General features: G+C 38.5%; 1 pseudogene; it reads left to right on the top strand.

The window, feature by feature from the left end:
• The first annotated feature begins 39,203 nt into the window (after window positions 1–39,203).
• LOC142163267 (uncharacterized) lies at window positions 39,204–64,607 on the top strand (annotated as a pseudogene).
• Window positions 64,608–72,089: the final 7,482 nt, after the last annotated feature.

Here is a 72,089-nt window from a genome sequence, read left to right as displayed (position 1 = left end):
TTTTGATCCTTCCAACTCCTCATTGGTGTTTCAGAAGCTTTCTTTATTTTTTGAAATTGAGCGTGAAGGTTTTTATTCTCACAGGCCAGACTCTTCTTCTCGCCTTCTGCTTCCTGTGCCTGCAAATCTTTCTCCAGACTGAGGTTCCTCAGATTTTTCTTTAGGGCATGGATAGTTGCTTTGTACCCTTTTTCCTTTTCTCCCCAAATCATCCGCTCTTGGATTTTATCATTAAAGGTTTGTACATGGGGTCTTTTTGTTGGCCTTCTTAGCTCGGGTTCTGGTATATCATCCATGCGAGACCATTTCTCAAACCACCTTGCATATCCTGGATTTATCTCGCCCCTTGTAGTGTCTGGGACTTGAGTATCACTTTTCAAGTATCGACATCCATTCCACATCTGCTGAATTAGAGCCTCGGGAATAGTGGCTTCAGGGTGTAATTCGATTACTTGCATACTCAAATCTTCATCATCAGGAACTACTTGGTATCTCCCTAGTTGTCTTAGAACTCTTAGTGGCGCATATGGCTGGATGCTTCTCAATCCCAATAGTAGAAAATAACTATTTGAGGTTGACATGTGTATCACTTCCCTCATCGGGAGCCATCCCAAAGTCCACTCAATTTGATTTGCCGTTAAAGCCCTTAGATGAGATACCCAGGCTTTTATCCCTTCTGGGGACTTATAATCTTTTATTCTTTCCTCATAACTCTCGATGAAATTATCATTGCTTGGCCCATACTGTATGATCTTGGGCTGATGTTGGAGATGTTCAATCACCCACATTTGCAACAAAATTTTGCATCCTTCGAAGACTTTTGCCCCTGATTTACATAAAGTCAACGCCCGATAAATGTCTGAGAGAATGATCGGGACAAGGGTGTGATTTTCCTTGGTGGTGAGGACCTGTACAACTTTCGCTGTGCGAATATCAATTGTTCGCTCTTTGTTTGGGAAGACCATGATTCCTAGAAAAGCCACCATGAAGGCGAAGCGACGGTGAATCTGCCAGGTGTCTTTGTTTTGCTTGTTAGTAAGGCCTTTCTCATGAATTTCAAATCCATCTGGCTTTCCGAACCTTGAATACAAGAAGTTGAAAGAACAACATCCGTTGATGACATTGCTTTTCCTGATTTGATTACTGATGTTCAGAAGACCGAAGAATCGATGTACCGAGGGAGCCTTTGTGAATATCAGGTTTTGATTTCTTAGACTTCCGTCAAAACCAGCATATCCAGCTATCTCTTCTAATGTAGGAGTAAGCTCGAAATCAGAGAAACGAAAGACATTGTGAACAGGGTCACAAAAAGTTACTAACGCCGCAATCAGATCATCACATGGTTTAACTTTCATAATATCTGTGATATTTCCCAAATGCTTAATGACCCATTTTTGACCATCTTCGCCTAACTCATACCACCACATTTGAAGCTGAAATAGAAACTCATCTGTATTCGTGGACGGGGGGTTTTGTGTGGTGCTCATTTTGTATCTGAAATTTAATTTTAACAAAATCAAGACTCATTTTGAAAATATACACTCAAATAAAAATCATTTTTATTTATTTAACACTTTTTTTTCAAGATTTAAAACTATTTTTGGGAATTTTCTAAAACAACCCATTTTATTCCTCGGCTCTCACAATGATTTCAATTAAGATGGTCAATAAGCAAATCGAGGCAAATGAATGCACAGGTAGCAAGTAGGATGCATCAGGATAGTCTTTTTATTTCGGGTTCACCTGTCCTAGACAGACCCAACCCCTGTGTTGAGTCTCCAAGGCCAAATGCACATGATGCAAATATACGTTCCTACTAGGGATCCGGTACATGGCTTAGTTATTCTAAGTGAAAAACCTGAGGCTGATTGTTCTAAACATGGCTTACCCAAACGGACAGTTTGAGCCGAAGTGGGGGCAACATACTGGGAGCACGAAAGTCTACCCGGCCTAGTTACTTGTCCCAACTTCGTCTTATTTGGTATGACTTTAACAGAAAGGTGGGCTACGCGCACGTGTGCACCATAAATTCAGAAGACTCAGAAAGAAAGGGGTTTCGTAGCAGTTGTATATACACAATTCAGATAATATTAAAGCGGTAAAAATATTATTTAGCACATTAGGCATATATCATGTAAGCATCAGATAATAAATAAAGCCAACTATAGCAGTTATTTTAAGCTCGAATTCTTAAACCCTGAACCAGTGGTTCTGGGTTCTAAATCACTAATGTCCCCAGCAGAGTCGCCAGAGTTGTCACACCTCCTTTTTCCGCCCCCGCGAGGGTGCAAAGGAGTTTTCTCCAATTAAAGGACAGTCAAAACGGGATTTGTTTATTTGTTTCAGAGTCGCCACCTGGGAATTTTAAGGCGTCCCAAGTCACCGGTTTTAATCCCTGAATCGAGGAGAATATGACTCTGTTTGTTATTCTGCGAACCAGAAATTCTGAGTAAGGAATTCTGTTAATTCGGGAGAAGGTGTTAGGCATTCCTGAATTCCGTGGTTTTAGCACGGTCGCTTAACCATTTTTATATTTGGATTAATTATCTTGATTTCTTAAATACATTTTTTATTTATTGCCCAATTTTATTACCGCTTTTGTTTAGATTGTTTACAATTATGTAAACGAATCACGCGTACGTATATTCGTATTATATTCCCTTTGTAAAAAATCGTGCCACGCATACGTGTACACAGAAAGGTTAATAATATTATTTCTTGTTTATTTTTATTATAAAAAAAATAAACTTATGTTCGAAATTGTGCTTAAAATTAAGAACGTTCGCCGCTCTTGTATGATTAAATAGTGGACTACAGATTATAAATCTAATCTACTCTTACATCGTTTGTTCTTAATCTAATAGGCGAAATTATTTTGATTAATTCTGCTTATGATTGAGTTTGGGATATATATATATATAATCAAACCAATTTGATTCTCAATCTATGTAAACTATTGCTAAACACTAACTTTCGCATTGTATAAATTCCTAGGCCATTTGTTATTAAGAAAGAGAACAAATCTACCTGTTGACTTAATAAGATGATATTACATATAACATTATTCACCATATTTCAACATTATGAACATAACGGCGGATTGTACTAATGCATCTTTCAACTATTGATTATAAACATAACCATTATTATGCCATATATAAACAAAATAAAACTAACATCATTTGATCTACAACTAAATCGGATGGTTGACAAAATAGGCTAGCGATATAGTTTTTGCCATTTCCATACTATTCTTTACTTAACTAACAATGCCACAAGACTTAATTAATAGCCAACTTTATGCCATATTTCCTATTTCTTGATAATTCAATCACAACTATACATAATGAAATTCTGAAATATATAACACTATTACAACACTTATGCGAACTTCAAATGGGAATGATTAACTATAGTCGTTATGTCAAGCATACTACCATGTTAAATAACTAAAACAAAACTGAAATTTAAACTAATAGATTTAAACGAATAAAAGACATAATCATAATCCCAAACATCATTTTGTCTTCCAATGTTCTTTTCACAACATGAGTCTTAAAAAATATGTACCTGAAAATGAGGGCAGAAGGGGTAAATTTCAGCAGTTGCAGCAGTAACAAAATCAGCAGATTTGAGCAACAAATGGGACCCGTGAAACCCAGATACACAATAGCAGTATTTTTTTTAGAAATTTCAGATTTTTAACTAAACAATAGGATCACATAAATCCGGACAGATTCAATGAAAAACAATATTTCTGATTTTTGAGACTTATGACAAGGCAGACTGAGAAAAAAAAGCTTTTAATTTCAAAACACAGAATCAGCTTCAATACTAGTTTCTGATGTAGAATTCTGTTTTACTGTTTCTGCTTTCCTTTCTTTCTATCTTCCTCTTATTTCAGATTTCTTTTTATATGGTTGTTCTGTTCTCTATCTCTCTCTTACAGGTCTGCCTTTTTTTTTCCTTCCAAAATCAGTCCCAACTCCTCTCTTATATAACTCATTCCCCTAATGCTGCCCGGACCCCTTCTTTCATTTAAAATCAGAAAATCCTACTGAAATTCTGTTTTTATTACTTTAAGTTCCATTAAGTAAAACTTTTCCTGATTTTCAGCACTCCCATTACCCTTTGTTTCCCATTATCTCATTAAGTAATAGCCATTATCACTCCACTATCAGCACACTACTATTATGACATTACCCTACTGTTTCTATCCCAGAAATACCCTTGAAAATCCCTTATTATTGTTATTACTGCCCCAGACCAAACACTGCCTAAACTTTAACAGATTTATCTGAATTAAACTATTTAGCAGCTAATAACCAATTCCTAAATCAAACAAACATTCTGTCCTTACAGACTATGCTAAATAGGGAAATGCAATAGTTAATGTACAAAAGCTAAATTCAGATTGAACACTGAACTTGCATACAAACATATTAACAAATAACAACTTAACAGAACAAAATTTGAATCGAGATTGAAGTTGGCATGAATGCAGGGGCATTGTCAGTATTGGCATTACCTGAAACTAACTGCCCAGAAATCAATATACACACAACATCCATTTGACGGACTTATTGATTTACAAACAAACATGATTTAAAAGACTAATCAACTGACTATCTATAACAATTGTCAACAAACAATAGGTAAACAGATTGTTTCAATCAGTATTATCATAAACGAGAATCCATAATATAACTAATCGACGAACCTAATCGAGTCGATTACACACATTGTAAACAAACATAACATACAGAGACAAATGCCATTATTTGATCACAGGAACGGGTATGAGACAGAATCACAAAACTAAATAAACAAATATGAAAAGCACACATGCTATTGAAACAGGCAACAATATACACATAAAATACAGAAAGAAATAAGAAAATACCTCTGAATCTTCCAATGAATACGGACCCAAGCTTAACTTTGAATTCGGACCTTTTTGAGGCTAAACAGACTTTATTCGAAGTATTCTCAATTGAGAATACTTCGATTAAAGTCTCTTAGACCTCAATCCCTCACTTGAATTGAACAGATTCCATGACTGGAAATTTTTAGAGTTTCAAATTCTTCGATCTCAAATCCGAACATTTCTAGGTATATTCGAATCAAAGCAATGGTGTTCTAGGCACGAGGGGGGTGAGGTGATAACTGGTGTGAGTTTGAGGTAGGTTGGGATAGGGTCAAGTTTCACTCGAATCTTCAAATGAAGATTCGAGCAGTTCCAGGAGGATTCGAACCATGCCACTAACAGATCCGTGATGAGGATGGACAGGGGAGACTGTGGTGTTAATTTGGAGGCCATCGGAGAAGGTTGGTTTTTCAGACCAACCTTCAATCGATGATTCGAGACTATGTGATCTGATTCGAAGGAAACTAATATTAGATCCGTAAAGAGGGGGTTGTGAGGAGTCGAGGGTGTTTAGGAGGTGACCGGCGGCGTTGTTGCCGCCGGGTTTCAGGCAATGGGGAATTAGGGCGGCTAGGGTTAGGGGTGTGTTTCGGAGATGACGATGAACAGGAGAGGAGGGGGGGTGTTTAGTTAGGGGGCCGGGGTAGGGATTTGGATTTATATAGGATTGGGGTGGATGGATCAGGGCCGTCGGATTAGCCGAGATCAAAGGCCTTGATTAATTGGTATGAGAGGAACGATGTCGTTTGAATTAAACTGGGGTATGGGTTGGCCCGGGTACTGGATCGGGTAGGGATCACGGGTTAGGTCAAAATCCTGGGAGCCCTTGGATCAGAAATAATGAACGGCCCCGATCTATTTCAACCATACGACGCCGTATGGTTTGCATTTGTAATTAAATGACCGGGCATCATCAAATGACGTAGTATTTGCCCTATACTACGTCGTTTGATGGTCTTTGGGTTGACTAACCTGGGCTGGGTAAAATGCATTGTTTTGGGCTTGAATTTTCGTCAAAATAATGGCCCAGTCCGTTTTTCTTTACATTTTAATCAACTCTTTTCCTTTTCTAATTTTGTTCCTTAATTATTAATTTCCTAATTTTAATTATAAAAACAAAATTACCCTTACAAAAAATATTAATTACCTTTTAACAATTATTAACACATAGACAAAACATTAATCACACAATGACATAATTAAATGACCAAAATAAGGTAAATGCATATTTTTTGTGATTTTCTTTTAAAATTCTTTTAAATGCATAATTAAATCCTAGATATGCATGCAACATGTATTTTTTGTTTTATTTATTATTATTTAACTATAACAAAGTAAACATTTACGGACAAAAACACAAATAATTAATAAACGCCACATAAATTCTAAAAACTGCATACTAAGAGAATTTTTGTTTTATTTTTTGATTTATTTTAGAGTAGTTTTCGTGAGACAAAAATTACATGCTCACAATAGTAAGTAAGTTTTGAGTTGATACAGTGAATTAGCACATTCAGTAGAGCTGGTAAGGGTACAGTTTGATTCACTTAGCCAGGTTTACTCTAGTGAGTGGATGATAGTTTGAAATACCGAACGTGTGTTAGAACCCAAAGAGTTTAAGTTAAACTCGAAGTACAGCAGCAGTGAGAAAAAAATATTAGCTAGCAGTGAGAGCACAAACTATAGAAGAATAGCCTTTAGGAATTATCGTAATGTGGTTTCTCCAGGATTGACAGTGTGAGCAGAGTTAAATTATTAAGATTGTATATGATAGCTGTGAATACATTAGCTTTCCGTTAAGTGAATAATTTAGTTTTTCCTAGTAAGAAATATTTTTCAGAAGTAAATTGGAAGATGAGTCGTCATTGACGTAGAGTGCAAAGAATTGCAGAAAATAAGGAAAGTTATTTGGATCCCAGCAAAAAGAGAAGGATCCACAAGTATAAGACATGTGGTCTAAGGGGTGACGTGAAAATTTTCAGTAAGTCCAGTTGGAGATCTGAAACTCGAATAGTTAGCATGGGATATGAAAAAGAAAATCAGTTCGGTAATGAGAGAAAATTGTATAATTACCACAGGAATTATGTCTAGCATGTGTAAGAAACACAAAGTGAGTAGAATGATCACCGAGCTTAGTTATTGATAATAAAGTGATCACAAAAAGGCTCTAAAAAAATCATGCCCAGTTATGTATCACGAGGGTAGTGCCATCGCATGAGACTCTGATTTTCGGAGTATAGACTTAGCTCACAACAATTCTATAAGTGTTTTCAGGAAGTGCTTAAGAATATAATCAAGTGTGGGAAGTAAAGCTCAAGAATAAGGTAGACACGAGAACTATGTTGAAAGAAGTTCACTGCTTAGCCAAGGTAGGAGTTCGACTTTCAGACACCAAAGATAGTGGAGTTATTGTCTGGAACATGACCTATTCCTCCTTAGTAGCCGAAGTGAAGTAGAAATGGTTTGATGATCCCTACTTGTTGTAGCTGAAATAGAGGATTCACATGCTTAAGATGATGGCTTTTGAACAAGGGGGAGATGATGGTACTTTGAGGTACCAGGATAAATTGTGTGTTCCAACCACATATGGACTTAGCGAGGGAGGAAGATGTTATAAGCCCAAAATTCAGGTATTCTATCCACCTAGGCTTCCCAAAGATGTATCATGATCTTAAGAAGATTTATTGGTGGAACGACATGAAAAAGAAAGTTGCAGACCTTGTGGCCAAGTGTTTAAATTGTCAGCAAGTGAAAGTCGAGCAACAGAAAACCAAGTTCAGAACACACACATCCATTAGTGGAGATGGTAAATATGGACCTTATAATAGGATTATCTCGCTCATTTTGAAAGTATGATTTTTATGGGCGAAGGTGTAGATTGCCAATTAGTTGGTTCGAAGTTGGCGAAGCAGAGTTGCGGGGACCAGATTTGGTGTATCTGTCTATGGAGAAAGTCAAGTTGATTCAATAGCATTTGTAGACAGCTCAGAGTTGTCAAAGGTCCTATTTGAATATGCAACATAGAGACCTAGAGTTTCAAGTTGATGATTGGGTGTTTCTAAAAGTTTCGCTTATGAAAGGTGTTATAAAATTTGGAAAGAAAGGAAAGCTTAATCCCAGATACATCAGCCCATATAGGATCCTATGAAGGATCGGGTAAGTAGCTTATGAGTTAGAATTTCTACCATAATTAGCGGTTGTAAACCAGTATTTCACGTGTCATGTTATAATATTCAAGTTTTGAAGTATTCAAATCTCATGTCACGACATTTATGTTTTCAGTATTCAGATCTCACGTTAGAACATTCAAGTCAGTTCAGTACTCAGATACTCATGTCAGTCCAGTACTCAGATATTCATGACAGCTTAATACTCAGGTATTGATGTGAGTTCAATGAGTAGATATTCACGTCAGTTCAGCACTCGATTATTCGTGCCAGTACAGTATTCATGTATATGTTTCATGTTATGCATATTATTATGCCCTATGGAGCTAGTGTTATACTCGGTTAGCTGGTAGGTATTTTGGATAAATATCGAAGTTATCTAACCTTCTCATTCAGGCCTTATATTAAAATCTCCATGTCTTTCAGTGTTTAGTAAGTTTAGCAGCCATTCAGTCTAGTACCTATTCAATTCAGTACCTCATCAGTTCAATGATCGTGTATTCATTCAGTTTAGTATGCACGTGTTATGGAAAGTTCATGTTCCCACTAGACCCATTTATGGTCCAGAGTTATCCTAAGATACAACCAGAATAATCATTCGAGGACGAATGATCCCAACGGGGAGATAATGTAACACCCCATAAATCCGGATTAGTTGTGGATGTGTTAGATGACTATTAATGTGATCTTTTAGACATGTGAAGCCCTATCAAGATGAGTATGGGTAATGTAATACTCCGTAAATATGAATCAGCTGTGTACGGACAAGGACTATTTATGTAATACCCCGCAATTTAAATCGGTTGTGGATGCATTAAACGAGTATTAGCATGATGGTAATTGAGTGGTTATGTTAATAAGTGTATAAGTTATTTTATAGGTGAATTGGGGTATAAGGAGATGCCTAAGTCTAAGCCAAGTTGGAAAATTTCAAAATGGACTAAAGCTGTGAATGAATACGCACATGACCTCACTTTGAACGATCATATCTCCGGTTCTATAAGGACTTGTGTGATGAATAACCTATCAAATTAAATCCCTTTGAGTCTAGATTACAACGCAACAAACCGTTTGTTATTTTAAGGTGTATACAGAAAGTTATGACCATTTTACTGGGCAGGTGTCACTAGCACGAAGTCGCGCGTTTTTGCTGAGTATTCTGCCTCGCGCACGAACAAGCGCGCGAACTCGCGTGTCTGGAAGGTTTTCAATAATTTAAAGGCCGGAAATAATAGAAATTGAGTCACTTCTCAAGCTTAGGGTTTCTTCTACACCCCAACTCGGCCAAGGCATCTAATTGCACACCTAAGGTGAGTTTTTAAGTGTGTTTTCATGGTGATTTCACTTCTCAATCACTAGTTACAACATGATTTTGAGTGGGTTTCATAGGATTTCTTCAAAATCTCAAGAACACCCCAAAAGTTGTCTTTCAAGATTTGGTCTACAAGAGGTAATCCTACACCCTTAGACTTACATATATGGTGTTATTATGGAATCATGTGTATAAATCAAGTATTACAACTTATGGTATGGTGATTGGAAGCCATAAATTTCCAATTTAAATACATGATCATGGTAGGGATTTAAGGGTGATTATTTGATAGGATTTGTTGGTTGGGTGTGAATGGATGGTCATATACGTGATGTTGAAAGTTATAAATTGGTTAATCATGATGGTAGGATAAATTGTTGATGAATGGTGGTAATTAGATGAACTAATTATATGGTGATGAGATGTAGAGGTTTATGCCTACAAGGTGTTTGATAATATGCCTAAATGGCTTAAGTTATGGAATTTGTTACTAATATTGGTTCCATTGGATATTGCTATAGTAGATTGAAGGTTCTTAGTGTTGTTGATCATTGTAGTATCACTAAGGGGCGACATTGAGGCATGTGAGTCTAACTCTCTATGTTTGGGAATGTTAATGATCCTCCCTACACTACGTTTCTTTTACGACGTATCAATTGCCTCAGAAATATAGTTAAGCCTAGTTCCTTGAATAGTTGTAGAGCTTCTATTCTCAAGCTTCATAACTCGTTCATGACTTTCATTCCGAACGCTGTGAGCTCAGTTCGTATTCTATTTAGACTTGGGTTTGATGTCCCTAAGTCTCAGTATGGCTTACTCAACATGTCATAAACAGTTGAAGTTTCGGTGTTCATAATCAGTTCAAGAATACATATCTCATTCTAGTCCTATTCAGTATTCCAGTATTATGTAGCTCAGTATGATTCAGTATTCCAGTATTATGTACTCAGTATGACCCAGTATTCCAGTATCATGTAACTCAGCGTGATTCAGTATTTCACTATTATGTATTGCAGTATGATTCTCAATTCCTGATTTTAAAATCCTTGAATGTTGAACACCTGTATTTGGGCCTGAAGCCGCAGTCAAAGCTTTATGCATATTTGGGCCTGAGGCCGCAGTTTATGCTTTATGCATTTTGGACCTGAGGTCGCAGTTATGTATACGTATACTTGGGCCCGAGGCCGTGCATATATATATATATATATATTGGGCCTGAGGCCGCAGTTTATTATTCAGATAAACAGGTTGTTCATCATTCAGGAGAGGGAATATTCATATCCTTACTTCCTTTGTTCAGTTCAATTATTAGTTACTATTTTAGTTGCCAGTTATCAGTTTAGTTATCAGTTATTAGTTCAGCTATCAGATATCAGTTCAGTTATCAGTTATCATTTCAGTTTCAGTTTCAATAGTTATCATTTCAGTTATCAATTATCAAATCTCAATTATCAGCTTAATTTCAGTTTCAGCATTTATAATTCTTTCTGTCAGTTGCTTTACATACCAGTACAATTCAAATGTACTGACGTCCCTTTTGCTCGGGGCCTGCATTTCACAATACAGGTAATGATTTATAGGTTGATGATTCCGAGCGCTAGGATTCTCGTACCAGCTATATGGTGATCCCAATTCTTTCGGGGCATTTTCATTACCTTACACTCTTCAGTAATTTTTTTTGCAGTCAGTATTTTCAGTACTTTTTAGAGGCTTCATAAACTAGAGTAACAGTTAGACAAAGTCACGGGCTTTTCATATTAAGCTATGTTGGCTACAAATATGTTTTAGAATTGTATTAGTATTTCCGCACTTTGATTTATATCATCCAGACTTTCAATATATCAGTATGTGTTAGTTTATCTTCCGCATTCAGTATGTTATGATACCACATATTGATTCAGCCAGCCAGTTGGTTCGCTCGGTCACATGTAGTCAGGCACCAGTGTCGTGTTACGTCCAGGACCAGGTTCGGGGCGTGACAATAATTTGTAATACATGATTCATACTCATAATTCCATAATAACACCATATATGTAAGTCTAAGGGTGTAGGATTACCTCTTGTCGACCAAATCTTGAAAGACAACTTTTGGGGTGTTCTTGAGATTTTGAAGAAATCCTATGAAACCCAATCAAAATCATGTTGTAACTAGTGATTGAGAAGTGAAATCACCATGATAACACACTTAAAAACTCACCTTAGGTGTGCAATTGGATGCCTTGGTCGAGTTGGGGGTGTAGAGGAAGCCCTAAGCTTGAGAAATGACTCAATTTCTCTTATTCCAGTCTTTAAGATATTTAAAACCTTCCAGACACGCGAGCTCGCGCGCCTGTTCGCGCGCGGGAGGCAGAATACTCAGCAAAAACGCGCGACTTCGCGCGCGACTTCTCGCTCCTGTTCGCGCTAGTGACACCTGTCCAGTAAAATGATCATAACTTTCTGTATACACCTCCAAATGATGAACGATTTGTTGCGTTGGAAATTAGACTCAAAGGGCTTTAATTTGATAGGTTGTTCATCACACAACTCATTGTATCCAGGTAGATATGCTCGCCCAAAGTGAGGTCTTGTGCATACTCATTTGCAAATTTTCAGCTATAATGAAAATTTTCAACTTGGCTTGGACTTAAGCCTCTCCTTAGACTCCAAATCACCTATAATATGCCTCGTACACTTATTATCATAAATACTCAATTACGATCACGCTAATACTCGTTAATGCATCCACAACCGATTCAAATTATGGGGTGTTACATTATCTCCCCCTTGGGATCATTCGTCCTCGAATGATAGTCCTTGCTGCAGCTACGGCTATCTATGGTCATTAAATGGGTGTTAAGGAGATATGAGAATACTGAAATATTATGAATACATGATTACTGACCTGTTGAGATACTGAACTGAACTGCATTGACTAAATATTGATCTGCCATGAATACGTGAATACTGAACTAACATGGATATCTGAATATTGATCTGGCACGAATATTTGAGAATTGAACTAACATCAATATCAAAGTACTAAGCTGACATGAATATCTAAGTATTTGACTGACATGAGTAGCTGAGTATTGAACAGACTTGAATATCTGAGTATTGAATTGACATAAGTATTTAAGTACTGAACTGACATGAGTATTTGAGTGCTGGAAACTTGAATGTTATAACGTTACACGCGAAATACTGGTTGTACCACCACTAATTCTGGTGGCAACTCCAACTCATAAGCTAATTGACCGATCCTTTGCAAGATTCTATATGGCCCAATATAGTAGGGACTATGCTTTCCCTTCTTCTCAAATCTCATAATGCCTTTTATAGGCGAAACTTTCAAAAACACCCAATCATCAACTTGAAACTCTAGGTCTCTATGCCGCACGCTCGAATAGGACATTTTGGTGGCTCTGAGTTTTCTTCAAACGCTCTTGAATCAACTTAACTTTCTCTATAGTCTGATAGACCAAATAAGGTCCTAATAACTCCACTTCTCCAACTTCGAACCATCCAATTAGTGATCTACACCTTCCCCCACACATAGCTTCGTACGGTGCCATCTTGATACTAGAATGGTAGGTTATTATTAGCAAGGCCAATAAGAGGTATGTGATCATCCCAATTACTTTTAACATCAAGGAAATATCCTCAATTGTTTGAACAATGCGCTCTGCCTAGCCATCTTTTTTGAGGATGAAAAACGTGTGCCTAATCATTTCTAAAAGAACTTCTAAAAGTTCATTTTAAACTGAGCACCACAGTCCCAAATGACGGACCACGGAGTCCCATGTAATTAGACAATTTCATGAATGTATAACTTGGTATAATCTTCTGTTGAATCTATAGTCTTTACTGGCAAGAAATGTGCTGACTTGGTAAGTCGATTTACAATCATCCAATCAAATCATGTTTTTAAAATGAGAAAGATAATCCCGTTTATAAATTTCATATTTACCATCTCCACACAAAATATGTGTATTCTGTGATAAAACACTAGGCTTTCTACTGCTCGACTTTCACTTGCTGACAATTAAAACAATTGGCCGTAAGAGTGCGACGTTCTTTTTCATGTAGTTCATCTAATCAATCTCCTTGGTCATGATGCATATTTGGGGCACCTGGATGGAAATAATACCAGGAAATATAGGCTTCTAACATGATCTTCCCTTTTTAAGTCCTTCTATGTCTGGAGCACACAATCTTGGTACCTCAAAGTACCATCATCTCCCCCTTATTCGAAAGCCATCATCTTATACTTGTGAATCTCCTCTTTCAGCTACAACAAGTAGGGACCATCAAACTATTTCTCCTTCACTTCGCCTACTAAGGGGGAACAAGTCATATTCTAGACAACAACTCTATCATCTTTTAGAGTCCGAAGTCGAACTCCTATCTTGGCTGGTGAACTTCTTTTACCAAAGTTCTCTTATCTACCGCAATCATGAGTTATACTTCCCACACTTTATCTTCTTAAGAACTTCCTGAAAACACTTATAGAATTGTTGTGAGCTAAGTCTTTAACCAGTACTCCGAAGACTAGAGTCTCGTGCAATGGCACTACCCTCGTGATACATAACTGGGCATGATGAGCTTTCTGTGATCATTTTATCATCAATAACTAAACTCGGTGATCATTCTACTCACTTTGTTTTTCTTACACTTGCTAGACATAATCCGTGTGGTAATTATACAATTTTCCCTCATTACCGAATTGATTTTCTTTTTCATATCCCATGCTACTATTCGAGTTTCAGATCTCCAACTGGACTTATTGAAAATTTTCACATCACCCCTTAGACCACATGTCTTATACTTGTGGATCCTTCTCATTTTGCTGGGATCCAAATAACTTTCCTTATTCTCTGCAATTCTTTGCACTCTACGTCAATGACGACTCATCTTCCAACTTACTTCTGAGAAATATTTCTTACTAGGAAAAATTAAATTATTCACTTAACAGAAAGCTAATGTATTCACAACTATCATATACAATCTTAATAATTTAACTCTGCTCACACTGTCAATCCTGGAGAAACCACATTACGATAATTCCTAAAGGCTATTCTTCTATAGTTTGTGCTCTCACTGCTAGCTAATATTTTTTTCCCACTGCTGCTGTACTTCGAGTTTAACTTAAACTCTTTGGGTTCTAACACACGTTCGGTATTTCAAACTGTCATCCAGTCACTAGAGTTAACCTGGCTAAGTGAATCAAATTGTACCCTTACTAGCTCTGCTGAAAGTGCTAATTCACTGTATCAACTCAAAACTTACTTACTCTTCTTTTACTAAGCACCTGCTAGCATCATATTTTCTTCTCCTGCTTTGAATAATTATAGTGAAGCATAAGGTTACTCATAAATTCCCTCATCATCTGACCATATATTTTTTTGTTGCACACTATCATTCTTTTTGAACTATGTACATGGATCACACTTATGGAAATTCATCTGTCTTAAACAAAATTAGAATATGTAACCCCAAACTTTCTATATAATATAAAATCATATCATACTATAAACATCCCGGGTAATCATTTAGTCACATAACCTAAGGGGGAATTGCCATATCTTTTATCTTACACCAATAGCTGCTTCTTATAGTAACTTACTAACGTGGTACTTCTAGTTCTGATTTGAATAAATATGAACAACTTAAAATCATTCCCTGAAATTCACTATTGGCTGCTCTTAGTTCTCATTGCATACATCATATCTTCTAGTCATTTGCATGAGTTGTACGAAATCACATATTTGGTAATAACAAATGTTTCTGACTCCTAGGTATTTTACCCTTAGGCTCTTTTCTGTCAAAAACTATAGTGACCAATGTTGGGGTCTGACATCCAAACTATCATCATCCAACTTGTGGCTCCATTTTCAAGAATTAAAAGAAATTGTTCTCTGAGGTAAAACGCATACGAATACACTACCATGCACAAACTTATCCCTCAAAGTATACCATCATCTGATAAATCACTTCTTGCACCATCCGGTGAGTCTTGGTCTTAATCCAGACCTAAAGTATGCAAAGGTTTCGCTATAATCACTATTACTTACATTTTCTTTTAGCATCCATATGCATCACCGTATACTCACAAGTCTCCAAAAATTTCGATACACTGAAAATCGGATATTTGGTAAACATATAACTGAATACTGGAGTATTGAATTGGTGATTTGGGGTCTAAGGAGAGGCTTAAGTCCAAGCCAAGTTTAAAATTTTCATTATAGCTGAAAATTTGCAAATGAGTATGCACAAGACCTTACTTTGGGTGATCATATCTACCTGGATACAATGAGTTGTGTGACGAACAACTTATCAAATTAAAGCCCTTGGAGTCTAGTTTCCAACACAACAAACCGTTCATCATTTGGAGGTGTATACAGAAAGGTATGACCATTTTACTGGGCAGGTGTCACTAGCGAGAACAGGAGCGCGAAGTCGCGCGCGAAGTTGCGTGTTTTTGCGGAGTATTCTGCCTCCCGCGCACGAGCTCGCGCGTCTTGAAGGTTTTAAATATCATAAATACCGGAAATAAGAGAAATTGGTCATTTCTCAAGCTTAGGGCTTCTTCTACACCCCCAACTCGACCAAGGCATCCAATTGCACACCTAAGGTGAGTTTTTAAGTGTGTTATCATGGTGATTTCACTTCTCAATCACTAGTTACAACATGATTTTGATTGGATTTCATAGGATTTCTTCAAAATCTCAAGAACACCCCAAAAGTTGTCTTTCAAGATTTGGTCTACAAGAGGTAATCCTACACCCTTAGCACTTACATATATGGTGTTATTATGGAATTATGAGTATGAATCAAGTATTATAACTTATGGTATGGTGATTGGAAGTCATAAATTCCCAATTTAAATGCATGACCATGGTAGGGATTTAAAGGTGATTATTTGATAGGATTTGTTGGTTGGGTGTGAATGGATGGTCATACATATGTTGTTGGAAGTTATAAATTTGTTAGGAATGATGGTGGAATGAATTGTTGGTTAATGGTGATAGTTGGATGAACCAACACTATAGTTATGAGGTGTAAATATCTATGCCTACAAGGTGTTTGATAATATGCCTAAATGGCATAAGTTATGGAATTTATTACCAATATTGGGTTCCATTGGATGTTGTTGTTGTAGATTGAAGGTTCTTAGTAGTGTGGATCATTGTAGTATCACTAAGGGGCAAATTGAGGTATGTGAGGCTAACTCTCTATGTTTGGGAATGTTAATGATTCTACCTATATTACGATTCTTTTATGACGTATCAATTGCCTCAGAAATATAGTTAAGCCTAGTTCCTTGAATCGTTGTAGAACTTCTATTCTTTAGCTTCATAACTCGTTCATGACTTTCATTCTGAATGTTGTGAGCTCAGTGTGTATTCAATATAGACTTGGGTTTGATGCCCCCGAATCTTAGTATAGATTACTCAGTATGCCATAAACAGTTGAAGTTTCAGTGTTCACAATCAGTTCAAGAATACATGTCTCAGTCTAGTCCTATTTAGTATTCCAGTATTATGTAACTCAGTGCGATGCAGTATTCCAGTATCATGTAACTCAATGTGATTCAGTATTTTACTATCATATATTGCAGTATGATTCTCAGTTCTTGATTTTAAATCCCTGAATGTTGAACACTTGTATTTGGGCCTGAGGCCGCAGTTTATGCTTTATGCATCTTTGGGCCTGAGGCCACAGTTTATGTAATTGATCCTTCAACTCCTTCAACTGGCGGTAATTAATACACATACGCATAGAACCATCGTTTTTCTTCACAAACAAGACAGGAGCACCTCAAGGTGATACACTAGGCCAAATAAAACCCTTATTAAACAATTCCTGTAACTGATCCTTCAACTCCTTCAACTCAAGATGAGCCATATGATACGGAGGAATAGAAATGGGTTGAGTGCCAGCAATAGATCAATGCCAAAATCAATATCTCTATCAGGTGGCATGCTTGGAAGATCAGCTGGAAACACATTGGGAAAATCCTGTACTATTGGAACTGAATCAACTGAAGGGGTATCAATACTGACATCTCTCACATAAGCTAAATACGCGTCACACCCCTTCTCAACCATATGCTGAGCTTTAAGAAAAGAAATAACTCTACTAGGAGTGTGATCTAAAGTACCCCTCCACTCAACACGTGGTACACCTGGCATAGCCAGTGTCACGATTTTGGTGTGACAATCAAGAATAGCATAATGGGGTGACAACCAGTCCATGCCCAAGATAATGTCAAAATCTACCATATTGAGCAACAATAGATCAGCTCTGGTCTCAAAACCACTAAGAGCAACCAAACATGACCGATAAACGCGGTCCATAATAAGAGAATCTCCCACAAGAGTAGAAACATATACAAGGGAACTCAAAGAATACCGAGATACACCCAAATGCGGAGCAAAATAAGAAGACACATAAGAGTAAGTAGAGCCTGGATCGAATAGAACTAATGCATCTCTGTGGCAAACCAATATAATACCTATGATGACAGAATCAGAGGCAATAGCCTCGGTACGGGTAGGAAGGGCATAATATCTGGCCTGGCCTTCCCCTCTAGCTGGCTAATCAGGTGGGGCTCCACCTCTAGCTGGCTGAGCAGGTGGGTTAGCAACTGGGGCTATAATCATAGCTTGTGAACTCTGTAGGGCACGCTGTGGCTGAGAAGTCCGTGGAGGTGCACTCCTCCCAAGTCTAGGGCAATCCCTCACCACGTGGCATGTGTCACCACACTCAAAACAAGCTTTGGGAGGATGTAGCAGCTGTGACTGGCTCGGACCAGTTATACTAGACTGACCTCGGAAAGCACCCCGCGTAAGAGTCGCGCTAGAAACCGGAGGTGCATAATAAGGCTCCTAAGGCCTAGGAGGAGTTGGATCACTACTGGCTGCTAGAAGAGCTGAATGAATAGGACGACTCATATAACCCCTACCATAACAACCTGCAGTTGGGGTACGGGCACCAAAATAATGGCCCGACTCTCAAGACCTCTTGGCCTCCCTCTCCTCTCTCTCCCTAGCATGCATAACCTCAATACTCCTAGCGATGCTCACCACCTGCTGATAAGAAATATCCATCTCCAAATCACGAGCCATGCTAGACCTGATGCTAGGAATAAGGCCCTCAATAAACCGGTAAACACTCTCGCAAACAGTAGAAACCAAGGCTGGGGCATGTCTAGCCAAGCTAGTATAACGGACAGCATACTCTAAGACAGTCATAGCACCTTGGCGCAAATGCTCAAACTCTGCGCGCCATGCATCCATGAGGCTCTGAGGAACATACTCTCTCAAGAACAGATCTGAAAACTGAGTCCAAGTCAGTGAAGCAGCCTCACCTGGACTATCTAACTCATAGGTGCGCCACCACTCATAGGCGGCTCCTCGAAGCTGGAAAGTAGTGAAGGAAACTCCGCTCGATCCTGATATACCCATGGTGCGGAGAATGCAGTAACTCTCATCTAGAAATTCCAGAGCACCCTCCGATGCTAGACCGCTGAATACAGGAGGCTTGTACTTCTTGAACATCTCAAGCCTCAGCTGCTCCTTCTCGGAGGCCGTTGCCCTGTCCTCGAGCTGAACTGGCACTGCAGGCGGTCTAGGAATAATCTCAAGGACTCAACATGCACTCACTGCTTAAAAGTGCGGGCATCGGGAGTCTGTGCTCCTCCCCCGGCCTGATATGTGGCTGCAGCAAGAGGAAGTAACCCTGCCTGAGCCAAGGTGGTGTACATGCTCATGAACTGCGCCAAAGTCTCCTGAAGGACTGGAGTAGTAGTAGCAATAGGCATATCAGGTGCCTGGACTCCGGTTGGAACTGCATGTGGTACCACGATGGCAGCTCGCGCAGGGGCTCTAGCTGCACCACGTGCGAGTCCTCGGCCTCTACCCTAGCCCCGGCCTCTGACAGCTGCAGTAGGGGGTGCGGGTGCCTGATCATCTCGGGTAGCACGTGTACTCACCATCTGTGAGAGAATAGAAGGCAGAAGTTTAGAATTGTGATGTCAAAATATTGCACGACAAGGAATCAAATGAATTGGAAATTTTCCTAACAGTTACATAGCCTCTCATAGATAAGTACAAACGTCTCCGTACCGATCAACGAGACTCTAATAAACTGGCTTGTGATCCATGACTCCTATGAACCTAGAGCTATGATAAAAACTTGTCACTACCCCGGTTCACCTTCTGTTAACTATCGTGATGGCACCTAGTCTCTACGACTAGGTAAGCCTAAATTGCGGAAGAAAAACCAAAATTTGCGGAAGTAAAACAATTTAAAACAGGAATAAAGTAATAATAGTGTTTAAATGTGTCACTCGGCATACACCATGTTTAACTCTCAATACCAATACGTAAATCCAAGACCCGGAAACCCACGAATCACCAACTAAGATCAATACTACATAGCTCTAACTCCGGAATGTCTAATAAGAATAGAAAAATACATAAGGGCTAAATACTAAAAGCAGGAATAGAAAGGGACTTCTAGGTGTGCAGACACGGCAGATGTACCTCGAAGTCTCTAGAGCAGTCGCCTGCTCAAGGATGATAGGCCTAAGTAGTAGTTCCTGGATCTGCACATGAAAAACATGCACAGAAGGGGCATGAGTACACCACAGCGGTACTCAGTAAGTGACAAGCCTAACCTCGGTTGGGTAGTGACGAGGAAGGTTAGGGTCCTACTGAGGTTAAACAAATAGTAAGATGACAGGATAAGATAAACAGTACAATTGAGAACCTACAGTAAGAATCTACACAGGATAATAAGGAGTACAATAATAAAAACAGAAATAAAGGCAAACACCAGGAAGTACTACTTATAACAAGGATGATAGCCGGGGATCTCTTGTTATCCCGAGGATCTCTTGATATCCTCAATATATGTTAAGGATTTCTTGGTATCCCGAGGATCTCTTAGTATCCTCAATATATGCTAGGGATCTCTTGGTATCCTCAATTATATGCTAAGGATCTCTTGGTATCATCAATTATATGCTAGGGAACTCTTGGAATCCCAAGGATCTCTTGGTATCCTCAATATACGTGCCAGGGATCTCTTGGTATCCCCCACCTCAGTTCAGATCATAAATACGTACAACGAATCTCGCGGGATGTCGTCCCGTAGTCCCAAAGTAAAAACACACAGCAATAACACAAGAATACCCAATTAAGCTAAATTTCACACCAAGTAAACAGCTAATTCTAGCCTAACATGCTTCACGTAATGCAATTAAGGCAGTTTAAGCAAAGAGGCAATTAAGTCAACTAAACATGCTTTTCTAAACTAGCAACAGGCTAAATTCACAAGTAGAATAAAATGACCAAAATGCCCCTTGGGCCCACGTCTCAGAATCGGGTAAAATTTATATTTCCAGAAACCTCGCACTCTCATGAGTCCAGTCATATCAAAAGTACCAAAATCAGACCTCAATTTGTCCCTCAAATCATCACTCAAAGGTCTCCAATTAAATAAGCCCTAACCCCTCAATTACCACTGATTTCCTTAAATTTTCATGCTTAAATTTATAAAAGTCACTCCAATAACGAGTTTAAGGAACCAATGCCTTACCCCAATGAACTCCTCTGAGAATCCCTTTTGAAAAGTGCTCCCCAAGCTTCTTCCCGTTTTGAAAAAAGATGAAAAATGGATAAATTTCGCGAAGGCAAGAATCTGCGATACCGCTTCTGCGGTGGGGGAACTTCTTTTGCGGTTTCTCACTTAAAAGTTAAATCTCGCACCTGCAACCTCAGATTCCACATCTGCGATCCCGCAGGTGCGGTTCCTTGTGCCGCTTTTGCGTTGTTTGGCCCCCTTTCTCCTTTTCGCTTCTATGGTTAATCTGCCACTTTTGGGCTCTGCACCTGCGATCCCACACTCACAGGTGCGGTTATGACAGAAGAATAGCTGAGGTTGCAACTCCAATTCTAAAAATCTTTCCATCAACCATCTGAATTCATCCCAAGGCCTCTGGGACCTCAACCAAAGGCACCAACAAGTCATAAACCACTATCCAAACTTGTACCAATCCTTAAAACACCTAAAACAACATCGAAATCTCAATTAATCATGGATTTAAGCCTAAGAACTCTAAAATTCTCAAAATACGCTTTCGATCAAAAAGTTTATCAAACCTCGTCCGAATGACCTAAAATTTTGCACACACATCACATTCAACACTACGGAGCTACTCCAACTTCCGAAATTCCATTCTGACCCTCAGATCAAAATCTCACTATCGGACCGGAAACTTCAAAAATTCAACTTTCAGCATTTGAAGCCTAAATTAGCTACGGACCTCCAAAACACAATTCAAACATGCCCCTAAGCCCGAAATCACATAACGGAGGTAATAGAACCATCGGATCTCCATTCCAAGGCTATCTTTACATTATTCCAACTACAACCAACTTTACAACACTTAAGCTCTCATTTAGGGACTAAGTGTCCCAAAACTCTCCGAAACTCAAAATCGAACATCCCGGCAAATCAAAATAGCAGAATTAAACTTGGGGAAAGTAGTTAATAGGGGATCGAGGCGTTAATTCTTAAGATGACCGGCCGGGTCGTCACAATTGTAGTGAATAATATGTCATGGTCATTACAAATGATTGGGTCCCCTTTATATAGGCAGAGAAAACCCCAATGTAGTACATTCCTAATTGTGGTAAGGAATTCTATTGGTACAGTTGTATAACAATCTAGTACAAAAATGTACCATTTCGTACAAATCTTATCCTTTAATTTATGCCCTGATTCACGTGTCCCTGAGAAATTTTTGCTCTTTCTTGAGTGTCATCGAAATTGTACTACCCTCGAGGCAGATCATAAAGGGCCTCCGATTGGCTTCTTGAGGTTTGAATATCTCGGCCAGGCTCGATTCTTACTTTGAGCTTCTGAATTCAAGCTCGGGGTATGACCAAGTCTTCAAAATTGAGCTCCCCGATTTAGACCATATAAAGATAGTCCCCGCGTTTCTTAGAATAAAATGATATGAAACGATTTGAATTCCCGAAGTCCTATATGATGGCATCACTCTTATGATGTAAGCGTTGAAATGATCGAAGCGTCCCGTCGGTTCTCTTCCCCAAAAAGCATTAAATGCATGTCAGAGCCGGTCGTCCATCAATATTATCGAACCGTCGCCACCTTCCTCTATGTATACTTGTTTTCTCTTCTCATTAAGAACTTTTTCACCTTGCATCACCTACATTTATCTATACGTTTCCTTTTCATCACCAGTTTCTCCGCTGTATTAGCTCAAAACCTTGCTGGTATGTTCATCTCTTCCTTCTTTTTCTAAAGAACCGATGGCAAAAACTTCCAAGTCTGTTCCTCAGAAAGAAGGAACCTCCCCTTCTACTTCCGGTCCAGCCGATGGTAAACCACCAACGCTTTACGAGATCATACCAAGCAATTTTTCCTTGAAAAGGACTTTATAGTTGAGAATCCTCCCAACATTCCCAGCCGTCGAGAGCATGTATCGAGGTACATAAGGTCAATTGTGAAAGAATACCTCGACGCTGTGAGGAGAGAATGTAAATAGGAAAAGAAGGTCGTTCTGCAAATACCTTCTCGTGAGGAGGACATCACAACCTACGTAGACGGCTTTACATTGGGTCCCCTCGACCTGCTCGTGCTTGAATTCTGCCGAAGATATCAAGTTACTTTGGGCCAGATTCATCCGTTCTTTTGGCGGATCATAATAATGTGAGTTTCTTCATCGAAAAGAACGGGCTCGAGTTCACCCTAAGCCACCTTATTTGATTATACTTACCCTAACATTTCTGAGGTTTAATCAAACTCCAACCCGATCAACCAAGTCTTTCTTTGCCAGTAACGAAAAAGACAAAGATCGAGGTTGGATGAGTCGGTTCATCCGGGTGAGGACCTTCGATGTTATTCCCGAGGAGTTCCTACCGTTCCTTGAGAAATGGAACTTCGAACGTGAGTGGAATTCTTTTCTTTAGTGGAATACTAAACTTCGCATAATTATTCCTTTCCCTTTTTCTATAGCGGTCCCATGGATGCCTAATGCGGTCTTTGACCTTGAGGACTGGGTTCACAAAGCTGCTACTACCTCATATGACAAACGCAAGTGGCGGGACTTATCGAAGGGAAAGTGGGAAGCAAAACACCATGGTACGTGTTATAATATTTCTTTCCTTATTAAGAATACCTTCCTTCATGTGACCTGATTCCTCTGTCGCAGGTATTGGCGAGTTCTCTGCGATGAGGTTGCCCCCTTCTAGGGAGGAAGTAGGATCTTCAACTCCAAAGCCAAAGAAGGATAATACGAGAAAAGCGTCCTCGAAGATCGAAGACACTCAAAGCCAAGCAAAGCCTGCTCGGAGGCACAGGAAAAGCGTCATCATCAATGTGGATATTGACTCGGCCCACCAATTCATGGACGATGACGGTGATGAGGTGGAGGGTTCGACGTTGGTGACTCAAACCAGGAAATCTTTCGAGGCTATCAAGTCTGCTGAGATCGGGGCCCCTAGCCTCGAGGAAGAAACTTTAAAACAAAAGGGAGATGGAGGCCATGCATCACTTGACGTGGTAACTACTTCTCAAACTTCTAGAAATACTCCAAAGGGAGCGAGCTTCGAAGCTCCTTTGCCTGAACAGAGCGCCTCGGGTGATCTCCCCGAGGCCATGAAAGCTGGTCATTCATCGTCATTTCCGTCCTTCTCCGAGGATGCCATTAGAGATTCTTAGATCTTTAAGACGTCCAAGCTAGGTGAAGTCCCGAGTGAAAACGACCTCTTCCAGGGTTGCTTTACTGGGGTCAATGAGGCCGACCCAGCAAATGTGAGCTCAATCTTCGAGGAGTATCAACATCTTTGCTCTATTGTATGTTTTTAGTGGCACTTAAATTTCTCTGGCATCATACTTTCTTCTTTTGTCTAATAAATCATTCCTTTCTGTAGGCCTTCGATAAACTTAAGACCGAGCTGCACCATTGTGAATCCGAGTTGCGTAGAGCTTCGAATAAAAAGAAAACCCTTAGGGTTCTCCTTGACAAAAAGGAGGAAGAACTGAAGCATCTTCGATCGGAGTTGACCAAAGCTCATGAATATGAGAGTTAGAAAAGTAGGTAATCTCTGTTCTGAAAAAATACGGGCTACCTCTCCCATCTTTAGAGGCTAATACTTCAATGTCTCAACTGCAGCAAAAGCTAGATATGATTGGGCAGCTTCCGAGTGAGGTAGATCAAGTTCGAGCCGAGTGCAATAATTGGAAGGCGAAGATGGACACCCTTGTTGCGGCTAAAAATGATGTACTGGCAAAGCTATCGGCCCTCGAGGTTCAACTTCGGAATGCTCAAGGGAGCAACTTGGTTCAGGCTGGCAGAATAGCCGAGCTCAAAGCTAGTCTTACAAAGGCCAAGGCCGAAGATGTGGAAGTCCGGGCCGAAGATATGGAAGTCCGGGCCGAAGCCAGAGAAATACAAGCCAAGGCGGACAGGATGGTGGCCATCTATCTGAAGGATGCTACCAATGCTCAAATGGAGTTGAGGGAGGCTTCCGACTGAGAGAAAAGAAGCAATGACTATGCCTGACGCCGATCCCGGAGGGAGACCCTTGAAGAGATCAATGCTAAGGGCTTCGATCTTTCCGAGGAGATAGAGCAAGCTAAGGCAGATGAGGATGATGAAAAGGAGGGGATTGCCGAAGAAACTACCCCCGCGGAAAAGGCCGGTCCCGGTGGAGTGATAGGTCCTGGGGGGATTCCCCTCCGGTTTAGGTAGAATTGCTTCCTATATTTTTGTAATTTTTTTCTTTGTAAGACTCCTGTGTAATATCTTTTTGTGTATATTAAAAGGAAAGGAGTTTCCTTGATTGTTTGCCTTCAATTTTTCTTAAAGTTTTCTTGATTTTTGACATTGTAATCTTTGAGCGTTGATTCAAATTCAAGGTAGAGTAGACCCTCAAGTTTTGTGTTTTGATCAATAGGTTACCACTTAAGGTTCTGAGCTGGGTTTTAGCTTAGGACTTCAGAGTTTGAGCTGGGTAGGGTCTCGAGCATGGTATGCTTCGGCCTTTAAGCTCTTTAAATATTGACCCTTAGGTTTTTTAGGTTGGCCCTTAGGCTCTTTTAGGTTGGCCCTTAGGCTCTTTTGAGTTGGCCCTTAGGCTCTTTAGGTAGGGCCAATTCGGCCTCTAAAATGGCTACAAATTTTCCCCTCTTTCTGGCTAAAGACTTAGTGAAAATTTTGGTATGCCTTAGCATGTATTTTTTGTATTCATATTCGTTCGATTGGAACCTCGTTTGTAATTTGATATGCAACGTTAATCAAATACCTCTTGAGGTTTTTTCGAAGGCTGACGTTATCGAAGCCTTCACATTATTTGAGGGCTCATTTTATCGAAACCCCTTATAATTTGCTTTTGCGGAGGGTAGCCTGATTTAACAAATTTTTCGAAATAGATTATGGCCTTTTAGTTTTATGGCGGAAGTTGGATGTCTCCGAGCTGCATTATTTTGGCTGTAGCCTTTTCATATGACTGTAGTCTTTTATATGCCTGTAGCCTTTAGTTCCCGAGTGTGATGGCCTTGGCCTTAATATCGAGGGGATGCCTCTTCGAGGTCTTGTGAGCTTGAGTGTTCCTCTTTGAGGTCTTATAAGTTCGAGTGTCCGATGACTCGAAATGTCGATTGTCGATGATAGTCCCCGAATATTCAGGGGCATTCGGGGTTTTGGCCCTTGAGCCGTCAAATGTGAAAATAGTAGACTTCTTTGAGGCACAAAGTGTTTTGATATAATAAGAATGCTTCTTCAAATAATTGATACATGCGTACATGTTTTGTTGTTGGGGGGCTCGACTATTTTATATGGACACGGTTCACTTGACCATTTGGCCCATTACAACATTCCCCTATCGAGGCCCTCCTTGGCATGAATTGCTTTCCTCGAGAATGCGTACTCCGTGGGTGATTGATAACAACACGATAGGGGATTCAAGAGTTAGTAAAGAAAATCACGAAAAATCAAGAAATATGCGGAAGCTAAAAAAAATAAAGAAACAAAAAAGACAGAAATTAAAGATATATTGAATTCAAGAAACTCTCTTGAATTCAAGAAGTCTATTCTTGAAGTTGAATCCTAACAACAACAACAACTAGTTAACGAAAAACTAATCGCCTTTGGTAGAGACTTAAAAACAAGAGATAGATTGTGAAACCCGACCCCTTAGAATAACAAGAACAACAATAAGCCTAAACTTATCACCTTTCTTGAATACTTAGAACTGATCTAAGATTTCGAAAAAGGTTTAATCTAACCACCTTAAGTTGAGTCTTGAAGGTTGAAGAATAAATCCAAGAGTAGCCACACATAAGAGTGCAAGAAAAATCTCACAATTTTTATTGATAATAATCTGAATAATCTAAGTCTAAAAATAAAAGAAGACACCCCTTTATATAGAGAGAGGGTCATAAAATTGTACCTAAAAAATTAGGAAATAAAGTCCTAAACTACTTTAAATAACAAGTCCAACTACCTTAGGAAAAGAAAAATACTAGGAAGCAAAAACCAAGCCATTCTTGGAAAATAATTCCAAAGATCTTAGTAAAAGGAAAATATAACCTTAACTAACTAGGAAAGAAATAAATATAGTCCCATAATATATGGAAATAAGTCCCAAACCAATCTTGTATAGAATCTTGGAAATCTTGAAGGAAATTTGCAAGCAACTTGGCACCTACTTGCACTTAATATCTAGCACGACTATTGTACCATTATTGGACATCATGTAAGTCCTTTTATGCTATAAAAACGTGGATTTATGTAGGACTTCATGGGCTGCAAGTTTGGATACATTTTAGGTGCTAAATTGGTCCAACAGTGGGCTGATTTCGACCTTCTACAAAGGATGTTTCTTTGGATCTAATCCACCTCTTATTGGACATGAATTTGGGCCATAAAATAATTATAACACCTAGATAACTCCTATCCTTTATCCTTAAGCTCTTCCTCCCAACTAACAACTTATTTGATTGTTCTTGAAGTCCAATGACCTTGTTTTGCAATTTTTTAGCTTGAGATCTTATTAAAGGCCCTCTTTGAGATTCCAAAGTTTCATCCTTGTCCTTGACTAGATTTTATCTTCCTAGGATGCTATCATTCCCCTCTTCTTGAATAAAATTCGTCCTCGAATTTCGACCTTGCAAGAAAACGAAGACAGGCACTAGAAAATGCATCCACTAATCTGCAAAAATGGTAAGAATAAAACAAGATAGTGACCATATATCTACCTAACCCAATTAAGCCTGATAAGTGTAAATACTCATTTATAAAGAATATGGACATCATCATGCCAATAAAATTTATGTCTACTTAGATTTGTCCCAACAAAACCTCTCTTAAGGTAGTTAAAAGATGTGTATGACAATGAAATTATAAAAGATTGATCATGAATCCATTTAAAACATGTATCTCTAACACATTTATCAAATAAAATACATTTATGATATAGTCAAGTATCAATTACAAATCTCATGTATTCTTCTACATGTAAGTTATTCAAAGAAGCACATAAATTCATCAGAAGGTTAGAAGAACCCATAATTCCCAAAATAAAAGTTTCAATACATTCAAGCTCATGATTATAACTTTCCCAAATAATATTCTCAACATCAAAGGATTCTAAACAATTGTTCAAAGGGTCATAGAAAGAGTCATAGCTAAACCCATGAAAGAGTATTTGATCACTAACGTCACAATAATCATGCATAGCCTCTTTACTAGTATCAAATACTTTTATATGTTCAGAATCAACATCACTAGAAGAATGACTTCCTATCACACTACAAAACTCACATTCTAGCAATTTATCAGATTAAAACTCATTTCCAAGTATCTTCTCATAAATTTCATGCCTCTTTCTACCATCCAACAAGAATAGATATCGCCAAATTCATGTTGGAATCCAATTGGATCTTTTGCCACCATCTCTTGCACTTTATCTCCCCTTTCAAAAGGTCTATCAACACTTGACTGCACAAAATCACAAGAACTAAAACAAGAAAGAGTTAATTGGTTAGGAAGTAAAGAACATGTTTTCTTATTACTTACACTCTCTTTGGCTTTTATCTCAAGACTAATTTTTTCCTCACCCTTATTCTCTTTTTTCTCACTAATGTTTTCTTTTTCTTCACTCAAACCCTCCTGTTTTTGTCTCTCTAACTCACATACTTTTGTTCTCATTGCCTTTTCTTTTTTCTTTTCCCTCAAGCTCACTCTTTTTCTCATTTGACATCTCATTCTCTTCACTCAACACAACCTCTCCTTTTTCCTCTCTTGGGATGTCAACATGCACTCCCTTACTCCTCTCATTCTTTCTCTCTCATATTTTTCCATATTTTCTTTAATAGTTTTTCCATCTTCACAAATTTGTGAGGGAGTCAAAAGTCCAAGAATGAGCTTCCTCCCGTTAACCTCAAAAGAGTATCTATTTTTTTCCATATTATATGAAGCTCTTTTATAGTCATACCATGACTTTCCCAACAAGATATGATAATTATTCATGGGAATCACATCACACCAGATCACATCCTCATACCTTCCAATAGAGAATAGTTATAACACTCTTTTATCTACCTTTACTCCTCCAAATATGTAGGGTTCAATATGCTCAACATAAGGCAAGTTCAATTTCTCAACCATATAAGTGCTAATTGAGTTATAGCCAAACTCTTTGTCAATTCTAAAGGCACAAATCACAGACACCACTTTAGCTCTTGTTTGAAAAAATAACTTTACATTGTCTTCCTTCCCTTCAGCATGTTGTAAGTTTGACTTTTCAAATTGTTGAGTCATAGTCGCCTTCTTGCTTCATAACTACATGTTTGAAACATCTTGAACAAAGATTAGAAGAATTATGTCTCTCTTAAATTTGGCTTATTCCTTCTAATATTCTCACCTCTCTTGCCTTTTTCCACTCAATGCAACTCTTGGTCGTTAATCTTTAGATTTATTAATAAACCTTACTAGTCACAACCCGTAGTGATAAGAATATGGAGTTAGAAAAAGAAAGAAAAGTGAATGACCAAACCTAGGAAGAATAGGAATTGGTTAGTAGAAAAAAAGGAAAGAATTTTAGGAAACCCAAAACCCACAAGAATAAGGAAAGAAGTTTCCTTAATTTTTAAGAACAAGGATCCCCTCTTCTTGTTTCCTTTCTTGACTTAGAAACCAAATAATACTTGAATTCTAAAAATAATAATGAGCAATAACACTTTTTTGGGCTAATTTTGTTTTTTTTTTCTTTTTGTTTTTTTGTTGTTCAAGAATCTCCGAAGATTATAAAGATTGAAATCTTGATTAGACTATGCTCTTATACCACTTGATAACAACATGATAGGGAATTCAAGAGTTAGTAAAGAAAACAAGAAAAATCAAGAAATATGCGGAAGCTAACAAAAATAAAGAAACAAAAAAAGACAGAAATTAAAGATAGATTGAATTCAAGAAATAGTTTCTTAAATTCAAGAAGTTTATTCTTGAAGTTGAATCCTAACAACAATAACTAGTTAACGAAGAACTAATCGCCTGTGGTAGAGACTTAAAAACAAGATATAGATATTGAAACCCGACCCTTTAGAATAACAAGAACAACAATAATCTTAAAGTTATCAACTTTCTTGAATACCTAGAAGTGATCTAAGATTTCGAAAAGGGTTTAATCTTACCATCTTAAGTTGAGTCTTGAAGGTTGAAGAATAAATCCAAGAGTAGCCACATACAAGAGTGCAAGAAAAATCTCACAATTTTTATTGATAATAATCTGAATAATCTAAGTCTAAAAACAAAGAAGGCACCCCTTTATATAGAGAGGGGATCACAAAATTGTACCTGAAAAATTAGGAAATAAAGTCCTAAATTACTTTGGACAACAAGTCCAACTACCTTAGGAAAAGGAAAATACTAGGAAGCAAAAACCAAGTCATTCTTGGAAAATAATTCCAAAGATCTTAGTAAAAGGAAAATATAACCTTAACTAACTAGGAAAAAAATAAATATAGTCCCATAATATATGGAAATAAGTCCCAAACCAATCTTGGATAGAATCTTGGAAATCTTGAAGGAAATTTGCAAATAACTTGGCACCAACTTGCACTCAACATCTAGCAAGACTATTGTACCATTATTGAAAATCAAGTAAGTCCTTTTTATGCTATAAAAACGGGGCTTTATGTAGGACTTCATGGGCTACAAGTTTGGACACATTTTAGGTACTAAATTTGTCCAATAGTGGCCTGATTTGAACCTTGTTCAGAGGATATTTCTTGGGATCTAATCCACCTCTTATTGGACATGAATTTGGGCTATAAAATAATTATAACACCTAGATAACTCCGATCCTTTATCCTTAAGCTCTTCCTCCCAACTAACAACTTATTTGATCATTCTTGAAGTCCAATGACCTTGTTTTGCAACTTTTTAGATTGAGATCTTGTTAAAGGCCCTCTTTGAGATTCCAAATCTTCATACTTGTCCTTGAATAGATTTGAGCTTCCTAGGATGCTATCAGTGATGCCCCTCAGTGTTCGAGGTTGATTGAAAAGAAGCCTTGAATACTTGTTGAATATTCCTTAGGCGGCATATAGGTGTTGCCTTGTTAAAAACCTTACCAGTAAAACCCATTTGGGATAAAACCCGATCTAAGGGAAAAAAAGTACAATGCATGCTTTAAAACTCGAGATCTTCGTACTGAAAGGTGACTCAATGTTTCCAGTCGAACATCTGCATGGATTTAATGTTAAATATAAATGGAAAAGGGCATAAGGTCATAGCTCAGCAGTAATAATGTTTGAGCAACGATATATTCCAATTTTTCGGTAGTTGCTAGCCTTCAATTGTGTTAAGTTTGTAGGATCCTTTCCCTACGACTCCGAGGACACAGTACGGTCCTTCCCAATTGGGGACTAGTTTCCCTTCGTTTGGGTCTCGAGTGTTGAGAGTGACTTTCCCTAGGACTAAGTCCCCGACTCCGAAATATCGAAGGTTCGTCCTTCTATTGTAATACCTTTAGATTCTTTTTTTTTGCACGGCCATTCAAATTAATGCGGCCTCATGTTTTTCATCTAGTAGTTCGAGAGATGCGTTCATAACTTCGTGATTTGAGTCCTCGGTGGCATGCTGAAACTTGATGCTAGGTTCCCCGACCTCAACTGGGATCAATGTTTCAGACTCGTATACCAAAGAAAACGGGGTCTCCCCCGTGCTTGACTTTGACGTCGTTCGATATGCCCATAGCACCTCGGGCAATACTTCTCTCTATTTCCCCTTTGCATCATCTAAGCTTTTCTTTATGTTTCGAATGATGGTTTTGTTTGTGGATTCGGCCTGACCATTTACACAGGGGTGGTAAGGCGCTGATAGAATTCTTTTGATTTTGTGATCCTCGAGGAATTTGTTTACTTTGCTGCTGATGAATTATTTCCCATTGTCACATGCTATTTCGGCAGGTATTCCGAACTGACATATGATGTGGTCCCATATGAAGTCGATGACTTCTTTTTCTCTTATCTTCTTGAAGGCCTGCGCTTCTACCCATTTCGAGAAATAGTCAGTCATAAGCAAGATAAATTTAGCTTTACATGGCGCCGTTGGGTACGGGGCCGACAATGTCCATCACCCATTTCATGAATGGCCACAAGTATAGGACCGAATGGAGTTGTTCACCGGGTTGATGGATCATCAGTGCAAATCTTTGGCATTTATCACACCTTCGAATGAACTCCTTGGTATCCTTTCCATGCTATCCCAATAATACCCCGCTCTGATCACCTTGCGAACCAAAGAGTCGGCACCAGAATGGTTCCCATAAGTGCCATCGTGGATTTCTCGTAACACATAATCGGTGTCCCCAGGTCCCAAGCACACTGCTAGTGGTCCATCGAAGGTTCTTCTACACAACGTTTCATTTTCATCGATTCAAAATCGAGCTACTTTGGCTCGAAGTGTTCTCGACTCTTTCGGATCTGTGGGGAGCTTCCCATGCTTCAAGTAGTCGATGTACTTATTCCTCGAAGCACACATTAAACTTGTCGAATTAATCTCTGCATGGCCTTCTTCGACTACCAACCTCGATAGTTGGACGACAGTCCCTAGGACGATATTATCTTCTTCAACTGATGACCCCACGTTTGCAAGTGCATCGGCCTCGCTGTTCTATTCTCGAGGTACATGGTCCAGTGTCCATTCCTTGAAGCGGTGCAATGTCACATGAAGTTTTTCTAAGTACCTCTACATTTGATCGTCTCGAACCTCGAAGCTCCCGTTTATTTGATTTACTATCAAAAGGGAGTCACACTTTGCCTCGATGACCTCCACTCTAAGGCCTTTGGCTAGTTCGAGACCTGCAATCATGGCCTCATACTCGGCCTCATTGTTAGTCAATTTAGAAGTTTTGATAGATTGCCTAATGACACTACCCGTAGGCAGTTTTCAAATGATGCCGAGCCCGGATCCTTTCACATTCGAGGCACCATCTGTGAAGAGGGTCCATACCCCCGATGACGTACCCATTTTTAGCAAGAGTTCTTTTTCTACTTCGGGTACGAGGGCAGGAGAAAAGTCGGCAACAAAGTCTGCTAAAATTTGAGACTTGATAGCCGTCTGGGGCTGATATTCTATATCATACCCCCCAAGTTTGATGGCCCATTTATCCAATCGGCCTGATAGTTCGGGCTTATGCAAGATATTTTGAAGTGGGTATGTTATCAATACAAATATGGTTTTAAATTCCTAGATGCACTTATCAATGCAAGAGCTAACTTTTCCAAATGTGGGTACCTGGTTGCAGCATCTCCTAGGGTCCGACTCACATAATAGACAGGAAATTGCATACCTTGTTCTTATCGAACCAACACACAAATTACCGCCACCTCGGATACGGCCAAATACAAGTAGAGTGTCTCATCCTCCTTCAGAGTATGGAACAAGGGTGGGCTCGAGAGATACCATTTTAATTCTTTCAAGGCTTTGCATTCCGGAGTCCATACAAAGTTGTTCTTCCGCTTGAGTAGGGAAAAGAAATGATGGCTCTGATCTGATGTCCTCGAGATAAATCGGCCTAGGGCAGCTATCCTTCCCGTCAGCCATTGTACGACTTTCACATTGTTCACCACGGTGATTTTCTTGATAGCTTTGATTTTATCGGGGTTGATATCGATCCCCCTATTCGACACCATGAAGCCCAAGAACTTGCCTGAGCCGACTCCAAAAGCGCATTTCTTAGGGTTGAGCTTCATGTTGTACTTTCTTAGGATATCGAACGTCAACTGCGAGTCAAATGGTCCTCTGCGTGCAGGGACTTAACTAGCATGTCATCGATATAAACTTCCATAGATTTGCCTATTTGATGTTCGAACATCTTATTAACTAGGCGATGATACGTAGCTCGTGCATTCTTTAGCCCGAATGGCATTATATTATAGCAATATATGCCATACTTTATGATGAACGAAGTCTTTTCCTAGTCCTCTGAGCTCATTTGAATCTGATTGTACCTAGAGTAGGCATCGAGAAAAGTAAGGATCTCGTGGCCAGCCGTAGCATCGATCAATCGATCAATATTGGGCAGTGGGAAAGAATCTTTAGGGCATGCTTTGTTCAAATCTTTATAGTCTACACACATTCTAAGTTTGTTTCCTTTATAGGGACTACTACTACGTTAGCTAGCCATTCGGGATATTTACTTCCCTAATGGATCCTATCTTGAGAAGTTTGGTTATCTCTTCTTTGATGAAAGCATACTTTACCTCGGACTGAGGTCTCCTCTTTTGCTTCATCAGTTTAAATCTGGGATCGATGCTTAGTCGATGGGTAGTTATCTCTGGTGGGATACCTGTCATATCTAAGTGGGACCAGGCAAAACAATCAATGTTATTGATAAGAAATTGAATGAGTTTTTTCCTGAGTTCGGGGGTTAACCCCGTCCGTAGGTATACCTTTCGTTCTGGAAGATACTCGATCAATATGGCCTGCTCTAGTTCTTCGACCATGGACTTCGTCGCATCTGATTCTTCGGGGGCAACGAAGGCTCGAGGGGGGTGAGAAAATCTTCTACTTCGTCCTTGAACACCCGTTCTTCGATCACCTGTCCCTCGGGCTCAACCAAGGGCCTGGGCTGTGATTGCTATTTGGCGACCTGTTTGTCCTTTGACTTCTTCGATGTGGATGGTGTCGATCCTGGAGCCAAGTCATGTATTGCGAACATCTCGTTAGCTATATGTTGCTCTCCATATACTGTTTTCACTCCATCCTTTATTGGAAACTTCATCATTTGATGAAGGGTTGATGGCACTACCCTCATGCTATGGATCCACGGCCTTCCAAGTAAAGCATTATACCTCATATCTCCTTCGATGACATGAAACTTGGTGCCTTTTATGGTTCCGGCCATGTTGACTGGGAGGATGATTTCCCCCTTTGTCATTTCATTTGCCATGTTGAATCCATTCAAGACTCGAGAGGCAGATATGATTTGGTTAAGCAGCCCGAGCTGCTCCACACGCCCTTGACCTGATTATATTTGCCGAACTACCTAGATCCATGAGAACACGTTTAACTTGAACTTTATTTAAAAGGATAGAAATTACTAGTGCATCGTTACAAGGCCTTGATGTCTTCCTTGCTCAATGTGTGGGCATCCTCGGGCATGTAGTCACCAGTCCGCTTCCCCCTTATGATAGATACTTTGGTACGTTTGAATATGGGTTCCTCCGATGATCATGTGAATAACATGTTGAGGTTCTTCGGGCTCATTCTTCCTATTTGTATCTCTTTCTCGGAAATGGTTCTTGGCCCGGTCGCTGAACAATTCACGAAGATGCCCTTCATTGAACAATCAGGCTACCTCCTCCCTAAGTTGCCTTCAATCCTCGGTCTTATTCCATGAGTACCATGATATTTGCACATCAAGTTAGGGTTCCTTTGAGAAGGATCGGTCTGTATAGGCTTGGGCCATCTAGTATCACTAATTTTGCAAATGGCTGAGACGATCTGTAACACCTCGTAATTTTGAATCGGTTGTGGATGCATTAAACGAGTATTAGCGTGATGGTAATTGAGTGGTTATGATAATAAGTGTACGAGGCATATTATAGGTGATTTGGGGTCTAAGGAGAGGCTTAAGTGCAAGCCAAGTTGAAAATTTTCATTATAGCTGAAAATTTGCAAATGAGTATGCATAAGACCTCACTTTGAACGATCATATCTCCGGTTCTATAACGCGTTGTGCAATGCATAACCTATCAAATTAAAGCCCTTTGAGTTTAGTTTCCAATGCAACAAACCGTTCATCATTTGGAGGTCTATACAGAAAGTTATGACCATTTTACTGGGCAGGTGTCACTAGCGCGAACAGGAGCGCGAAGTCGTGTGCGGAGTCCCGCATTTTTTGCTGAGTATTCTGCCTCCCGTGCGCGAACAGGCACGCGAGCTCGCGCGTCTGGAAGGTTTTAAATATCTTAAAGACCAGAAATAAGAGAAATTGAGTCAATCCTCAAGCTTAGGGGTTCCTCTACACCCCCAACTCGACCAAGGCATCCAATTGCACACCTAAGGTGAGTTTTTAAGTGTGTTATCTTGGTGATTTCACTTCTCAATCAATATTTACAACATGATTTTGATTGGGTTTCATAGGATTTCTTCAAAATCTCAAGAACACCCAAAAGTTGTCTTTCAAGATTTGGTCTACAAGAGGTAATCCTACACCCTTAGACTTACATATATGGTGTTATTATGAAATTATGAGTATGAATTAAGTATTACAACATATGTTATGGTGATTGGAAGTCATAAATTTCCAATTTAAATGCATGACCATGGTAGGGATTTAAAGGTGATTATTTGATAGGATTTGTTGGTTGGGTGTGAATGGATGGTCATACATATGTTGTTGGAAGTTATAAATTTGTTAGGAATGATGGTGGAATGAATTGTTGGTTAATGGTGATAGTTGGATGAACCAACACTATAGTTATGAGGTGTAAATATCTATGCCTACAAGGTATTTGATAATATGCCTAAATGGCATAAGTTATGGAATTTATTACTAATATTGGGTTCCATTGGATGTTGTTGTTGTAGATTGAAGGTTCTTAGTAGTGTGGATCATTGTAGTATCACTAAGGGGCAAATTGAGGTATGTAAGGCTAACTCTTTACGTTTGGGAATATCTATGATTCTCCCTACGTCCCATTCATCATGAACATTACTAGTTTCCTCAGAAAGTAATTATGCCTTGGTTCCATGAATAGAAGTAGAACTTATATTCTCTAGATGACATAGTTTCATAATCATTCGATATTCTATGAGTTTCAGTTATGAAAAATCAACTTATTATGAATACTCATCTCAGTTTAATCCTATTCACTATACCAGTATCATGTAAGTCAGTATGGCTCATTATTTCAGTATCACATATTACAGTATGATTCTCAGTTCCTGATTTAAATTCCTGAATGTTGAACACCTGCATTTGGGCCTGAGGCCGCAATTTATGCTTTATGCATTTTGGACCTAAGGTCGCAGTTATGTATACGTATACTTGGGCCCGAGGCCACAGTTGTGCACATATATATATATATATATATATATATATACATATTGGGCCTGAGGCCGCAGTTTAATGTTCAGATAAACAGGTTGTTCATCATTCAGAAGAGGGAGAATTCACATCCTTACTTCCTTGTCCAGTTATCAGTTTATCAGCTAGCAGTTCAGTTTCAGTTTCAGTGTTGACAGTTCTTTTGTTCAGCTATTTTACATACCAGTACAATTCAAATGTACTGACGTCCCTTTTTCCTGGGGCCTGCATCTCGCGATGCAGGTAACGATTTTCAGGTTGACGATTCTGCTTGCTAGGACATCTCGTATCAGCTATTCGTGAGCCCCAGTCTTCCGGGGCCTTGTCTCTCTTTTATTTTAGTCATTATAGTATTTCAGTTAATAAATTATACCAGGGACCTTGTCCTGGTAAATAGTTAGCATTTGCAGTATTCTTTAGAGGCTTTGTAGACTATAACCCAGTCAGTCAGATCTTAGCAGGATTTCATGTGTTAGCCTTGTCGGCTACATGTTTATACTTGAAGACCTTTAAGTATTTTCCGCATCTATAATATTTCAGTCAAACTCTTTAGTAGATTATCATGTTTTATATTTACCTCTAGCTCATAGTTACACCACATGTTGATTCAGCCAGCAAGTTGGTTCGCTCGGTCACATGTAGCCAGGCACCGAGTGTCGTGTTACGTCCAGGCCCAGGTTTGGGGCATGACAAAGCTTGGTATCAGAGCCCTAGGTTCAAGAGTCCTAGGATGTCTATGAAGCCGTGTCTAGGGTCTCTTTTATGAGTGTGTGCGTGCCACACATGTAAATAGTTGACCACCAAGACATCTAGGATTGTTCTGTTTCTTTCATACTCTAGATCGTGCAATTAGAGCTACAATTTCAGGAATCTTTTTAACCCGTGCGAATTGCATATTTCAGAAAAATGCCTGCAAAAAAAAAACAAGTATCCTCTTCCTAGGATAGATGATTTATTTGATCAACTTCAGGGTGTCCAGTGTTATTCCAAGTTTGACCTCAGATCGGGATACCATCAGTTGAAAATTAAGGAAGTCGATATTCCAAAAATAGCTTTTAGGACTCGATATGGGCATTTTGAATTTTTGGTAATGTCATTCGGTTTAACGAATGCACCAGCAGCTTTCATGGACCTTATGAATAGGGTCTTCAAGCCTTATCTTGATTTGTTTGTTATCGTGTTTATTGATGACATCTTGATTTATCCCTTAGCGAGACTGACCATGCCGAACATCTCAGAATTGAGTTGCAGACACTGCAAGATCACAAGCTATATGCAAATTTTTTTAAGTGTGAATTCTAGTTGAAATCAGTAGCGTTTTTGGGCCATGTCATTGTCAGGGGAAGGCGTGAAGGTGGACTCTAAGAAAATAGAGGCAGTGAAGAATTGGCCTAGACCCACCTCAGTATCCGATATAAGAAGTTTCTTGGGTCTAGCATGCTATTATAGGCGTTTCGCAGAGGGATTTTCTTCTATCTCATCCCCTTGACTAGATTAACTCAGAAGAAAGTCATGTTTCAATGGTCGGACGCATACGAGAAAAGTTTTGAGGAGTTAAAGAAGATATTGACTTCAGCTCCAGTCCTGACACTACCAAAAGGAACCGAAGGGTTCGTTGTTTATTGTGATGCTTCAAGGGTTGGTCTTAGGTGTGTATTAATGCAGCACGGTAAAGTCATGGCCTACACGTCGAGACAGATCAAGGCTCACGAGAAGAATTATCCGACTTATGACCTTAAATTAGCAGCTGTGGTGTTCGCACTTAAGATTTGGCGCCATTATTTGTATGGGGTACATGTTGACATTTTTACAGATCACAAGAGTCTCCAGTACATCTTCAAGCAAAGAGAATTAAATCTACGTCAGAGAAGGTGGCTCGAATTACTTAAGGATTATGATGTTGATATCCTCTATCATCCGGGGAAAGCAAATATTGTAGCCGATGCTCTCAGTCGGCATTCTATGGGGAGCCTAGCTCATGTTGAGGCAGACAAGCGAACTATGATGAAGGAAGTCCACCACTTAGCAAATCTAGGAGTTCGACTTTTGGACTCCGAAGATGGTGGCGTTGTTCTCCAGAACAGGGCTGAATCCTCCTTAGTAACCGAAGCAAAAGAAAACAGTTCAGTGATCCTTACTTATTGCAGTTGAAGGAAGGAATTCACAAACACAAGACTATGGCTTTTGAACAAGGGGGAGATGATGGCACTTTGAGATACAGAGGCAGACTATGCGTTCCAGATGTAAATGGGCTCAAAGAGCGGATTATGTTAGAGGCCCACAATTCCAGGTATTCTATTCACCCAGGCTCCACAAAGATGTATCTGATCTTAAAGAGGTTTATTGGTGGAATGATATGAAAAAGAATATAGCAGATTTCGTGGCTAAGTGTCCAAATTGCCAGCAGGTGAAAGTCGAACACCAGAAGCCTGGCGGTTTAACTCAGAATATAGAAATTCCCATTTGGAAATGGGAGATGATAAACATGGACTTCATAACAGGTCTACCTCGCTCGTTCCGAAAGCATGATTCGATTTGGATGATTGTAGACCGACTTACCAAGTCAGCTCACTTCTTGCCAGTGAAGACTACAGATTCGGCCGAGGATTATGCCAAGTTGTATATCAAAGAAATTGTCCGATTGCATGGGACTCCTTTGTCCATTATCTCAGATCGTGGTGCTCAGTTCACAACAAACTTTTGGAAATCCTTTCAGAAGGGATTGGGCACAAGGGTGAACCTCAACACCGCTTTTCATCCTCAGATAGATGGCCAGGCGGAACACACCATCCAGACTCTTGAGGATATGTTGAGGGCATGTGTTATTGATTTTAAAGGTAATTGGGACGATCATCTACCTCTTATTGAGTTTGCTTATAATAATAGTTATCACTCTAGTATCAAGATGGCACCGTACGAAGCTCTGTATGGGCGAAGGTGTAGATCACCAATTGGTTGGTTCGAAGTCGGAGAAGCGGAGTTGTTAGGACCCGATTTGGTCTATCAAGCCATGGAGAAAGTCAATTTGATACAAAGGCATTTGAAGACGGCTCAAAGTCACCAAAAGTCCTATTCGGACGTACGCCGTAGAGACTTAGAGTTCCAAGTTGATGATTGGGTGTTTCTAAAGGTATCGCCCATGAAAGGCGTTATGAGATTTGGGAAGAAGGGGAAACTTAGCCCCCGCTATATTGGTCCATATAGAATCCTGCGAAGGATTGGACAGGTGGCTTATGAGTTAGAATTGCCACAAGAACTAGCTGCTGTACACCCAGTGTTTCATGTGTCCATGTTGAAGAAAGTCATGGGAGACCCGTCATTTGTGGTTCCTATGGAGATTATAGGGGTTAAGGACAACTTGTCTTATGAGGAAATTCCAGTGGCTATTCTTGATCGACAAATCCGCAAGCTCAGAACTAAGGAAATTGCTTCAGTAAAAGTGCTTTGGAGAAATCAAAAGGTTGAAGAGGCTACATGGTAAGCCGAGGAAGACATGAAGTCCAGATATCCCCATCTCTTTGAAGAGCAAAAGGAAAATGTGGAAGGTAATTAACCTTTCCATTCAGGTCTTATATTATAATCTCTATGTCCTACAATATTTACTTAGCTTAGTATTTAGTGATCATGTGCTCGTTCAGTTCGATATACATGTATTCATAATATTTCAGTATTCTCATATCTCCATAACACCCATTTAATGACCATAGATAACCGTAGTTGCAGCTAGGACCATCATTCAAGGACGAATGATCCCAAGGGGGAGATAATGTAACACCCCGTAATTTGAATCAGTTGTGGATGCATTAAACGAGTATTAGCGTGATGGTAATTGAGTGGTTATGATAATAAGTGTATGGGGCATATTATAGGTGATTTGGGGTCTAAGGAGAGGCTTAAGTCCAAACCAAGTTGAAAATTTTCATTATAGCTGAAAATTTGCAAATGAGTATGCACAAGACCTCACTTTCAGCGAGCATATCTACCTGGATATAATGAGTTTTGTGATGCACAACCTATAAAATTAAATCCCTTTAAGTCTAGTTTCCAACGCAACAAACCGTTCGTCATTTGGAGGTGTATACAGAAAGTTATGACCATTTTACTGGGCAGGTGTCACTAGCGCGAACAGGAGCGCGAAATCGCACGTTTTTTCTTAGTATTCCGCCTCCAACTCACTATAATGAGTGTGTTATCATGGTGATTTCACTTCTCAATCACTAGTTACAACATGATTTTGATTGGGTTTCATAGGATTTCTTCAAAATCTCAAGAACACCCCAAAAGTTGTCTTTCCAGATTTGGTCTACAAGAGGTAATCCTACACCCTTAAACTTACATATATGGTGTAATTATGGAATTATGAGTGTGAATCAAGTATTACAACTTATGGTATGGTGATTGGAATTCATAAATTCCCAATTTAAATGCATGACCATGGTAGGGATTTAAAGGTGATTATTTGATAGGATTTGTTGGTTGGGTGTGAATGGATAGTCATACATATGTTGTTGGAAGTTATAAATTTGTTAGGAATGATGGTGGAATGAATTGTTGGTTAATGGTGATATTTGGATGAACCAACTCTATAGTTATGAGGTGTAAATATCTATGCCTACAAGGTGTTTGATAATATGGCTAAATGGCATAAGTTATGGAATTTATTGCTAATATTGGGTTCCATTGGATGTTGTTGTTGTAGATTGAAGGTTCTTAGTAGTGTGGATCATTGTAGTATCACTAAGGGGAAAATTAAAGTATGTAAGGCTAACTCTTTACGTTTGGGAATATCTATGATTTTCCCTACGTCCCATTCATCATGAACATTACTAGTTTCCTCAGAAAGTAATTATGCCTTGGTTACATGAATAGAAGTAGAACTTATATTCTCTAGATGACATAGTTTCATAATCATTCGATATTCTATGAGTTTCAGTTATGAAAAATCAACTTATTATGAATACTCATCTCAATTTAATCCTATTCACTATACCAGTATCATGTAAGTCAGTATGGCTCATTATTTCAGTATCACATATTACAGTATGATTCTTAGTTCCTGATTAAAATTCCTGAATGTTGAACACCTGCATTTGGGCCTGAGGTCGCAGTTTATGCTTTATGCATTTTGGACCTGAGGTAGCAGTTATGTATACGTATACTTGGGCCTGAGGCCGTAGTTGTGCACATATATATATACATATTGGGCCTGAGGCCGCAGTTTAATGTTCAGATAAACAGGTTGTTCATCATTCAGAAGAGGGAGTATTCACATCCTTACTTCCTTGTTCAGTTATCAGTTTATCAACTAGTAGTTCAGTTTCAGTTTCAGTGTTGACAGTTCTTTTGTTCAGCTATTGTACATACCAGTACAATTCAAATGTACTGACATCCCTTTTGCCCAGGGCCTGCATCTCGCGAAGCAGGTAATGATTTTTAGGTTGACGATTCTGCTTGCTAGGACATCTCTTATCAGCTATTCGTGAGCCCCAGTCTTCCGGGGTCTCTCTTTTGTTTTAGTCATTATAGTATTTCAGTTAATAAGGTATACCGGGGACCTTGTCCCGGTAAACAATTAGCATTTGCAGTATTCTTTAGAGGCTTCGTAGACTATAACCCAGTTAGTCAGATCTTAGCAGGATTTCATGTGTTAGCCTTGTCGGCTACTTGTTTATACTTGCAGACCTTTCAGTATTTTCCGCATCTATGATATTTTAGTCAGACTCTTTAGTAGATTATCATGTTTTATATTTACCTCTAGCTCATAGTTACACCACTTGTTGATTCAGCCAGCCAGTTGGTTCGCTCGGTCACATGTAGTCAGGCACCGAGTATCGTGTTACATCCAGGCCCAGGTTCGGGGCGTGACACGATTGTCGAGGCATCGACGCTAAAGTTGTACTCCGATAATCGAGGTGCCTCAGCCGGTCCCAAATGCCTATCAAACCCAATTTTGCTCATGAGTCCACGGGAACTTTGACCTAGACTCTTCGATCATTTCGAAGTATGTTACGCCTTGTAATATTTCTTCGATCCTCGACGTATGGCTGATATCTTTCCTTGTTCGATCTTGTCCCACTGTCTGCATTTCCTGACCCCCTTGCTAGTAACTGCTTGGATAAACAGAGCCCGAGGGGGCTCCCAACTAGTCATCCTCGACCCTAATTTTTGATTGGTACCTGTTATGCACATCCGCCCAAGTCACAGCGGGTTACTCGACCAAGTTCTACTTCAGCTGCTACGAAGCTATCGAACTTCATTCATTTAGCCCCTGAGTGAAGGCTTCTACAGCCCAGTCATCGGAGACTGGTGGTAACTCCATTCGTTCTGATTGGAAACGGGATACAAAATCCCTCAACATCTCGTTCTCCCTTTGCTTTATTTTCAATACATCGAATTTCCTTGTTGCAACTTTTATGGCACCAGCATGTGCCTTCACAAATGAGTCTGCCAATATGGCAAACGAATTGATAGAGTTGGGGGTAGGTTATGGTACCAAATCATGGCACCTTTAGACAGAGTTTCCCCAAACTTTTTTAGCAAAACAGATTCAATCTCATCATCTTCCAAATCATTTCCTTTTATGCCACAAGTATATGTGGTGATGTGCACGTTGGGATCGGTGGTTCCGTTGTATTTCAGGATATCTGGCATCCGAAACTTCTTCGGATGGGCTTCAGAGCCGCACACTGAGAGAATGGTTTTTGCACGAACTTCTTTGAGTCCAGTCCTTTCAAAATCGAAGGTGCTCCCGGTATTTGGTCGACCCTTGAGATAAATGTATCCATTTTTTTGTCATTTTCTTCAATCTTCTTTTCTTCGGTCTCGATCCTTTTGGCGAGTTCTTCGAGCACTTTCATTATCGTGGGGTCGGTCTATTTCACCCCGCAATATTACGTCCTGCAGTATTATATTACGACAATGTTATGCTCTGCAATAATATTTTACGATGATGTTACGAACTGCAGTATTAAGTGACGACAGTGCTCTACCTAGCAGTATTACATTACGAAGATGTTACGCTTCGCAGTAATAAGTTGCGACAGTGTTGCACCATGTAGTATTACATTACGGTGATATTGCGCTTCGCAGTAATAAGTTACGACAATGTTGCACCCTGCAGTATTTTACGTTGAATTTGTCGTAAAGTAATTGACATCAGTCCAAGGAAAAGATTACTTGGGAATTATAAGAATTATACTATTTCACAAGTGATTAGTAAATTCATGAAAGTTAAAGGGGGAGCAAATCTAAGAAAATGAATTTTGTCAAAGTTTGGCATTTTGGGATAAAATACAGCCCGAGCTAAAATACCCGGTATTTATGGACTAGTACCATACAAGGTACCCCATGGCCATGATAATAAGGTGTATAAGGTGTTATAAAAATGAGTAGTATTTTAAGTAATTTGAGATAATTCTCAATTATGTGGATAACCGATTAATAATGGAGATAATTGTGGTATTGTATAAGAGCTTTTTTTTGGGATTGCCACTTGGCATAAGCTTAGCCAAGGTGGCAAAGCATACAAATGAGTCATTTAGACAAAATGCTATCTTGGTAACACGTGAGGATGACTAATATCTTTATTGGAGAAATGCAAAAACTTTGCAAAATTAGGCAAAAACAACATTTCACTCCATTTTAAAAGATATTCCATATTCAAGACTAACCCATAAGAATGTCAATCATTCTTACATCAAAAGCCCCTTCCAACCAAAAAACAACATTAGCTATCTTACATCTTTCAACCAAAATTCTTAAAATCCAGAACATTATCAAGCTTAAACATGACATTTTCGAATCCAAAAAACTCCAACGAGAAGTTTTTTTAGATGCTTAATAACGTACAAATTTTGTGGTTCTAAAGGGGTACGGTGAAACCTTTTCCAAAAATATCATACGGATTTTTTTCCCTATCTCAGGTATGTTAAGGTTATTCCTTCTTTCTTCTGGCAGGATCCATACGATACGAACGAAACGTGCAAATGCACAAATTCCATGAATGATTCTATTCATAGAAGTATTAGAGCTATCTATGTTCTTGAATTTCCGTGTATCATAATATTTTATCATCTGTTCATGGGTCTCAGAAAAAAAACGAAAGTTGAAAAGAGTTTACTTTATGATATTACTAAGAGGAAAAATGGTCTTATGACATTCCGAATGATTGTATTGACGTACGTTTCATACATTGCATTCATGTGCCCATGACCAGATGGCGTTATATACGCTTATATATGTAAATATATGTATATGGGACATGGGAAAAGGTTACGACGTTATATACGTACCACCACTTGATCAACTGGTATATGATGACGATGTTGCCCAAAGTGGCTGAAATATGATTCAAATGGCGTTATATACGCATATATATGTATGTACTCAAATGGCGTTATATACACGTATATATATATATATATGTATATGGGATATTGGAAAGGTTATGGCGTTATATACGCATCACCCCCTGATTAGCTGGTATACAATGATGATTTTGCCCACAGTGGTCGATATGATATGATGGGATGCCCTCAGAGGCTAATAATGTTATGAAATATGTACCTCTATACGACATGACATTAATACGCATATGCATGACACTAAAAGTAATTCACGATTTACAAAGTTATTCAGACTTACAAGTTGAGTCATATACTCTATATTTCTTCCATGTCTCTTATGTACTTATTTATGCGCCTTACGTACTCGGTACATTATTCGTACTGACATCCCTTTTGCCTGGGGATGCTGCGTTTCATGCCTGCAAGTCCCGATAGACAGGATGAGAGCCCTCCAAGTAGGCTATCAGCTCAGTGGAAGATGTTGGTGTGCTCCATTTGCTTCGGAGTTGCTCGTTTGGTTAGTATGATTTAGACGTGTATTGTTTGGTATGGAGGGATTCTGTCCCAAACTTTATGATATTTATGTATTCTTAGAGGCTTGAAGACATATGTCGTGTACGTAAAAGATTGTACGGCCTTGCCGGCCTATGTTTTGAGTTTATAAAGGAGCATGTTGGCCTATTAGGTCCGTATATTATGTGTATATAATGATGTAATAAGAAAGATATGTTATGTTGGTACTCGGTTAAGTAAGGTACCGGGTGCCTATCGCGGCTCATCGATTTGGGTCGTGACACAGTCCCCGAGCCACTTTCATGGGGCCTCTCTAGTGCTGGTTCAACACGCCGAGTGTTCATTGGTTTGGCTGTGTTTGGAGTACTATTCTGACTCTGAAGTTGAGAAACGGTGACTTGCTGGGCTTGCAACATTTCGAATATCACCTGGAGGCTGACTCCTCCTTCCATTCCTTGTGTTCTTTGGCCATCGGACCGGGCTTCCCAACATGTATTCCCTACAAGGTCTGTACCTTAATCTGCGTGTAGATCCTTATGCGAATTGATATCCACCGGCTCCATATATGGCATTTCCTCAAGGTGTTTGGGTGGTACACCGACCCCTATACCGCTATTTTCTCCAAGACCTTCGTCCTCGTTAATAGGTGCATTCTGTGTGCTAGACATGTTTAAGCCTGAGAATCAAAAAATCTTGACAAGAAAAAAGTGTAAAGATAACTTGTATAATGAGAATCAGTAAATAAATAATCACTATTATCTTTAGCCCCACAGTGGGCGCCAAACAGTTTACCTCGAAAAATATGAATAACCATTAAAGGTGATTTGTGCTTTTAAAGATATGTGATTTATTCCAATATTAGTGAATATACAAGTAATATTAGGTTTAAGTAAGAAGAATTGATGAACCAAACTAGTGTTGTTAGAGCAATGGGGACCTCGATCTCGATTATCTCCGGGGCCTCGAGGTGAGTTAAGAGTAAATAAAGTAAGAACAATAAAGTTAAGACAATAAAGCTGAAGAACAATTGTGGAGCACGAGAAAAGCAAAGTAAAATATTCTATTGCAGTGAATAATATGTCATGGTCTTTACAAACAATTGGGGTCCCCTTTATATAGGAGGAGAAATCCCCAATATAGTACATTCCTAATTGTGGTAAGAAATTCTATTGGTACAACTGTATAACAACCTAGTACGGACCTGTACTATTTCGCACAAATTATATCCTTTAATTTATGCCCTGATCCATGTGTCCTTGAGAAATTCCCGCTCTTTCTCGAGTGTCATCGAAATTGTACTGCCCTCGAGGTAGATCATGACGTGCCTCCAATTGGCTTTTCAAGGTGCACATATCTCGGTCATGCTCGATTCTTACTTCGAGCTTCCAAACTCAAGATCGGGGTATGACCAAGTCTACTAAATTAAGCTCCCCGATTTAGACCGTATACAATATTCAAAACAATAGAAGTGAATCATGTTGCCATGAGCAAAGGTTCAAATCTTATTTGTAGTCTTGTATTCAAAATAATATAAGTGAAGTGTTACCTAACATATTACTTTTTCAAGTCTTTAAAATATTAGATGTGAATTGTCTTGTATTTAATGAATTAGGTTGTCACCTAATAAGAAATGATTCTTAGTCATTTGCTTAAGAGGTGGCTTGCTGCCAAGTTACTCTTTCCCCATCTTTATCCAATTATTTCCTTAATTAACTTGTTAATCCCCCACTAATCTAATAATTAACCTATTAACCACATAATTTAGTATTATCCCAAATTACTTAAAATACTACTCATTTTTAACATACCTTATAAACCTTACTATCATGGTCATGTGGTACCTTGCATGGCACTAGTCCATAAATATCGGGTATTATAGCGCGGACCATATTTTATCTCAAATTGACAACCTTCAACGAAACTCATTTTCTTTGACTTGCTTTACCCTACCTTCACGAATTTACTCATCACTTGTTTGAAATAGCATAATCCTTATAATCTCCAAATAATCTTTTCCTTGGACTGATGTCAATTACCTTACGACAAATTCAACGTACAATACTACAGGGTACAACATCGCCGTAATTTAATACTGCGAAGCATAACATCATCGTAATGTAATACTGCAGGATGACATATCGACGTAATATTGCAGGGCGTAGCATCATTACCCCCTTTGTAACATTCGTCCTCGAATGTTGATTGATGCTCTTATCATTTTCATAACTTATATCTCTTGTGAATACCTTAATACTCTCCTTGCCATTTAGGTAGTTGTTCTGTGAATAAATCATAAGGACAAGGCATTCCCCCTTTAGGCCTCTTTCCCATGCCATGACTTGTGATCGAATTCCTTCCAATCTCGTAAGTGTTGCTACCTTCTATCATGCAGCCTCTATGATACTAACCTTGTATGTGTGCCTATGCGACTCTTATCTCCTTTTTCCTCAATCTTTTAGCCGATCTCTAGGCCTTACTTTGTAAACATATACAAGGCTTAATAGGATGCCTCTCTGGGCATCTATAGGTGTAATGAAGTTCTTCGCTCAGTACTTTGTAGAACTTGCGAATATGGATATATCTTATTCCATAGACCTGGTTATCCATCCATATGACTTTACTACACCTAGGTAAGTCATATGACTTTACTCTCGTTGTTTATCCTTAAGACTGATGGTCTAATTTCATCTCATACTGTTAAACTTTTATCCATCTATTGTTGATTTACCTTAATGTTGATTCATCATCTACCACTGATAACTTGATCTTTTATGTAACACCGCCGCTGGGGCTCGCATCTCATCGGGGACATCTGGAGTGATTAGATTGATCCACCTAGCGGTGATACAATACTATACTTCCATAACCATTTTTCATAGCATCCTAATGTGGTTTACCTTATGTGGGTATTTTAATCCTGTTCACTTCATGAAATCATTACTCAATCGAAGGCCCAAACATCATCCTTTATCTATCACAATTACATCCTCAAGCAACATTCCATCTTTTTTAAATGCTACTAGTCTTAGACTCCTTTGAGTTCATTCAGGCTATATTTAGCTTTCTATAACTTAGAGGGACCATCAGCTTCTTTGTTTTCACAGGTTTAATCCCGAGGACTTATCCATTGTCGTCACCTTCTCACTTTCCTTCTTCTTATCCTTACTCTTGTCTTTCTAAAACCTTGTTATTATATCATACTTTAGCTTGAGATCGTTTCCTTTATGCTTTTCTGGAACATCAAGCGAGAAATCGCTTCATCTCTAACTCTCCTTTTACTCTCTAATTAAAATTTTCGGTACTTAGAAACCATAGGCTGGAAGGTATACCACTGATGACGTTGTTGTCATTCCTGAATACTGAATCTCAGTGCTTCTAGTCTTTTACCTAAAGTATGGACCACTCTTAGTATTTGAGTATTTCGTACGTTGTTCACCTTTACCTTACTTTAAAATATCACCTCATATTCTTCTATCTCTCTTTCTTCTATCTCTCTTTAATAACCTCTAATATTAAGTGTGATTCTGCTATGTTCTCAATCATGATTCCTATAACTTCTGGTTCCAATAACCGGATTCCTGATTTACTTCGTTGATGTAACTCTTTAGTTTCCTCGTTCTTCTGATCGACCTTTATGTCGGCTTAAATTATCTCTCGATCTCGGGTTCGTGGTATTAGTTATTCTGTTTATCCTTTCATGGGCGCTAGGTATGCATGATATTATCCTTCATTTATGACCTGGGCTCAATTTTTTTCTTTTAACGTATACTAGAATATTCTACGGATGTATATGCTTCATGTATAAAACTCTGAACCTTTAAGTGTATTCATAACGTAACCAATTCTGGATCATTGATCGAATAATTTCTTTCGTTCCATCTTAGCTTTCTTTCAACATAAGCTATTACTTTTCCTGGTCTTTCCGCCCCATTGTTGCATCCATACTTAGCTTGTCTTAGTGCCCATACATGCCAGAGTTTTCGTGCAACTCATATGATCTCGAATATTACTTTTAATTTTACTTCCCGTTTATTAGCCACGGTAGGTGCCACTTTCCTTTGGAGTTCTTACAATGTTGTTGTGAGACTGTTGTTACACGACCATTTCCTCTTTTGGTCGTTGTGCTTAGGTTGAAGCCTTCTTCCTTATTTCCTAAGCTAGTCTTTCGTTGTAGTACTTAGGGAGAACCCTTGACTCTCGTAAAGTTGTGAGCCTATTACGGACTTTTTGATGTCCTTTCTTGCCTATAATCATCCGTAGTTGCTTACCTCTGTGCCTTTTTGGTTGTAGGGTTGCTTCTGAACTGATATTTTGACTGCCTTCCCGGTGACACTTTTTTTATCCCCGTAACATGCATACGATACCTTTAACTACCCCGATTCCTATTTGTATATATCTCAAGGATCACGATGTCATAATTGCGAGGCTGAATTTACTATACTGGGTTTTACTGTATTTTTCTTGCATGATCTACTGATTTATCTGTATCTTCTTGTCTAGCCATAACTAGGCTCTTCCTGAATCAGCTGCTAACTGCTCGTTGGCCCATTCTAATATCAATATTCCACGTAAACTTTCTTGGGTAATTTCCTTTGTCTTAACTTGCCTCTCACACTGGCTCTTTTTTTATCAATAACATCCCAGGTCGGAACCCTTACTCCCTCTCCTTGAATTCGTGCTTGCATAATGTTCTGGAATCGTAGCATATCTATAGGATTTGGATAAGTGCAATCTCATTTTTATCGCAATCTTCCTTTAACATTCCATAATTACTAGACTAACTTAATTCTGATTTAACGCCACATCACTCCATATTCCCCTCTTTAGGGGAGTTCTAAGATCTAGAGCTATGACGATTTACCTATATATGTTTTACCTCTTTATCCTTTTCGTCTTTTCACATCATCAATGACCCTTAATCGCCTTGTGGTAATCCTTCTGTACCAAGGATAACAAAATTCCTTACCCACGAGGGTGACACTTAGTGTAGCTAGCACACATAATCCATTAAGCTTAACTTTGCTCACATTGCTTGCTTTAGGAAAGTGTTTTCCCGAATGACCTTTAAGGGTTATTCTTCTGTCGTCCATTCTTTTATCGCCGGAATGCAATCTAAAATTCTCATGATGCCGACTATTATCAAATCACTCAGTCCCTAATTTATGTTTAGTTATCTTGTTCACCAGTCCACACTGATTTCTATTACTCTGGGGTCTAACTTTTCCTTCTATTAATCACGTTAGAGTCGCGAACTTATTTCTCGAAATTAGGATGTGACTGTATGGCCTATATTCTTTTGTTGTCTTAATGCTCATCACCTCTCGTCTCTTTCTTCATTTGACTATAGATTCTGAAAACTTTAACAAGAGTTCTTTTGTTTTTTGATCCCCTTGCTCCATCCACTGGCTTTTCGGATTGCTTAACGTTCTCACTCAACTAGGGACGGGAGCCACACTTAGGTAATATTTATCCCGTCAAGGGTTCTTGTGCCTATCTTTGTAGTACTCATATCTAGCTATACTATTTTAGAGTGCACTATTTGGAAGTCTCAAAAGGAGATTTATTAGCACTTTTGCAATATACTTCGAAAATGTCAACTAACGAAAACAATCCATCCACCATTTTGGGTCACTCTAGCCTCAGCTGGATCGTGATATTATGTCTTTCTCTTAAACCATATTTGTTAGCTCCCATAGAGCATAACTCAGATCGGTGTGGCCAGTTGAACATACCTTTGTTACTATTGAAGGTAACTCAAAATGCTTATATTTCACTTCCTGAATGGTAAATAATGATAATCTTCATTAGCTAGGTACCTCGTATCCTCTTTCACCTTGCTTCTTTTACTTGTACTTTCTTATTCATTCATTTCTTTTTACCCTAAGAATTGATAGGCATTCTTGCCTTAGGTATCCTTATCAAGAAGCTTACACATCTTATATACATATGATCTGCTGAATACCTTATATTTATCCATCACAAGCATGATGCAAAAATTGAGTTCCTCATATTCAATTCTTCCATAGCTATATCTCTTACCAACTGTCTTTTTAGATGTAGGCATCATCGTATTATGAACAAGATAGAGTTTAGGAAATTGAGTTCTTGCAACTGAGCTCTATCACACGATCTAGAGTAAGAAGAAAGAGTGACAGTCCTAAATGCCTTGTAGCCTCCTGCTGATAAGTGTGGTGCACGACACACCCATAAACAAGACTTTACTAGACACGGCTTGTAGACTCCCTAGGATAGAACTGCTCTGATACTACTTTTGTCACGACTCCAACCAATGGGCCGCAACGGGCACCCGGAACCTTACTCAACCTAGTACCTACGTAACGTATCTTTCGTATCATACTATCATAGGTAAATGAGCCAAAGAGGTTGTCGTGAGATTAGTAGAATAAAACTTGGGGAAATACTCGACATAGATCGACCCAGCCTAATATAAAAACTTACATACGTGACATACTGGCCAATAAGGCCAACATGATCATTTGTAAAATCAAAACATAGGCCGACACGGCCATACAAGTATCTGTATACATGACATCTGCCTACAAGCCTCTAAGAGTACATAGGTATCACAAAGGTTGGGACTGGGCCCTGCCATACCAATCAATACATGTCCTAATTATACTGACAAAATAAACAACTCCGTAGCAAATGGAGCGCACCAACATCTTCCGCTGAGCTGATAGCCTACTTGGAGCACTCTCGACTATCTATCGACGAGACCTGCGGGCATGAAATACAGTGTCCCCAGGCAAAAGGGATGTCAGTACAAATAATGTACTGAGTATGTAAGGCACATAAATAAGTACATAAAAGATATGGAAGAAATATAGAGTAATTGACTCAACCTCTAACTCTGGATAACTCTGTAAATCATGAAATACTTATAGTGTCATGCATATATATATGCATATGAATGTTGTGTTGTGCATAGGTACATGTGTTCATATTATCAAGCCTCTGAGGGCATTCCATCATATCATCTCGGCCACTGTGGGTAAAATCATCAACGTATACCAGCTGATTAGGTGGTCGTGCATATATAATACCGTAACCTTTTTCCATATCCCATATACATATCATATACATATATACACATATATAACGCCATCTAGTCATGGGTCAATGTGCATGAATAAATGCATGAAATGCATATGAAATACGTTAATAAAAAATCTCTCAGTACATCATAAGACCATTATGCCTCTGATTAATACCATGAAATAACCTTTACCAACTTACGTATTTTTTAGACCCATGAACAGATGATAGAATAATATGACACATGGGGAATCAAGAACATAAGTACTTCTAATACTTCTATGAATAGAGTCATTTATAGAAGTTGTGCATTTTCTCGTTTCGTTTGTATCATATAGATCATGCCAAAAGAAAGAAGAGATAGTCTTAACATACCTGGAGTGGGAATAAATCCATATAATATTCTTGAAAAAGGTTGCACCGTACTTCTTTAGAACCGCAAAAATTTTCGTTACTAAGGTGGTAATAATTCTCGTTGGAATTATTTGGTTGCGAGAGATTCGTTAAAAACTTGTAGGAATTTGTATGAAATGGGTAAGAATTCACGTTGCCATGAGCAAAGATTTAAATCTGATTTATAGTCTTGTATTCAATATAATAGAAGTGAATCACGTTGCCATGAGCAAAGGTTCAAATCTTATTTGTAGTCTTGTATTCAAAATAATATAAGTGAAGTGTTACCTAACATATTACTTTTTCAAGTCTTTAAAATATTAGATATGAAGTGTCTTGTATTTAATGAATTAGGTTGCCACCTAATAAGAAATGATTCTTAGTCATTTGCTTAAGAGGTGGCTTACTGCCATGTTACTCTTTCCCCATCTTATTGTCACGCCCCGAACCTAGGCCTGGATATAATACGACACTCTGTGCCTGAATACATGTGATCGATCGAACCAACTGGCTAGCTGAATCAACATGTGGTATCATAACATACTGAATTTGGAAGATAAACTAACACATGCTGATATACCGAAAGTCTAGATGATATAAATCAAAGTGCGAAAATACTAATACAATTCTGAAACATATTTGTAACCAACATAGCTTAATATGAAAGCCTGTGACTCTGTCTAACTGTTACTCTAGTCTATGAAGCCTCTATTTGAGTACTGAAAACACTGACTATATGTGAATACTAACTGTAGCAATGATAATGCCCTGAAAGAACTAGGGATCACCGAATAGCTGGTACGAGAATCCTAGCGCTCTGAATCATCAACATGTAAATCATTACATGCATTGTGAGATACAGGCCCCGGGCAAAAAGGACGTCAGTACATTTGAATTGTACTGGTATGTAAAGCAACTGAAAGAAAGAATTATAAATGCTGAAACTAAAATTAAGCTGATAACTAAGATTTGATAATTGATAACTGAACTGATAACTAATAGCTGAACTGATAACTTATACTGAACTGATAACTGGCAACTGAAATGGTAACTGATAATTGAACTAAACAAAGGAAGTAAGGATATGAATACTCCCTCTTCTGAATGATGAACAACCTGTTTATCTGAATAATAAACTGCGGCCTCAGGCCCATATATATATATATATATGTGTGTGTGTGTGTGTTTGTGCACAAACTACGGCCTCGGGCCCAAGTATACGTATACATAACTGCGACCTCAGGTCCAAAATGCATAAATCATAAACTGAGGCCTCAGACCCAAAGATGCATAAAGCATTAACTGCGGCCTCAGGCCCAAATACAAGTGTTCAACATCCAGGGATTTAAAATCAGGAATTGAGAATCAAACTACAATACATGATAGTGAAATACTGAATCACGTTGAATTACATGATACTGGAATACTAGACCATACTGAGTACATAAGACTGGAATACTAAATCATACTAAGCTACATAATACTGGAATACTGAATAGGACTAGAATGGGACATGTATTCTTGAACTGATTATGAACACTGAAACTTCAACTGTCTATGACATACTGAGTAAGATATACTAAGACTTAGGGACATCAAACCCAAGTCTATATTGAATACGAACTGAGTTCACGACGTTCAGAATGAAAGTCATGAATGAGTTATGAAGCTAGAGAATAGAAGTTCTACAACAATTCAAGGAACTAGGCTTAACTATATTTCTGAAGCAATTGATACGTCGTAAAAGAAACGTAGTGTAGGGAGGATCATTAACATTCCCAAACATAGAGAGTCAGCCTCACATACCTCAATGTCGCCCCTTAGTGATACTACAATGATCCACAACACTAAGAACCTTCAATCTACAAGAGCAATATCCAATGGAACCAATATTAGTAACAAATTTCATAACTTAAGCCATTTAGGCATATTATCAAACACCTTGTAGGCATAAACCTCTACATCTCATCACCATATATTTAGTTCATCTATTTACCACCATTCATCAACAATTTATCCTACCATCATGATTAACCAATTTATAACTTTCAACATCACGTATATGAACATCCATTCACACCCAACCAACAAATCATATCAAATAATCACCTTTAAATCCCTACCATGATCATGTATTTAAATTGGGAATTTATGGCTTCCAATCACCATACCATAAGTTGTAATACTTGATTTATACTCATGATTCCATAATCACACCATATATGTAAGTCTAAGGGTGTAGGATTACCTCTTGTAAACCAAATCTTGAAAGACAACTTTTGGGGTGTTCTTGAGATTTTGAAGAAATCCTATGAAACCCAATCAAAATCATGTTGTAACTAGTGATTGAGAAGTGAAATGACCATGAAAACACACTTAAAAACTCACCTTAGGTGTGCAATTGGATGCCTTGGTCGAGTTGGGGTGTAGAGGAAGCCCTAAGCTTGAGAAATGACTCAATTCCTGTTATTTCGGTCTTTAAGATATTTAAAACCTTCCAGACGCGCGAACTCGCGCGCGCTGGAGGCAGAATACTCAGCAAAAACGCGCGATTTCGTGCTCTTGTTCCCGCTAGTGACACTTGCCCAGTAAAATGGTCATAACTTTCTGTATACACCTCCAAATGACGAACGGTTTGTTGAGTTGGAAACTAGACTCAAAGGGATTTAATTTGATAGTTTGTGAATCACACAACATATTGTATCCAGGTAGATATGCTCGCCCAAAATGAGGTCTTGTGCATACTCATTTGCAAATTTTCAGCTATAATGAAAATTTTCAACTTGGCTTGGACTTAAGCCTCTCCTTAGACCCCAAATCACCTATAATATGACTCGTACACTTATTATCATAAACACTCAATTACCATCACGCTAATACTCGTTTAATGCATCCACAACCGATTCAAATTACGGGGTGTTACATTATCTCCCTCTTGGGATCATTCGTCCTCGAATGATGGTCCTGGCTGCAACTACGACTATCTATGGTCATTAAATGGGTGTTATGGAGATATGAGAATACTGAAATATTATGAATACACGATTACTGACCTGTTGAGATACTGAACAGAACTGTATTGACTAAATATTGATCTGCCATGAATACGTGAATACTGAACTAACATGGATATCTGAATATTGAACTGGCACAAATATTTGAGAATTGAACTAACATCAATATCAAAGCACTAAGCTGGCATGAATATCTAAGTATTGGACTGACATGAGTAGCTGAGTATTGAACGGACTTGAATATCTGAGTATTGAACTGACATAAGTATCTGAGTACTGAACTGACATGAGTATTTGAGTGCTGGAAACTTGAATGTTATAACGTTACACGCAAAATACTGGTTGTACCACCACTAATTCTGGTGGCAACTCCAACTCATAAGCTAATTGACCGATCCTTTGCAAGATTCTATATGGCCCAATATAGTAGGGACTATGCTTTCCCTTCTTCTCAAATCTCATAATGCCTTTTATAGGCGAAACTTTCAAAAACACCCAATCATCAACTTGAAACTCTAGGTCTCTATGTCGCACGCTCGAATAGGACATTTTAGTGGCTCTGAGTTTTCTTCAAACGTTGTTGAATAAACTTAACTTTCTCTATAGTCTGATAGACCAAATAAGGTCCTAATAACTCCACTTCTCCAACTTCGAACCAACCAATTGGTGATCTACACCTTCCCCCACACATAGCTTCGTACGGTGCCATCTTTATACTAGAATGGTAGGTTATTATTAACAAGGCCAATAAGAGGTATGTGATCATCCCAATTACTTTAAACATCAAGGAAATATCCTCAATTGTTTGAACAATGCGCTCTGCCTAGCCATCTTTTTTTGAGGATGAAAAACGTGTGCCTAATCATTTCTGAAAGAACTTCTAAAAGTTCATTTTAAACTGAGCACCACAGTCCCAAATGACGGACCACGGAGTCCCATGTAATTAGACGATTTCCTGAATGTATAACTTGGAATAATCTTCTGTTGAATCTGTAGTCTTTATTGGCAAGAAATGTGCTGACTTGGTAAGTCGATTTACAATCATCCAATCAAATCATGCTTTTAAAATGAGAAAGATAATCCCGTTTATAAATTTCATATTTACCATCTCCACACAAAATATGTGTATTCTGTGATAAAACACTAGGCTTTTTGCTGCTCGACTTTCACTTGCTAACAATTAAGACAATTGGCCGCAAGTGTGCGACGTTCTTTTTCATGTAGTTCATCTAATCAATCTCCTTGGTCATGATGCATATTTGGGGGACCTGGATGGAAATAATACCAGGAATTATTGGCTTCTAACATGATCTTCCCTTTTTAAGTCCATCTATGTCTGGAACACACAATCTTGGTACCTCAAAGTACCATCATCTCCCCCTTATTCGAAAGCCATCATCTTATACTTGTGAATCTCCTCTTTCAGCTACAACAAGTAGGGATCATCAAACTATTTCTCCTTCACTTCGCCTACTAAGGGGGAACAAGTCATATTCTAGACAACAACTCTATCATCTTTTAGAGTCCGAAGTCGAACTCCTATCTTGGCTGGTGAACTTCTTTTACCAAAGTTCTCTTATCTACCGCAATCATGAGTTATACTTCCCATACTGTATCTTCTTAATAACTTCCTAAAAACACTTATAGAATTGTTGTGAGCTAAGTGTTTAACTATTATTCTGAAGACTAGAGTCTCGTGCAATGGCACTACCCTCATGATACATAACTGGGCATGATTCTATAGCTTTCTGTGATCATTTTATCATCAATAACTAAACTCGGTGATCATTCTACTCACTTTGTTTTTCTTACACTTGTTAGACATAATCCGTGTGGTAATTATACAATATTCCCTCATTACCGAATTGATTTTCTTTTTTCATATCCCATGCTACTGTTCGAGTTTCAGATCTCCAACTGGACTTATTGAAAATTTTCACATCACCCCTTAGACCACAGGTCTTATACTTGTGGATCCTTCTCATTTTGCTGGGATCCAAATAACTTTCCTTATTCTCTGCAATTATTTGCACTCTACGTCAATGCCGACTCATCTTCCAACTTACTTCTGAGAAATCTTTCTTACTAGGAAAAATTAAATTATTCACTTAACAGAAAGCTAATGTATTCACAGCTATCATATACAATCTTAATAATTTAACTCTGCTCACACTGTCAATCCTGGAGAAACCACATTACGATAAATCCTAAAGGCTGTTCTTCTATAGTTTGTGCTCTCACTGCTAGCTAATATTTTTTTTTCCCACTGCTACTGTACTTCGAGTTTAACATAAACTATTTGGGTTCTAACACACGTTCGGTATTTCAAACTGTCATCCACTCACTAGAGTTAACCTGGCTAAGTGAATCAAATTGTACCTCTACTAGCTCTGTTGAAAGTGCTAATTCACTGTATCTACTCAATCATACTCACTATTTTGTTACTAACTACCTGCTAGCATCATGTGTTCATGTTCTGTTTTGAATAACTAGAGTGAAACATAAGGTTACTCCTAACTTCCCTCATCATCTGACCATATTCTTTTGTCGTGCACTATCATTCTTTTTGAACTATGCACATGGATTGCACTTAGGGAAAGTTCATCTGTCTTAAATAAAATTGGAATATCTAACCCCAAACTTTCTATACACTTCAAAATCATATCAGATTATAAACCTCCAACCTAAATACATAGTCACATCAAGGGGAACTGTCATATCTTTTATCTCACAATCATAGCCACTTCGTATATAAATTTACTAACATGGTACTTTCTAGTTCTGATTTGAATAAATATGAACAACTTAAAATCATTCCCTCAAATTCACTATTGGCTGCTCTTGGTTCTCATTTCATACATCATATCTTCTAGTCATTTGCATGAATTGTATGAATCATATCTTTGGTAATAACAAACGTTTCTGACTCCCAGGTATTTTACCCTTAGGCTCTTTTCTGTCCAAAGCTATAGTGATCAATTCTATGCCCGCTGCAGTTGAATCATTATCCTGATACACCGTGGGGTCTGACATACGGATACACTGCCATATATATCTGATAAATCACTTTATGTACCATCCCGTGAGTCTTGGGTCTTAATCCCTAAAACATGCAAAGATTTTGCTATAATCACTGTTACTTACATTCTCTTTGAGCATCCATATGCATCACTGTATACTCACAAGTCTATAGAAATTTTGATATACTGAAAATTGGATATCTGGTAAACATATAACTGAATACTGGCATACTGAATAACCATAAGACATGATAACTGTTTTTGTACTTTCTGATAAGGTTATGCTCTAATCTGTAACACTATCCATTGCATCCCACTTTTTACATCCTCTAAAGTCTCGTATTTACTAAGCTGTACTCCATAATCATACCTCAATGGGCAATTATCCTCTCTAGGACTTTAGGTTTCTCCTGCGCGTCGCTTGGGCATCCAATACGTTTGGAATTCGATAGGAAGAAAAGGTTATCTATTGCTCTAAGATTCATGGCATGATCTAGAGTAGAAAGAAATGAGACAATCCTGGATGTTTTGGTAGTTAACCGTTTATATGAGTGGCCGGTACACATATATAAAGGAAACTCCATTGGACACGGCTTCATAGACTCCCTAGGACACTTGAACCTAGGGCTCTGATACCAGGCTTTGTCACGCCCCGAACCTGGGCCTAGACGTAACACGACACTTGGTGCCTGACTACATGTGACCGAGCGAACCAACTAGCTAGCTGAATCAACATGTGGTATCATAACATACTGAATTTGGAAGATAAACTAACATATGCTGATATACCGAAAGTCTGGATGATATAAATCAAAGTGCGGAAATACTAATACAATTCTGAAACATATTTGTAACCAACATAGCTTAATATGAAAGCCTGTGACTCTGTCTAACTGTTACTCTAGTCTATGAAGCCTCTATTTGAGTACTGAAAACACTGACTGTATGTGAATACTGAAGACTGTAGCAATGATAATGCCCTGAAAGAACTGGGGATCACCAAATAGCTGGTACGAGAATCCTAGCGCTCTGAATCATCAACCTGTAAATCATTACCTGCATTGTGAGATGCAGGCCCCGGGCAAAAAGGACGTCAGTACATTTGAATTGTACTGGTATGTAAAGCAACTAAAAGAAAGAATTATAAATGCTGAAACTGAAATTAAGCTGATAACTGAGATTTGATAATTGATAACTGAAATGATAACTATTGAAACTGAAACTGAAATGATAAATGATAACTGAACTGATAACTGATATCTGAACTGATAACTGGCAACTGAAATGGTAACTGATAATTGAACTGAACAAAGGAAGTAAGGATATGAATACTCCCTCTTCTGAATGATGAACAACATGTTTATCTGAATAATAAACTGCGGCCTCAGGCCCAATATATATATATATATGTGCACAAACTGCGGCCTCGGGCTCAAGTATACGTATACATAACTGCGACTTACGGTCCAAAATGCATAAAGCATAAACTGCGGCCTCAGGCCCAAAGGTGCATAAAGCATTAACTGCGGCCCCAAGCCCAAATACAAGTGTTCAACATCCAGGGATTTAAAATCAGGAATTGAGAATTATACTGCAATACATGATAGTGAAATACTGAATCACGCTGAATTACATGATACTGGAATACTAGACCATACTGAGCACATAAGACTGGAATACTAAATCATACTAAGCTACATAATACTGGAATACTGAATAGGACTAGAATGAGACATGTATTCTTGAACTGATTATGAATACTGAAACTTCAACTATCTATGACATACTGAGTAAGCTATACTGAGACTTAGGGACATCAAACCCAAGTCTATATTGAATACGAACTGAGCTCACGACGTTCAGAATGAAAGTCATGAATGAGTTATGAAGCTAGAGAATAGAAGTTCTACAACTATTCAAGGAACTAGGCTTAACTATATTTCTGAGGCAATTGATACGTCGTAAAAGGAACTAGTGTAGGGAGGATCATTAACATTCCCAAACATAGAGAGTTAGCCTCACATACCTCAATGTCGCCCCTTAGTGATACTACAATGATCCACAACACTAAGAACCTTCAATCTACAATAGCAATATCCAATGGAACCAATATTAGTAACAAATTCCATAACTTAAGCCATTTAGGCATATTATCAAACACCTTGTAGGCATAAACCTCTACATCTCATCACCATATAATTAGTTCATCTAATTACCACCATTCATCAACAATTTATCCTACCATCATGATTAACCAATTTATAACTTTCAACATCACGTATATGACCATCCATTCACACCCAACCAACAAATCCTATCAAATAATCACCCTTTAAATCCCTACCATGATCATGTATTTAAATTGGGAATTTATGGCTTCCAATCGCCATACCATAAGTTGTAATACTTGATTTATACTCATGATTCCATAATAATACCATATATGTAAGTCTAAGGGTGTAGGATTACCTCTTGTAGACCAAATCTTGAAAGACAACTTTTGGGGTGTTCTTGAGATTTTTAAGAAATCCTATGAAACCCAATCAAAATCATGTTGTAACTAGTGATTGAGAAGTGAAATGACCATGAAAACACACTTAAAAACTCACCTTAGGTGTGCAATTGGATGCCTTGGTCGAGTTGGGGTGTTGAGGAAGCCCTAAGCTTGAGAAATGACTCAATTCCTCTTATTTCCGGTCTATAAGATATTTAAAACCTTCCAGACGCGCGAGCTCGCGCGCGCTGGGGGCAGAATACTTAGCAAAAACGCGCAACTTCGCGCTCTTGTTCGCGCTAGTGACACTTGCCCAGTAAAATGGTCATAACTTTTTGTATACACCTCCAAATGACGAACGGTTTGTTGCGTTGAAAACTAGACTCAAAGGGCTTTAATTTTATAGTTTGTGAATCACACAACGCATTGTATCCAGGTAGATATGCTCGCCCAAAGTGAGGTCTTGTGCATACTCATTTGCAAATTTTCAACTATAATGAAAATTTTCAACTTGGCAGACTTAAGCCTCTCCTTAGACCCCAAATCACCTATAATATTACTCGTACACTTATTATCATAACCACTCAATTACCATCACGCTAATACTCGTTTAATGCATCCACAACCAATTCAAATTACGGGGTGTTACATTTATCCAATTAGCTCTTTAATTAATTGGATAATATCTCATTACCCAATAATTAACCAATTACCCGCATAATTAAGAATTGCCTCAAATTATTTAAAATACCATTCATTTCTCACATACCTTATACACCTTACTATCATGGTCATGTGGTACCTTGTACGGCACTAGTCCATAAATATCGGGTATTATTGCTCGGCCCTTATTTTACCCCAACAAGCCAAACTTGGACGAGAATTCATTTTCCTTGACTTGTTCCCCATCTCACCTTCAAGAATTTACTCATCACTTGTTTAAAATAGCATAATCCTTATAATCTCCAAATAATCTTTACCTTGGACTGATTATAATTACCTTATGACAAATTCAACGTACAATACTACAGGGTGCAACATTGTCGTAATTTAATACTGCGAAGTGTAACATCATCGTAATGTAATACTGCAGGACGAAATATCGACGTAATATTGCGGGGCGTAACATAAACTTTATCAACTTACATATTTTCTAAGACCCATAAACAGACGATAGAATAATAAGATATATAGGAATCAAGAACATAGGAACCTCTAGTATTTATATGAATAGAGTCATTTATTGAAGTAGTGCATTTGCTCGTTTCGTTTGTATCGTATGGATCATGCTAAAAGGAAAGAAGGGATAGCCTTAATGTACCTGAGCCGGTCCTCTTGACAATCCCTCTAACATACGATAATCGCGACAAAACATGGCAAGATCGAAGTAGGGAAAACTCCGTATGATATTCTTGAGAAAGATTGCACAGTACTCCCCTATAATTGCAAAATCTCACGTTGCTTAAGATGCTATGAAATCTTGTTGAATTATTGAAGATGCTTATGAAATCTCACGTTACTTATGTGTTGAGATGCTTGTTGAAGATGCTCATGTGTGATATATGGACCTCTCTTTTAAATTAGAGAGGTCTTATATTAGAATGGGTGTGGGCCCCACTTTATGTGGTGGCTTAACCTCATCACTCTTTTAATTGCCACCTTATTCTAGTCATTAATTAGAAGGGTGGGCTGCCACATTAGACACTAGTTAAAACTTATCCAAATACACTAATTAAATAATTAATCTCCCACTAAAATCAGTAATTACCTAATTATTCACATAATTAAGAATTACCTCAAATTACTTAAAATATTACTCACTTTTAACATATTTTATGCACCTTACTATCATGGTCATGTGGTAGCTTATATGGTACTAGTCCATAAATATCGAGTATTATAGCTCGGACCGTATTTTATCCCAAATTGTCAAACTTCGATGAAACTCATTTCCTTCAATTTGCTCTTACCTTCACGAATTTACTTATCACTTATTTGAAATAGCGTAATACTTATAATCTCAAAATAATCTCATTCCCAAACTTACATCGATTAACTTACGACGAAACTTTAACATACGAAAATGCGGGATATAACATATCATTTCTGAGCTTTCATAAATTTATTTATGGCGTACTTTCACGTATGAAAGTATGTGGTGTAACAACAAAGTTTTCAATTGAGAAGAAAAATGAGCAAACTGCCTTGAGAAAGAATAAAGGTCAAAAACAAGTTATTTTTCAACCTGGAGATTTAGTTTGGGTTCACTCTAGAAAGGAGAAATTTCCTTCCAAAAGGAAGTCAAAGTTCCATCCTAGAGGAGATGGCCCATTTTGAGTCCTTGAAAGGAGTAGAGATAATGCTTACAAACTGGACCTTCTTGGTGAGTTTCAAGTAAGTGCTACACTTAATGTTGCTGACTTATCTTTGTTTGATGTAGGATCGAATTCGGAGATGAATTCTTTTCAAGGAGAGGGGAATGTTAGCATCAAGGACAAGGATAGAGTTTTGGAAGCTCCAAGAAGGTCATTTATAAGATCTCAAGCTAAAGAATTGCAGACTAAGGTTGTTGGATTTCAATGGAAAATAAAGAAGCTTTTAATTGTAGAGGAAGAGCTCAAGCCCAAAGGACAATTGTTCAAGTTTTATAATTATTTGGTGTCCCAAATTGAAGTCCGAGAGGAGGAAGATTGGGTCCCAACATCAGCCCTTGAAGTCTACCAAAAGGGCACCTAGAAGAGCTTAAAATGAGCTTAAAATAGGTCCAAAAAGGGGGTGTTCAAAAGGAGCCCAATTGGAGTCCAAACCAATGGCCCAAACTAGTAGTTTTAAGGCCCAAAACTGCCCCAAAGGGATTTGACCGCCCGCCCTCTTATTTTTATTAGGTTTTCTAGTATTTAGCTTAGCCTCCATATTAGGGTTTACCTTGCCAGCAACCCTACCTAGTTTTAACGACTTTTTACTCCTATAAATAGGAGTTCTTTTTATTCATTGTGATACTTCATTATTGATTAATAATATAATACTTTGAGAGTTCTTTGAACCTTTGTTACTTATGCTTGGAGATTTATCTTTCAAACTTTACTTTGTAATAGTTCAAGGTAGTAAGATAACTTCTTTAGTGATATTATTGATTCCTTTATGGTATTCTTAGAAGGCGATTAATACTAGTTATTAATTATTATCTCAAGTTACTTGTAAAGCGGTCAAGATTCGAATCTATTGTTTTTTATTTGCTCTTAAGTAAAAGCGTTTGATTTTTTCAATAAATCAAAACGTTGTTGCTTGGATTTGTCAAGGCTATAGAATTTACGTTCTTGGTTTATTTTCTGCACTTTAATTCTAGTTGTTCAATTCCTTATTGTTATTGCTACTGCCATTACTTCTCAAATTCTTACTCTAGTTTGGATTCGCAACCTTGTTGTTATCAATGGTTGCTAACTCTAAATCATGAACGAGGTAGTTCTTCTCATTAGGCTTCAACTGGCTTGAAGTATAATGTTACACCCCATATTTGTTTACATGAAAGTATGCTATAAGTGAATTGATGAAATCTCGGGAATGAGATGTTACATCCCGCATTTTCGGACGTTAAGGTTTTGTCGTAAAGTTAATCGACGCAAGCTCGAGAATGATATTATTTGAGGTTTCAAGTATTATGCTATTCAAACAAGGGATAAGTAAATTCGTGAAGGTGAGAGGGTAAGCAAATCGAAGAAAATGAGTTTCCTCGAAGCTTGGCAATTTGGGATAAATACGATCCGAGCTATAATACCCAGTATTTATGGACTAGTGTCATACAAGGTACTACATGACCATGATAGTAAGGTGTACATGACCATGATGTCTAGTAGAGTCTACAAGCCATGTCTAGTTTTGTCCTATGAGAACTCAGATAAGCTAAGTATGCATGCAAAAGGGGGAAAAAGACTGGGAAAAACAATTGCTTACATTTGAAGAAAGCTGAAATGGAACGAAAGGAATTATTCGATTAATGATCAGTGGCAATTTGGGATAAATACGGTCCGAGCTATAATACCCAGTATTTATGGACTAGTGTCATACAAGGTACTACATGACCATGATAGTAAGGTACTACATGACCATGATGTCTAGTAGAGTCTACAAGCCATGTCTAGTTTTGTCCTATGAGAACTCAGATAAGCTAAGTATGCATGCAAAGGGGGGGGGGGGACTGGGAAAAGCAATTGCTTACATTTGAAGAAAGATGAAATAGAACGAAAGAAATTATTCGATTAATGATCAGCCGCAGAAGACTTCGTTATAAGTTAAAAGAAGGAATTGGGTCCAGGTTATAGACAAAAGATTGAATCATTAGAAGATTATATCATGGTTTTCCATAGCGTCCATAAAAGGCTAAAGTAATAACTAAATGTCATGAGCCACAGATCGGAAGATAGCTTAAGCCTACATAAAGGCTAATCAGAAGGAAGAGGAAACTAAAGAGTTACATCAACTAAGTGAATTAGGAGTTTGCTTATTAGGCCCAGAAGTTACAGACATCATGATTGAGAACATTGTAGAATCACTCTTAATATCAGAGGTACAAGAGAGATAGTACAATCGCCATATTCTATAACGGCTCTACGATAAAGCCAGTTAGAAGTGTCCCAACCTCATAAGAAATTAGTATGAAGCTCTCACGAGATTGTGTAAAGAGGTGCATGTAATGTAATAGAAATTCAAGATGTGGATGTGAATTATACTTATGTGGAGGGGAGGTCATGAAAGATATAGAAGATGTGATGTGAGGATTTAAGGTAAGTAAGGTAAAGGTGGACAATATATGAGATACTCAAAAGCAGAAGGTTGTGAATAATCCGTACTTCAGATAGAGGGCTAGAAGCGTCGGGATCCAGTATCCAGGAATAATAGCAGTGTCATTAGTGACATACCTTCCAGCCCATGGTTTCTAAGTATCTAGAGGTCTAGTTAAGGGAGTAAAGAAGAGTTAGAGACGATGCGGTGTCTCGCTTGATGTTCCAAGGAAATTTATGGTGCAAAAAAGTTGAAGGAAGGTTGCGAGTAGTATAAATAGATATGTATAGATCGCAAGCTAAAGTATGGAAAAACGACAAGGTTTTAGGAGGACAGGAGTAAGGATAAGAACGGGCAAGTGAGAAGGTGACGAGAATGGATAAGTCCTCGAGATTAAGCCCATGTAAACAAGAGAGCTGATGGTTACTCTAAGTTGTAGAAAGCTCAGTATAGCCGAATGAACTCAAAGGAGTCTAAGACTAGTAGCATTTAGAAGAGATGGAATGTTGCCCTGGTAATAGAATGAAGATGTAATTATGATAAATAAAGGGATTTCAAGAATTGTATAGGACTAAAATACCCACGTAAGTGAATCACATTGGGATGCTATGAAATACGGTTATGGAAGTATAGTATCGTATCACCCCAGATGGATCAGAAAAATCACTTTAAATGTTCCACGATGCAACATGAGCACTTGTGATTACGTAAGAGGTTTCAAGTTATCAGTGTTATATTGTAGATCAATATTGAGGTGAATCAATAATGGATGGACACAAGTCACAAAGTATGAGGTGAGATTAGGCCGTCATTCTTAAGATGAACAAGTAATGAGGAAGCATTAAAGGACTTAGATTTATACATATGGGATAAGTAACGAAAGTAACCTGGAGTTCGGTAGCAGACCTCAGTAATGATAAATCAAACTAAGAGTTATGGTATAGTATGACTACCTAGATCCAGTAAAGTCATACGAATAGATAAGCGGATCTATGAAATAAGATATAGCAATATTCGTAAGTTCAAAAAAATTACCGAGCAAAGAACTTCAAGAATACCTATAGATGCCCAGAGGAAAATCTTGTCAAGCTTTGTATATGTTTACAAAGTGAGGCCTAGAGATTGGATAAAAGCTGAAGGGAAAAGGAGAGAAGAGTCGCATAGGCGCACTTAAAAAGTAGAGTCATACAGGTTGCATGACAAGAGGTAGCAACAATTACGAGATTAGAAAAAATTTGACCACAAGTCGTGATATGAGAAAGATAACTAGAGGGGGGAATATCCTATACTTTGGAACTATTCACAGAATGGTCGCCTGGATGGCAAGGAAACTACTAAAGTATTCGAAAGACATAAGTCATGAAAATGATAAGTGCAACAGCCAACATTCGAGGACGAATGTTCCATGGGGGGAATGATTTTACTCCCTATGTTTTCGTATATGAAAGTATGCCATAAGTGAATTGATGAAAGCTCGGGAATGAGATGTTACATCCCGCATTTTCGGACGTTAAGGTTTCGTCGTAAAGTTAATCGACGCAAGCTCGGGAATGAGATTATTTTGAGGTTACAAGTATTATGTTTTTTCAAACAAGGGATAAGTAAATTCGTGAAGGTGAGAGCGTAAGCAAATCAAAGAAAATGAGTTTCGCGAAGCTTGGCAATTTGGGATATATACGGTCCAAGCTATAATACCCGATATTTATGGACTAATGTCATACAAGGTACTACATGACCACGATAGTAAGGTGTACAAGGTATATTAAAAGTGAGTAGTATTTTTAAGTAATTTGAGAAAATTCTTAATCATGTAGGTGATTAGTTAATTATTGGATAATGGGATATTACCCAATTAATTAAGAAATTATATTGGATAGAGATTAAGGGCATGAGGTGGTAGCCCCCCATTCAAATTAAAATAACTCATAGCTTAGAATGAAAGGTGGCCATTTAAGTGTCATACACATGACACTTATGTAAGTATATTTAAAGTTTTGCCTTAAAACAATCAAAGATGATCCTATAGCTTTCTTCCTAAATTCCAACACTTAAAAAGTTAAGAAATACAATTATAATCTCTTAGAATTTCAACAAAACTTTCCATACCTTAGTAACAACATTCCTAAGAGATTCATTCAAGCTTCCCATTTCAAAGTTACGTTAATTCTAATCACTTAAGCAAAAATTTCAGCCATGATGGTCTTTGCATAAGCAACGTTATTGCTTCGAGCTTCTCATACAACTTGTTCCGTATTTCGTCGCAATTAACGTGTGTTAGGGGATTTTCAAGAGAATCGACTCAGGTATGTTAAGGCTATCACTTATTTCTTTTGGCATGATCCATACGATACAAAAGAAACTAGCAAATGCACAACTTCCATAAATGACTCTATTCACAGAAGTATTAGAAATGTCTATATTCTTAAATTCCCATATGTCTTATTGTTCTATCGTCTGTTCACGGGTCTTAAAAAATATATAAGTTGAAAAAGTTTACTTCATGATATTAATCAGAGACATGATGGTCTTATGACACTTCGAAAGATTTTATTGACGTACTTCTCATGCATTGCATTCATTTATAAATGTGCATTGACCCATGATGACGTTATATACGCGTATATATGTATATTATATTTATATAGGACATGGGAAAAGGTTACAACATTATATAAGCACCACCACCTGACCAGCTGGTATATGTTGTTTATTTTGTCCCATAGTGGTCGAAATGATATGATGGGATGCCCTCAAAGGCTTGATGATGTTATGAATACATGTACCGATGCACGACATGACATTCATACGCATATGCATGACACTATAAGTATTTCACGATTTACAGAGTTATCCAGACTTACAGGTTGATCATTTACTCTATATTTCTTCTGTCTTTTATTTACTTATTTATGTGCCTTACATACTCAGTACATAATTTGTACTGACATCCCTTTTGCCTGGGGAAGCTGCATTTCATGTTTGCTGATAAGTAGGATTTTAACATGTTTTATACCCATACTTGCCTGCGCTTTGAGTATAAATTGCTACAAAATAGTCCCAAAAAGCTTACAGATTGCGCTTGATTGCAGGTTTGAGCTATAAAGTAACAAATCGTCAAAGATCGGCTCAAATTGGAGTGAAACCTGCTCAAGTGCCAAAGATCAGTAGAGTGAAGACATTCAGAACTTGGTGCAGACCGCACCATCATGTCATGCGGCCGCACCATAGAAGTTCAGAGATTGTGTACTTACAAGCCATGCCCCATGCGGCCGCGTCCCAATTCATGCGGCCTGTGTCTCACTCATGCGGCCGCACAATTTTGCTATGCGGTCGCGTCCAATAAGTTCAGAGAGTATTATATTCCAGAAACAAACCACGCGGCCGCGTCCAACTTCATGCAGCCCGCGCTCCCCCCCATGCGGCTGCACTCTATGGTCACGCGGCCCGCATCAGTGAAGTTCAGAGAAGCTGCAAAACCTTTCATGCGGACGCACAACAACTTTGTGCAGTCCGCGCCAGTTTTCATGCGGTAACACCCCAACTTTGTGCGGTTCGCATCACCATTTTCAGAGAGCAGGATTCAGAGGTCAAGCAACCTAGTGCGGCCGCGTGCCATCTTTGTGCGGTCCGCAGTAACCCCGCAGGGGCATTTTTGTCCAGCTTTTCCAGCTCACTATAAATAGAACATTTTACCATTTTTAGGTCAAGTTTTGTACAACTGACAACTGCTGCACTTGTGAGACTTATGTTTTGGCCTATCTTGGGCATTTTTAGCTTAGTTTCATCATAGATTATTGTAGTTTAGTATTAGCAATTAATTAATATGGTTGTTTCATCTTCTATTTCTTCATTTTCTGCTTTAATTATGTCTAGCTAAACCCATTAGCTAGGGTTGTGGCTCAACCCTAGTGTGGGTAATTAATGGGTGTTGCTTCTTACTGATAGATTGATATTGGGTGTTTGTTATTTGGGTTAATTTTATGGTTTAATTAAGGATTGATGGTTGCAAACATTGATTCTAGCTTAGTGGGTCTTGACCTTTCTTGAGAAAGAGAGTCTATGACCCCAGAATTGACCCAACAAGGGATTGGGGTGGATCCATGAGAAATGGTAGTCCCAATTAACGGGTTAAACCTCGAGAGAGTAATCACCCTAGTTGAACCCTAGTTGCTTGGTCTAATTGGCCTACCCAATTGATCTCGAGAGAGTCAATTGGGCAAAATCGCTCTCTCTACCGAGAGGTGTGAGAGTGAGTACAAATGTGCACGGTTATAACATTGATCCCAAATATGTCAATCTATTATTAGTAACCTCTACCCGTTAGTTAACCACCTAGGTGATGCCACGACCCTAGTGCCTTTCTCTATATTAATCACAACTTAGAACATACCCTTTTAGCATAAATTAGCTTAAACTTGTAGTTGATAATAGTAGTGATTAAACAAAAACCCAAAAAATGGTAGAAGTACAATTAGGAGCAAACACGCATTCCTAGTCTAAACAAATACGCAACTCCATTCCAAGCTCCCTGTGGAAATTGACCCCGATACCACTATTCGGGTAAAAGTATTAGTGCCCGCTCCTCCTACCGTTGTGTAAGGTTGAGTTCACCGCGACCAACTTTTTGGCGCCGTTGTCGGGGAGCTTACGTTGTTGACTATTTGTGTAGCTAGAATTGTGTTTTGCTTCTCTTTCCTTCTTGTTTACTAATTTTGTTTGTGTCGATCAGTCAGGTACAATGGCTCTTAATGCAAATGACCCTCTCGGTAATGTGATAGCGGGGGAGGAGGTAGAGGATCTAGAACAAGATGAGGTCTTACCTCAACTTCTACGGAGAGGCCGACATGTCAATATAAATGCAAACAACAACATTCCAGACCCTCCTCCGGCACCGCCGAGAGTGGCTCCCAGAGTTTTACCAAATCAAGGATACGCCATTGCTATTGTTCCTCCCCGAATCCGGGCGAGGAACTTTCAAATCACAAATATTATGCTGACCTTGATCGAGCAAAGAGGTTATTTCACGGGTGCCTCCGATCAAAATGCCTACAAGCACTTGAAGGGGTTCGTGGATACATGTTGGGGTAGCAAGCAGACAAACATGTCCGAGGATGAGTTGAGATTGAGGCTTTTCCCGTTTTCTCTTCGGGGTAAAGCATTGGATTGGTTAGAAAGGCTCCCCAATCATTCTATTACAACATGGGATGAATTGGCGGACAAATTTATTGCCAAGTTCTTCTCTCCAAGTCATATGGCAGCTCTTCGGGATGAAATTCTAGCTTTCAAGCAAGAGCCAACAGAACATTTGCATGAGATATGGGAAAGATATAAAACAATGGTGAAAGAGTGCCCTAATAACGATATGACCAAGGCTATGATTCAACAAACCTTTTATCGGGGCATCAACACCACAAATCAATGCATCGTGAACCAATTGGCCGGAGAGAAC

The sequence above is a fragment of the Nicotiana tabacum genome, chromosome 1 (assembly GCF_000715075.1).
Source record: "Nicotiana tabacum cultivar K326 chromosome 1, ASM71507v2, whole genome shotgun sequence".
Classification (NCBI taxonomy): Eukaryota; Viridiplantae; Streptophyta; class Magnoliopsida; order Solanales; family Solanaceae; genus Nicotiana; species Nicotiana tabacum.
Note: the sequence above shows the minus strand (reverse complement) of the source record. Positions and strands in the feature narration are given on the sequence as shown.